Here is a 68,051-nt window from a genome sequence, read left to right as displayed (position 1 = left end):
GTATGTTATTTCATACATAACCTTGTGTGTATTTCCATAAGGACACCTTAATATATATTCTTGATTTGTGCACATCGGGCTCATGGCCAACACTATAGCTCACGCCTGAACGAAGCTTGTCTAACACGTATGGTTTTTTTAATAAAGATTTTATTTATTTACTTGTCAGAGCGAGAGAGAGCGAGCTCACAAGCAGGGGGAGAGGCAGGCAGAGCTGTCAGAGAGAGAAGCTGACTCCCCTCTGAACAAGGAGCCCGATGTGGGACTAGGTCCCCGGACACCGGGATCATGACCTGAGCCGAAGAAGGCAGACACTTAACTGACCGAGCCACCCAGGCGTTCCTAACACGTGTGTTCTATATAAGGCACATCCCAGCCTTCTTCCCCTTCGGCACCCTGGACAGCATTTCAGCACTACGGCATTTTAAACAGTAAAGTCACCAACAAAAGCACAAAAATGTGAAAACATGGCATGAAACAGACCTCGAAAAGGATGCTTGTCGGGTATGAGAACCGAAACCAGAGGGCAGAGCGTTGCTTGTTCAACTTGAGTTGGAAACATGCAGGTTGGGTGACCCAGATTTTTTGCCGCGCTGCACATGTCTGTGAAGGTGCTTTGAGTTTGGGCGTTACAAATAAATTTTAACAAGCTGATGGGGCGCCTGGGTGGCTCAGTCGTTAAGCATCTGCCTTCGGCTCAGGTCATGATCCCAGGGTCCTGGGATCGAGCCCTGCATCGGGCTCCCTGCTCCGCGGGAAGCCTGCTTCTCCCTCTCCCACTCGCCCTGCTTGTGTTCCCTCTCTCGCTGTGTCTCTCTCTGTCAAACAAATAAATAAAATCTTTAAAAAAAAAAAAACAAGCAGATGAATTCACAGATAGGGCATCCATAAAGAATGAGGATCGCCTGTAAATGTGAAGAGCATCGGATGGAGAGAGGAAGAGCCATCAAACAGGCTGTTCCCTGTGGATGCCATAGGAAATGGGTGGCTTCAAAGGACAGATTTGGGGCGCCTGTGTGGCGCAGTCGGTTAAGCCACCGACTCTAGGTTTCAGCTTGGGTCGTGCTCTCATGGTCGTGAGATCAAGCCCCGTGTTGGACCCTGTGCTCAGCGGAGAGTCTTGAGATTCTCTCCCTCTCCCCTTCCTGCTCATGCACCTGCTCGCTCTCTCTCTCTCTAAAGTAAATAAATCTTAGAAAAAGAACAGAGATTTATTCTTTCTCGTTCTGGAGGCTGGACAGCCCATACCAAGGTACCAGCAGCACCATGCTCCCCCTAGAAACTCTGCAGGGGGATCCTTCCTTGACTTTCCACTTTCTGGGTGTTCCTGGTCCTGTGGCTACATCTTTTTCGGCGTTGGTATCTACTCTTAAAAGGAGACCATATTGGATAATAGCCTACCCTACTCCAGTATGATCTCATCTTCACTTGCTTACATCTGCCAAGATCCTCTTTCCAAATAAGATCACATTCACAGGTGCAGGGGGTTAGGACATATGCGTATCTCCTCAGGTGGGGGTAGGGGGGGTAGAGGAATGGACAAGGCTCTAGTCCCAAACTAGGATGCCTTTGTGTGAACTAGAAAGCAGTGCCCCTTTCTTCCAGGCACTGAGTTTTGAAGGGCAGAGTGTGAGCTGGATTCCAGCCGCCTCTCACCCATTCAGTGAGTGCTTTGTGCAGTGAACAACATGTGTAACTGCACATTAAGGTGTCCGGGATCGGGTGGGAAGGGGAGACTTCTTTGAGGAGGTGACATTTGAGCAGAGACCTACATGAAATGAGGGAGGGAACCACAGGGAGTTCTTGGGGGGGGAGCATCTGAGGCAAGAGCACGTCTGGAGTGTCGTGGGACAGCAAGGAGGCCTATGTGGCTGGAAGCCGGGGGGTGGGAGGAGGAGGGGGGAGGGAACGAGAGGTGAAGTCAGAGGGGACAAAGCTGGCCTGTGGTGTCGGACCCCGTGCTTCATGGTGATGATTTTGCTGACCTATGGCGGAAAGAATAAATCTCTGTTCTTCTTTTTCTAAGATTTATTTATTTACTTTAGAGAGGGAGAGAGAGCAGGTGCATGAGCAGGAAGGGGAGAGGGAGAGAATCTCAAGACTCTCCGCTGAGCACAGGGTCCAACATGGGGCTTGATCTCACGACATTGAGATCACGACCCTTAGAACGCGAAGGTTCTAAGCCGAGGGCTAAACTGACTTGGGTTTCCTGAGCGCCCTCTGGCGGCCGCGTGGGGAACGGATGGGGCAAGTGCGGACCCGGAGCCCAAGCAAGAGGCCACACTGCTAAGGTCCAGGTGCCCGGTGACGCGGCTGGACCAGGGTGATGTTCCAGTTTCTCTGCAGGCCCTGGGGGTGTTTGTGGCGGGGGAAGCTGGTATGTAGGGCCACGGAGAGAGAGACGGTCCCCCTTCCTAGCTGTATACCTACCTCCCCACGTGCAAAACGAAGTCCTTAACATCTTTGGATCCCCGAGCGCTCCGGGGAGACCCCACGTGGCTGTGCCAAAAAGTTTGCGGGTGATTTCCGCGGGCTTGGGGCCTTGGTTCTGGGAAGGTTGACTGCATGCAGCTCCAGCAGACAATCAGCGATGACTAACTATGGAACACTTACCATGGGCACTGTTTCAAGCCCTTCACCCAGGATGTTTTATCTGGTCCTCACAGACGCCCCGGTATGGGGATTGATAGCCCCATCTTGCGGATGAAGAAACTGAGGCCCCACGGCAGTCAGTGGCAGGCTGGGCTGCACCCCAGGCGGTCTGGCTGCAAGCCCACGATCTTGGCCTCTGCACACCCAGCTTCCAGGGAAGTGGGGGGCAGGGCGGGCAACAGCAAGGCCTTTCCCAGAGGGCAGTGCGAGAGCCAGAGGCTCTCCGCCCCCCCAACCCCGTGCTGGGGAGGAGACCAAAACTGGGGACCAAACTTCATAGACCGCTGCTCCCAGATCCTAGAACCAGCTCGGTGGGTGCGTGTGGCGTCTCCTCTTTCCTGGCTGAGGCATCTGGGGAAAAAACAGTCGCCTGGGCACAGAGCAGGATTGGAACCCTAGACTGACCGCGGCCGAAGTTCATCCCTAACTTCTGGCTGGCCACCTGCTCCATCTGTTTGTTTGTTTGTTTTCCTTCTTTAATTGTGATAAAATATACGTAACATAAAACTGACTGCTTTAACCATTTCTGAGTATACTGCTCAGTGACGTTCAGTACCTTCCTTCACATCGTGCAAACACCACCATCGGCTCTCCTCTGAACTTAAAGCTCTAACCCCTTACACGCTGACTCCCACTCCTCAAGCCCAGCCCACCACCTTCTGTCCGGATGGATCCCACTGCTCTCGGCACCTCCAGAGTGGGCTCATGCAGTATCTGTTCTCTTGTGACGGAATTATTTCACTTGGCATGACGTCTCCAAGATTCATTCATGTTGTAGAATGTGCCAGAATTTCTCCACCCGGTTTTGACAACTGGGGAGGGAGAGGGGTAGGGGGAATTTTTTTTTTTTTTTTTTTTTTTTGGAGAGCTTGTGCCATGGGGAGAGGGCTCCCGAGGCTGTAAGGGCACCGAGAGACTTGTCAGACGGAGACTTCCCGATTCAGAGATCAGCGACACAGCAAGACAAGACGGTAGCCCCAGTAACTGAGAGCTCAAAGCATGTTTAATGCGGCGGCGTCCAGGGCTCCTGGGGGGGCTCAGTCGGTTAAGTGTCTGCCTTTCGCTCAGGTCATGATCTCAGGGTCCTGGAATTGAGCCCCGAGTTGGACTCCCTGATCAGCGGGGAGTCTGTTTCTCCCTCTCCCTCTGCCAACTTCCCCCTGCTCAATCTCTCTCTTTCTCTCTCTCAAATAAATAAAAATCTTATTAAGAATGAAAATAAAATGAGGCAGGGCAGGATGACAAGGGGACCAATTATCCTGAAATCCAGCTATCGGTGTATTTAAAGCCCCCCCACGAATCTGTGACACAGTAATAAGGGCTCTTATATTAAGACACTAATTAGAAAGAGCTAACGGTGGGTCTAATCAGTGGTGAGTAAACAATCACTGGAAATCCCCAAAACAACCACAATGCGATGAAAACAACCACATTCCCCTTTGTGGCAATAATACAGGTCCCGCTGATGTCACTGTGTTTTGTTAGTTCACGGTTGACAGAAACCGTGAAATCTCAGCGAACGATCCAGATATCATGTTTTTCTCCATGTCCAAGTTCACGGACCCTCTCAAATCTCATCTGAGCACGACGCAGTGGGCTGAGCAGCCCCGGGGATGCCTCCGAGGGGGAAGGGAGATGCCCCATGTCAAGGTTTCAGAAGAGGACCTGGCTCCTAGCTGTAATAATGTTAGCCACCACTAAGCCCCAGGCCTGTTATTAAATATATATAATATATACACCATTATACATTATATGTGATCATGTATTATAATTATATAATTATGTATAAAATGTATTATATTCATACACCTCTTTATAGAATACAGTTGACTTTTTTTTTCTCAAGATTTTATTTATTCATTTGACAGATAGAGACATAGCGAGAGGGAGCCTGGGTGGCTCGGTTGGTTAAGCGACTGCCTTTGGCTCAGGTCATGATCCTGGATTCCCGGGATCGAGCCCCGCATCGGGCTCCCTGCTCAGTGGGGAGTCTGCTTCTCCCTCTGACCCTCTTCCCTCTCGTGCTCTCTGTCTCTCATTCTCTCTCTCTCAAATAAATAAATAAAACCTTTAAAAAAAAAAAGAGAGAGAGAGACATAGTGAGAGAGAGGGAACACAAGCAGGGGGAGTGGGAGAGGGAGAAGCAGGCTTCCCGCTGAGCAGGGAGCCCGATGCGGGGCTCGATCCCAGGACCCTGGGATCATGACCTGAGCCGAAGGCAGACGCTTAATAACTGAGCCACCCAGGCGCCCCATAGAATACAGTTGACTCTTGAAGAACATGGGGGTTACGGGTGCCGACCTCCCAGTTGAAAATCCACGCATAACTCTTGACTCCCCCCAAATTTACCGACAAGGCTACTGTGGACCAGAAGCCTTACCGATAACATAAATCGTCGATTAACACATATTTTGTATGTTATATGTATTCTTACAATAAAGTAGCCAGAGAAAAAATGTTAAGAAAATCTTAAGAGGGGCGCCTGGCTGGTTCAGTCAGTACAGCGTGTGACTCTTGATCTCGGGGTCGTGAGCTCGAGCCCCACATTGGGTGGAGAGATTACTTACAAAAATAAATAAATAAAATGTTTCTAAAAAGAGGGCACGTTCTGCATGGAGCACTGGGTGTTATATGCAAACAATGAATCATGGAACACTACATCAAAGACTAATGATGGGCATTAACGTAACATAAAAAAAAAAAAAAGAAACAGTAAAAAAAAAAGTTCCAGTCCTTCAATTGCTAGCCACTCAAAACCTTTGTTAGTTAGGGTCACGCTAGCAGCTCTAATAAATACTCAAAATATGTAATACTCAAGCCTAAGAAAAGCTTATTTCTAAAAAAAAAATAAAATCATGAGAAAAAATACATTTACAATAGTGTACTGTATTTCTCGAACAAAATCTACTTATATGTGGACCCATGAACGAATATTGTTCAAGGGTCAACTGTATCTGTCTAGCTGTCTGTCTATCGATCGATCTATTCAGCTTTATTGAGATATTTCAGAAGCCATTCGCCCATTTAAAGTGTACAATTCAAGGGCGCCTGGGTGGCTCAGTTGGTTGAGCAACTGCCTTCAGCTCAGGTCATGATCCTGGAGTCCCGGGATCGAGTCCCACGTCGGGCTCCCTGCTCGGCAGGGAGTCTGCTTCTCCCTCTGACCCTCCTCCCTCTCGTGCTCTCTATCTCTCATTCTCTCTCTCTCAAATAAATAAATAAAATCTTTAAAAAAATAATAAAAATAAAGTGTACAATTCACTGGTTCTAGTGTATTTGCAGGGGGTGTGCAACCATCACCACAATCAATTTTAGAACATTTCCACCACCCCCATTATGTACATTTTTTCAAGATTTATTTATTTATTTATTTGACAGAGAGAGAGAGAGAGAGAGAGCACAAGCAGGGAGGGGGCAGAAGGAGAGGATAAGCAGAGTCCCCACTGAGCAGAGATCCCCCCCCCAATGCTGGGCTCGATCCCAGGACCCAGGGATCATGACCTGAGCCACGAAGGCAGATGCTTAACCAACTGAGCCACCCAGGTGCCCCCCCATTATGTACATTATTGAATTCAGCCAATTAAATATTTAACTGAGTGCCTGCTGGGTGCTAGGCTCTGTTCTAGGCACTGGGGTGACAACAGCAAACAAAACAGACCCAAGCCCCTGCCCACGAGGAGCTGACATTCCTGCAGGGACAGATTAAAAATAAGTCACACTGAAAATAAATACATGAAAATAAAAGTGCAAAAAGAAGTAAAAATAAGGAACATCTCTCTTCTGGCTGATGGTGCTAAGTGCTAGGAAGGAAAAGGAAGTAGGTACCTGGGTGGTGGGGGGTTGGGGGGAGTCAGGGAAGGACTTACAGAGGAGGTACCATCTGAACAAAGACCCAAAGGAAGTGGTCCTTTGTAGTAAGACAGAGGCTCAGAGAGACGGAATCGCTTGCCTGAGGTTCTCTTGCAAGCAAGTAGCGGGGCTGGGATTTGACTTGAGGCTTTGTATGCTCTGACTCCCATGCTGAGAGAAAAAACCCCGCTCCAGACCTGGATTATATGACCTGATGTTTTTTAAGCACCAGTTAGGGGCCAGGGGCAGGGCTAAGCCCTGAACGATCCTTCTGTGCTTTTTGATTTCACTTCCCTGGGACTCATTTATCTCATCTGTAAAATGGGGATAACCATTCTCAGGGACGTTCTAAGAACTCAACGAGCTAATACTCTTAGCTAATAAGCCTGCACATAAGGAGGCGCTCAATAACCGTGAAAGATTAATTCAACAAATATTTACTGAGTCCTTTTGGTGTGTCCGGCGTGGTGCTAGCCTGGGGGCACGACAGGAAACCACCCACTTGGAAATCCCTGTCCTCAGAGGGCTTGTGTTCTTGCTAGGGAGACAGTCACTTAAGCAGAGAAATGTAGAATAATCAGAACTGTGGAGAAAAATAAAGCAGTGATAATGGATAGATGGTGGGGGCAGCCTTAAATAAGGAGATCAGGGAGGGCTTCTCTGAGGAGGTGACATTTGAGCAGGCACGAATGAGGGGAGTGGGTGAGCTGTTCTGATCCCTGCGGGGAAAGTGGTTTAGGTGGAGGGAACAGCAAGTGCAAAGGCCCTGAGGTTGGAGGGCTATTGGTGTGCTTGAGGAACAGCAAAGAAGCCAGCGTGGCTGGAGCAGAATGAGCCAGGGGGGGAGGAAGGGAGGTGAGGGCAAAGGGAACGGGCAGATCCACGTAGGGCCTTGTGGGCCCCAATTGAGGGCTTTGGCTTTTACTTTGAGTTCTCTAGAGAGGAGCCGGGATCGGTTGTGAGAAGAGGAATCTCATGAACTCAGGTAAGTTTTTAAATTATTATTATTGGTGTTGCTGCTGCTGTTGTTAGTAGCAGGATTAATATGAGCACTCCCATGCTAAGAGGAGAGCCAGAGATCGGGGAGTGGCCCAGCGACAGAGGTGGAACGGATTTTGAACAACCGGGATTCGGATTCGAAGCCCGCTCTCACCCATCTCGAGAAGCCGCCCAGCCACTCCCCACCAGGGGGCACCAGAGGCCGGGCTCCCGGTTTGGGGGGCGGGGGGCGCCTGGTCCCGCCCCCCCGCCCCTCCCTTCCCTCCTCCCCGCTCCGGGCCCCACCCGGCTCAGACGGCTCCGGCCCGGACCTCGACCACAGGCCGCTCCGCGGGCGCCTCGGATCCCCGCGGGACCCCTGTCCAGCCCGCCGCCCGTGCAGCCGCCTGCGCGCCCCATCGGTGAGTGGTCCCCGACCGCCGCTGTCGCCTCCCAAACCCCGCCCGGCCCGCGGAGCCTAGGAGCGTGATTATTCCCCTGCCGCCCCAAGACTCTCAGTCCCCACCCCCCGCAACGTGTAGCGGTGTCCCCGGGGTCTCCAGCACCCCGCTCCGCGAAACCTCCTTTTCTCCCCCACTCCCTCCAGCTCCTTCCAGCCTGTAAGAGTGCCCCCTGCCCTCCTGGTTTCTTCCCGTCGTGCTCAGTTTCCCCCGCTCCCAACTGGCCTCCCCATCCTCTCAGCCAGAAGAGATCCCCTCCTTGGAGTCTCCCTCTACTGCCCTCCCCCATCTCGGTCCTATTTGGTCTCTCCTCCCACTCGAGAGCTCCTCTCCTTCTTTACCAACCCCACGGCCTGTCCAGCTACCCCTAAAATGTCCCTCGGAGCCCTCCCTGCCTAGGACACCGCCCAGGGCCCCTTCCCTCTGCCAAGATCCCAGTTCCCAGTTCCTGCCTCTCCTTTACCTCTCCGTCACTCTTTCCCCTCTACTCCTTTTCCTTTCTATTTATTCATTTTCCTTTAAGTGTCACTGTGATTTTATGGATTTTAACATTTTTGATTTGCAGTTAATTTCGATGCTCAAACTGTCCCATCTTTGGCCAGTGGGAGCTCCTTCAGGCTGGTCCTTGCATCCCTGTGGCATGCCCCTTCCATCTTTGAGCACCTTCCCACTACTTGATCCAGGCTCACTTGTTCTTCCCCTGCCCCAGCCCTAGAATCAGCCATTTCTCCAAGAAGTCCTGTTGTTGTTGTTGTTGTTGTTGTTGTTGTTGTTGTTGTAATGGAAAATGGTGTTTGGAGACTCCAATCTGACCAAAAGTTGGTTCTGTGAAAAGATCAGTAAAATTGTAAGCATCTACTTAGACCGATCAAGGAAGAAAAAGAAAGAAAGACAAATGACTGATATCGGGAATGAAAGAGGGGACATCACTACAGGTCCTACAGAGAATGAAAAGATAGTAAGGGAATATAGAGAACACAGTCTGGGTGCTGGGGGTGCTTGCCGCTGCTGGATTGGTCATTCTCTCTTCCTAACTCAGATAAGAACACAGGTTCCGAGGTCAGGTTGCCTGGTGTCCCAGACTGAGCGCTTTCCAACCAAGTGATCTTGGGCAAGTTATTGCTATCTTCATGAGCCCCCTTTGTGAGTCAGAAACACGGGGATAGTAACAGCCCTACTTTACCATGTTGTTAGGGAGATTAAATGAGTTAGAGCAGCGTCCGGCATGCAGTGATCAGAAATGTTAATATTTTTGTGATCACCTGAGGACCCTCATGACCTGGGTGCACCCAGGCAACTCCTCAGCTTAATTTCTCGCCCTTCCTGTGTCCAGCAACCCCCTTCATGCATTTCACAGCTCGGGGCCTTGGCACACACCACCCTCTCTGCCCGTCTTGCACGGTATCCCTGTTGTGCATGGAAGGGAGCAGTTCAAAAGTCAGCTCAGCCAGTTTGCTGATCCCGTGGTCGGTTCACTATGTCCCCATCTGGTGCCCACATGTCCACTGCCTGGCATTTCCCAGGCATCGCTGGCTGCTTGTTGCCAGGTCTCCTCCTCAATGGGGGCTTTGAATAGGTAGGGGCCTATCTCGGGCCTCTTTCTGGATCCATAATCCTGACACATGAGGTGATTTCAGTGAAAATATGTGAAAGGATGGGTGGAGGGAGGACGGAAAGAACAAACGGATGAAGGAATCCATTTCTTCTATGCAGCTTCTGCATCCTTCCCTTTGTCCATCATCCCTTGGCCTCCCACCATCAGTCCGGCTTCTTCAATCATCCCACCGTTAATCTCCTTCTCTTCCTCCAGCTGGAATAATCACCTTCTTCCTCCATGAACCACCACCTCCTGCCCTGCCGTGCTCTCTGCCGCTCCCCCTCTCCCCATTCTCCCACCCCTCCACCGCCCATTCCACCTTCTGGCTCCCTTTCTTCTCCTCCTCCTCCTCCTGCGCCAGGCAGGCCCCCATCAACGCCCTGTCCCCCCCCTTGCAGGCAGCTCTCCCCTGCCCCTCTCCCTCGGCGAGACCAGCGGCAGCGTGCAGCCACCATGTTCAGCTGGCTGAAGCGGGGCGGCGCGCGGGGCCAGCAGCCTGAGGCCATCCGCACTGTGACCTCGTCCCTCAAGGAGCTCTACCGCACCAAGCTGCTGCCTCTCGAGGAGCACTATCGATTCGGCGCCTTCCACTCGCCGGCCCTGGAGGATGCCGATTTCGACGGCAAGCCCATGGTCCTGGTGGCTGGCCAGTACAGCACGGGCAAGACCAGCTTCATCCAGTACCTGCTGGAGCAGGAGGTGCCAGGCTCCCGCGTGGGGCCTGAGCCCACCACCGACTGCTTCGTGGCTGTCATGCACGGGGACACCGAGGGCACTGTGCCGGGCAACGCCCTTGTGGTTGACCCTGACAAGCCCTTCCGCAAGCTCAACCCTTTCGGGAACACCTTCCTCAACAGGTGTTGCAGCTTGGGAGGCAGGGGTGCATCTCCCCATCCCTGGCCCCCACGCTCGCCTGTGTTTCTTTCTTTCCCGCTCCAATTCCCTCCTCTCTTCCTGCTCCTCCCCCTTCCTGCCTCCTCAAGGGGAGCAGGGAAGCCAGTGCAGGGCCAGCCTGCCTGGGTCCACCTCCGCTCTACCTGGGCGGCCTTGGGCAAGTGACTTAACCCCTCGGTGCCTCTCTTGTCTGCATCTGGAAAATGGGGATAACCATAGTCCCCACTCGCATATAAAGTGCTTAGCACAGCATGTGGCACAAAGTATGTGCTCAGTAAGCATCAGCTCTCAGGTGTTTTTTGATAGCTCTCATTCTCTGTCCTCATCTTTCGAGATTCTTCCCTGCTCTGTACCTGAGTCACCTTCTGTGCGGTCCCAATTTTCCCTTCTTATGGGTCCTCTCCTCCTGCCTCTCCCTGTGTTGACCCCTGACTTTCCTTCTGCCTCAGGTTCATGTGCGCCCAGCTCCCCAATCAGGTCCTGGAGAGCATCAGTATCATTGACACTCCGGGCATCCTGTCAGGCGCCAAGCAGAGAGTGAGCCGGGGTGAGTGGGGCCCCGAGTCCTGGGTCTGAGGGAGGAGGCAGCTGGGTCTCTGCTAAGACTCGGGCCTGTGTCAGCTGGCCCTGAGCTGGCTGGTGGCAGAAGGGAGCCAGTTGGAAGGCTGTGGTTCCTCCATGTCTGTGCACGTAGAAGGGACAGGGGAGGCGTGTGCCTGAACACGTGTGAGCAGGCTGCTGCTCCGTGCCTGGGCTGGTCTGGAGGATGAGGAGGGAGAGATCAAGAGGGACAGAGGGAGACCCGCGAAGTCAGAGACAGATCCCGAGTGCGGGCAGCCTTACAGAGACACAGGAGACCCAGAGAGGAGGGAGGCCCTGGGCCCTGGGCATGCTCCTGGCTCCACCTCTGGGCCGCAGATGGGGCTGAGCAGGGGTTGGGAGGGGGAATCTGGGCGTGGGCCAAGGCCGGGCCTGGAATTTATAAACAGCTGTGCAGGGGGAGCGGCGGGGGGTGAATTCCAGCGGGGCCTCCGGGCGAGCCGGCCCCCACCTCTGCCCAGCCCGTTCTGCATCTGCGCCCCACCCCCCAGTCACCCCGCAGTGTCTGTCCCGCGCCAGCTCGGCGGCCTCCGAGGCCCGGAACTGGGGCAAAGGAGGCTGCACTGTCGGGCAGGGGGGACGGGACGCTGGGCCGCCGGGCAGGGCGGGAGCGCGGAGGGTGACGGTGTCCCTGGCTGCTACCCAGCGGGCGCGTGTCCCCCTGGGAGACAGGCAGGGGGCAGCTGCAGAAGCGATCGGAGGGCGAGCGGCCAGCCCGAGGGCGGGGGGCGGGCCGGGAGTCCCTGGGGCGCCGCCCCTGGGGCTGGGCCTGGGCGAGTGGGCGGGGAGAACGGGAGGGGAGAGCGGGAGGGGTGCTCGGTGGGGTCCCGAGGTTGTGGGGAGGAGGAGAGAGTAGAGAACCGGGTCTCCCTCCCTGGCAGCTTGGGTAGAGGAAGAGGAGGCGAGTCCGTCGGTCTGTCTGTGGATGTGTGTGTGTGTGTGTGTGTGTGTGTGCGCGCGCGCGCAGGGGTGTGTCTGGGAGTGCACGGAGCCCGCGGCTATGATTGTGTCCGGATGTGTACGCACGTGTGTGTGCATTGGCGGGATGGGTGGCTGGCTGCCCTTGCGTATCAAATCTGTGCCTACACTTTTGTGTGATTGTAGCATATGGGAGCCTCTGGTGGGGTTCAAATCTGGGCTCTGCTGTTGTTAAACCATGGGCTTTGGGGGAGCCACTCATCTCTCCCTGTCTCGCTCTCCTCAGCTGTAAAAGGGGAATAATGATAGCATCAGCCTCGTAGGTTGCACGGAGGGTTCACATTAAATGTCAAACCTGCAAAGCACTTCGGGGTGCAACACACAGTAGGCGCTGTGGATGTGCGGGCAACTCTGTTCCCGGTGAGTGTCGTAGCTCTGGGCCCCGGGTACTCTCTGCCACGTCTCCACGTCTCTTGTTCCCACCCTGACTCAACCTCACTGCCTTCCTCCCGCCCCACAGGAGACACACTTTCCAAATCCTGGCCCGTCTGTGTGTGTGTGTGTGTGTGTGTGTGTTTGCATTTAGACATTGGGGAGGGGACCCCCCCCGCCCCCCTCCCCCCCCCCCCGCCACTCCCCCCCCCCCCCCCCCGGTCCAGTCCCCAGGGACCACAAGGAGCCTGCTCCCCCCTTGGCAGGATGCGCCCAGCACCCGCTCTTCAGTGGAGCATAGAGACCCATGCAGGCTCCTGCTCCGCACCTCCCACCCGCATGTCTTGAGTCAATCCCTCAACCTGCCCGTGCCTCAGTTTCCTCATCTGGAAAATGAGGATCACAAAAGCGCCTGTCTCCCGAGGGTGTTTTGAAGATTCAACTAGATGATTCAGGGAGAGCAAGCAGTGATGGCAGGTGAGTCAGCGGTGGCTCCCTGTTCTGCCAGGTAACGCCTTGTCCCCCAGGTCACCACCGTGTCCCCTGTTCCGAGAAGCCCTCCTTGACCACCCCCCCCCCCGGCTGGGTCAGGTGCTCCCGCTGGGCTGCTAAAGCTCTCTGGGCTCCCCCACCCTGGCCTGACCACTCTGGGGATGGGTTTGTGTCCTCAGTGGACTGTGATCCGGATGAGAACAGGACAGGGACGGCTCTGGGGACAGTTCCCGAAGGAGGTCCCCACTGTGTCCCGCATGTATAACAACTGATAACTGTTGGGCACTTACCGTGTTCCCAGATTGTGTTTGCTTGTTTTAATGGTTTATTTTTATTTACAATTTTATTTATTTATTTTTTTAGAGAGAGAGAGAGCAGGGGGAGGGGGCAGACAGGGAGGGAGTGAGAATCTCAAGGAGACTCCACCCTGAGCTCAGAGCCCGATGCAGGGCTCGATCCCACGACCCTGAGATCACGACCCGGGAAATCAAGAGTCGGGCACTTAACCCACCGAGCCACCCAGGCCGCCCCTGTTTTAACTGTTTAATTGAGGTACAATTGACATGCCTAAAGCTCACCCATTTTTTTTTATTTATTTATTTTTTAAAGATTTTATTTATTTATTTATTTGAGAGAGAGAGAGCGCGCGCATGAGAGGAGGGAGGGTCAGAGGGAGAAGCAGACTCCCCGCTGAGCAGGGAGCCCGATGCGGGGACTCGATCCCGGGACTCCAGGATCATGACCTGAGCCGAAGGCAGTCGCCCAACCAACTGAGCCACCCAGACGCCCTAAAGCTCACCCACTTTAAACAGGCACTGTTTTAAGCTCTTTATAGATAGGCTCTTATTGTATGTTATATACTAGCTCATTTATATTCTTTTAATCTCCGCAACAGCCCTCCAAGTCACATTCTATTAGGACCTCCATTTTACAGAAGAAGAAACAAGTTCAGAGAGGTTTCCTACTTGCTTAAAGCCACACAGCTGGGGGGTGGGGTGGGGCAGAGGTGGGATTCAAACCCAGGACTGCCTGACCGCCGAGTCAGGGCGTCCCAACCCCTCCTCCCTACTCTCCTAAGCATCACTTGCTGCATGCACGAGTGAGCAGCAAAAGCAAAGGGTGTGAACGAATGAGTGAACGAGGAAGGAATGAATGAATGAAGCCCGTTGTTGAGACAGGTACTCCATGAAGGCCAGGACTTGTCTCTGTGCCCTCTGCGGTATCTCTGGGTGCCCAGGATAGGGCCTGGCACACAGAAGACTCTCTGTAAATATTGTTAAATAAATTCAAAATATTTACCATCTGCTCTGGCGAGAGCAGAGCGCGAGCCAGCATGGACTCTTCAGTTGCTGGATTGTGGGGAGCTCCAGAAGTCCTAGGGAGGGGCTGGGGTGATGGAGGCACTTGGGAGACCCCGGGGGGGGGGGGGGGGGGGGTGGGGTTCATAGAGGCACAAAGAGTCTGTTAAAAAAACACTTCAGTATTTTAACAACCTGTACATCCGGACCCGTGCTCGCTACTAATATCTGCCTAAGGAATGAATGAAAAGGGGGCGGGCGATAGCCCTCTAGCCAGGTGGCCTGAGGGCCTGGGGCCAGAGTGATGAGGTAATTCTGGGGCCTGGGGGGACGGGGGCAGAGCCATGGGATACTCTTGGGCCCTTGGCTATTTTGCCCAGAGAAGGGTTTCGGAAAGTTAACAACCTGAACGTCTGTACGGTCTGCTATCCCTCCAAGGGAATGGATGCTTGCGAAAGACTGGAGGGCGGGGTGGGGTGGGGGGTGGGGCTGACCTCTGCCCTTCGTGCCGCCTCCACTGCGTCCCCCCAGGCTACGACTTCCCGGCCGTGCTGCGCTGGTTCGCGGAGCGCGTGGACCTCATCATCCTGCTCTTCGACGCGCACAAGCTGGAGATCTCCGACGAGTTCTCCGAGGCCATCGGCGCCCTGCGGGGCCATGAGGACAAGATCCGCGTGGTGCTCAACAAGGCGGACATGGTTGAGACCCAGCAGCTGATGCGCGTCTACGGGGCGCTCATGTGGGCGCTGGGCAAGGTGGTGGGCACGCCCGAGGTGCTGCGCGTCTACATCGGCTCCTTCTGGTCCCAGCCCCTCCTGGTGCCCGACAACCGGCGCCTCTTCGAGCTGGAGGAGCAGGACCTCTTCCGCGACATCCAGGGCCTGCCCCGCCACGCCGCCCTGCGCAAGCTCAACGACCTAGTGAAGAGGGCCCGGCTGGTGCGGGTGAGCAGCGCGGGAGGGCGGGGGTGGGGGCGGGGGTGGGGGCGGGGCGGGGGCGGGGCTGGAGCGCGGAGGCGGGGGCTGCCCTTTGCCCTGCCTCCCGTCCGGTCTCACTGGCTTAGGGGCTCTCCGATGACTTAGTTCACCAGTCTAAGAGAGCCCTCCAGGCTGGGTCGTTCCGGCGCAAGGTGGAGTGGGGGGAGCCGAATGGCACGGGGAGTTATCCCCCTGCTGCTGCGCATCTATCATTCTGTTTCCGCATCTCCCTGTCTCTTCTGTGTCCTGTCATCCACGTCCCACCAGTCACATTGTATCATGGCCCACCTCTGCGCACAAGCCACCCGCGGCTGCGGTGAGGTCCACAGCCATCCCATTCCCCCTCCCCCTCCCCCTCCATGCCGCTTTTCCTCGCCGTCCTGCTCTTCCACTCCCTTCCCATCATCCATTGCACTTCACGCTGGCCTCCTCGCTCCTACCTCAGGGCCTTTGCACTTACTGTTCCCTCTTCCTGGAACAGCCCCCCCCCCCCCCCCCCCCCGCCCCGGCCTCTCTCTCACTTGGCTCGCTCCCCACCTCCTTCACCTCCTCTTTGCTCCACATGCTCCGGAAGGCTTCCCTGTCTGCCCTCCCTCCTTATGACTATAACTCCCTCCCCACTCCCGTCATGTGAGTCTTGCTTTATCCTTGTTGTAGTTTCCTTCATAGCATTCATTGCTGCCTGGCCGGACATCATCCATTCATTGGGTTTCTGGGTTTACTACCTGTCTCCACTCACATGTAAGCTTCACAGAATCAGAGACGTCTGAATTTGTTCGCTGCTGTATCCCCAGAACCTGGAACAGAGTTGGTGCTCCGTATATATTTATGGAACGAATACCGTTGAAACAACAGTCTCGTTCGACACAGTCTCCCCTGTCCCCAGCCCTGTGTTGGGAGGTATTGAGGACACAGCAGTGACCAAGGCAGTTCAGGGGAGGAGACAGACCCATCCCCAGACAGTGATGACCCAGCATGGTCAGGGCCGGTCCTGGGGAGCCCCGGGGGGATTGGGGCAGCAGACTTCTTGGAGGAGAGGGCATCAGAGCTGCAAATGGGAGGAAAAGGAGGGTGAGGAGGGGAAGGAATTCTCGACGGTGGGACCAGCAAGTGCATGGACCGGAGATGAGAACGTGGCCCGTTTCAAGGAAGAGAGGGAAAATGTGTAGACAGTGCAAATAACTGAATCTGAGGCTGGTGAGGTGGGAGTCACACCACCCAGGGCTGTGGCCTGGAACCTGCGCTTTGTCCTGAGGGTACTGGGGAGCCATGCAAGGGTTCAGAGCAGAGGAGGGACAGGGTCCTACTCAGGCTGCCTTTTGGTGGGTGGTTTCAAGGGCTGTTAAACTGGGGCCAGAGACCATGGAGGAGGCTGGGGACGGAGGAACAAGGAGGAGCCTGGATCCCAACAGGGCCTTGGGAGGGGGAGGGGAGCACTGGTCTGAGAGCGATTTTGGAGGCCAAATGGAACATTCATAGGGGAGGCTGCCAGGGTGGAGGTGGGGCAGGAAGCTGGGCAGGCAGGGAGGCCTAGAAGGTTATGGGGGGTGGAGGAGCCTGAGGTGTTGGTTTAAGGAGCAGCAAAGAGGGGGTGAGTCAGGGCCCCCACCCCCACCCCAGGAATCCTCCTTGGGAGGGCGCGGCCCAGCAGGGACGGCTCTGAGGCTCTGGAGGCTCAGAGCCTTGGAGTCCACCTTTCCCCCCCCCCACCCGGGCTCTGCACCGTCTCTGTGTCTCTGTCTCTCTCTCTGTGTGTTTCTCCTCATTTCTGCCTCTTTCACAGCGTCCCTCTCTCTCCCTCTTACTCGTTCGTCCTCTCTTCGGGCTCTTCCCCTCCCCTTCCCTCCTTCTCTGTCCCTCTCTCCTTTCTCTCTCTCCTTCTATCTCCCCGCCTGTCTTTCTATCTCTCGCCCTCTGTCTTCCTCCGTGTCCCTCTCAGCGCCGCCCCCCTCCGGTTCGCCCCCGTCCCCCACGGAACCCCGGCCCCTCGGGGACGCAGACAGCGGCGGGGGCTGGGGCCCAGGGCCGTGGGACAGAGGGGCGGGGTCGGGCCGGACACCTGGTGCCCCCGCCGGGCAGGAGGCGGCTCCGGAAACCCGGACAAACCCCGGAGTCCGGGCCCCGCGCCCCGGCCCAGCCCGCCCTCCCACCTTATCTCTTCCTGGCACCTTCCCCCGCTTCCTCTCTGGAAAAGCCATCAGCGCCCTCCCGCCTTCCCTCTTCTGGGTCCCCGAGGAGCCACTTTAGGCCCCGCCCCCGCGCCCCCATTGGCCCGCGCTCGCAGGTCCCGCCCACCAGCCTGGCCACGCCTCTGCCCCGCTAACCCCTCCACACCTATCGACCGACCATTCCTTCCCCTCCCTCCCTCGGATCCATCTGTGGCTCCCCAGTGCCCCTCACCCAGGGTCCAACTGTGACCGAGCTTCCCTGCCCCTCCCCTGCTCCGTGTCACCCACTCATTCCCCACGTGTGATTCCGCCACCACACTTGGTCTGGCCATCAAACAACAGTCCACACCATTTACCTCCCCACACTCTCTCCCCCAAAGTACAGGGCCTTTCTGGACTCTGGGTAACTACCCCTCGGTGTCTCGGTTTCCCTGTCTGTACGATATAGGGTGTGGATGAGTCACCTGGCTCCGTCCTTTGGTTGAAGTGGTAACGGCGAGAAGGGGCGATTTCACTGTGTTGAGATATTTGAGGCCAAGATCTTGAGAGAGTCCGATACTAAAGAGGCCAAGGTGCCCTAGGTCTTCTTACCGAGCTTCTCTGAGGCGGCTCAGTGACATTCATTCAACAAACAGTTACTGAGCACCTACAACGTGCTTCCGCACTGTTTGGGGCCCTGGAGATACAGCAGGGAACAATCGAGTTAATGTTGTTTTTTTTCTTGTAGAATTACTTTTCACTGGGGAAGTGGATATTAAACAAATGGATCTATAATATCATACAGTATTGTATGTGATAAGGATCAGGAAGGAAAATGAAGCAGGAAAGGAGATTGGCGAGGGACTGTTTTAAGGAGGTCAGGGAGGGTCTCCCAGCAGAGACCTGAAGGAGGGAGAGTGGAGGTCTGGGGGAGACCCTACCAGGAGGAGGGAACAGTAAGTGCAAAGGCCCTGAGGCAGGAACAGGCCCGCACAAGGAGCCCAGGGCGGCTGGAGGAGGCAGAGTGGTGGAGGTGGGGGGACATAAAGATTCAGAACCAGCCAGGGACCACCAAAATTTTTAGCATTCTAAACCTATGATTCATTAAGAGAACTTTCAAACAAGTGTTTTCCATCGAACCTTTAAGACCATCTCACGGTAAAGCATGTAAGCTCGGTTAAACATGTTCCCTCCCAGCCCTGATCCTCCCCCCAACCCCCCACCAGCTCACAGGGCCTCTTCCCTGGAGGCAGCCCCCATGAGGAGTTTCTTGTGTCTTTATCCAGATATAGTCTATTTTTATTTAAGCACATGCAGTTAATTACTGAGCTTCCAGTTCAAAAATGCAAATGTTCATGATTCTGCCCTCCTTGTTTGTTTTTTGATAACTCTGGAGATTGGGGCTCAAAGGTTCCCAAGTTCATTGCTTCCCTCCGCAAGTATTTCTTGAGTGCTTTCTGTGCATACCGTGCCGGTGCAGAGGGACAGAGGGAACAGATAAGGTCCCAGCCCTCCTGGAGCTCACATTCTGACGGAAGGAGGCAGAATAAGTAAACCACCAGATAAACAAAATAAGGATGGGCTGCAATAAACATTTTGGGGGCCAGGGAAGTGACGGTAGAAAATAATTAGATGGTGGTGGTTGGGGCACCTGCTTCTCATAGGATGGCCTCCGTGAGGAGGTGACATCAAAAGGAAGCTGAGAGAGCCAGCTTGGGGAGATCAGAGCAGGGCTGCAGGCAGAGAGTGGCATGTGCAAAGGCCCTGTGGTAAGAAAAATATTAGCATGCTGGGGCAAGGATGGCAGGTGAGGAAGCTGGCACGGAGGCGGGGCAGGGGGGATGCAGGATGAAACACCAGGAGCCAGACTCTGGAGAAACTTCCAGTCACAGGAGCTCACGACACTCTTGAAAATGATTGAGCGCCCCAAAGAGTGTGTAGGTACATGGGTTGAATCTGTCTACATTGGCCATACCAGAAGTTAAAACTGAGAAAATGTTTCATATTTATCTAGTAATATTGCTTAACCAACAATAACCATTTAACTATTAATAAGTAGCAATTTATTGATGATAAATGTTATCGATGAGTTATGAGAGTTCAATTTATGTTAATTAATATGGATAATAGATATTATAAGATCAGTTTTTAAATAACCATAAGCCCAGGACTTGGTAACCTAAGTCCCATACGTTTTATGAAAATTCTCTCCAAACAACAACAACAAAAAAATTCCAGAGGACAGTGGCCTGGTTTTACATTTTTGCAAATCTCTTTAATGTTTGGCTTCGAAGGAGACCTCTGGATTTTGCACATCTGTTCCTGCACTCAGTTACGGTTATCATGCATCCTGTTGCCTTTAAAAACTCCACTGTCCCCTGGGGGGGAAACGGGAGCACAAAAGACAAATAGCACCTTAATGTTGTTATTAAAATAGCTTTGACTATGTGAACCCTTGAAAGAGGCTGGGGTGGGTGGGGGGAAATCCCTGGGGTTCCCCAGACCACACTTTGAGAATTGCTGCTGTAGGGACTTGTCAGCTATGGTCAGAATTTTGTACTTGGATAAGAAGCAAATCGAAACTTTGGAGCAGTGTCTCATGATCTGGTGTTTGTTCCTAAAAAACAAAAAGACCTCTCCAGCCGCTGCCTGGAGAAGGCATTGTAGGGGCAAGAGAAGCCAGAAGACCAGTGGGGTGCCTGCTGTGTCTCCCCAGGCAGGTGTGGGGAGGTGGGGGTGGTGGCCCCCCGAGATGCAAAGCAGTGAAAACAGAGCGGACAGATGTAGGAGGCAAAGGGCAAAGGGCTCGCTGGTGGCTGGATGCGGCTGGTGAGGAGTCAGAAGCATCAAATCAGGAAAGGTTTCAGGGAAGTCTGGCCTCAACCGGGGAGGGAGCAGGTGGGATTGCCCTTTGTTCCCGCGATGGGCACAGCTGAGGGTGACACAGCTCTGGGGGCCGGGCCCAGATTCCGCTGGGCATCAGACGAGCTGTCCAGGAATGTGGACAAGGCAATCCAGAGACAGGCTCAGGCCGGTATGCAGATTGGGGGGAGGTCTTCTGCCCTCGGCTGCTGGCTGCCGCAGCAGCAACTCACCTGTAAGGGTCGGGATGCACATTCTCAGGCCCCCCTCTGGGCCACGCGAATCAGGAGCTGTAGGTGTGGGGGCCCCGGGTGATGGTGCTGCAGGCTCAGGTGAGCGCTCTCCTCCTGCAGGTTCACGCGTACATCATCAGCTACCTGAAGAAGGAGATGCCCTCCGTATTTGGGAAGGAGAACAAGAAGAAGCAGCTGATCCTCAAGTTGCCCGTCATCTTTGCCAAGATCCAGCTAGAGCATCACATATCTCCCGGTGACTTCCCGGACTGCCAGAAGATGCAGGTGGGAGGTCGCCCGGGAGGGAGGCGGAAGGGGTCAGCTTCTGTGGGCTTTCGGGTGGGCCCTCAAAAATGGGAGGGATGGAGGGCAGGTTCTGGAAAGCACCTCCTGCAAATGGTTCCATAAGAGCATGGTTTTGTGCGTTAGGACAAGGGAATGAAGAGAAAACCCCAAGGAACCGTGGCTTCATTAGGACGGAAGTTTGTTTTTCTCCATAAAATCCTAGAAGGTGCTCCAGGGCTGGTTTGGTGCTTTACGGAGCTAGGGACCAAGTCCGCCTCTGTCTCAGTTCTCCTCCATGCCCCGCCTCCAGTTCCAAGATCCCCGCGTGGTACAGAATGGCTGCCAAAACTCCAGCCATTTTGTCTGCATTCCAGCCAGCAAGAAGGGATGAGGGAGACGGGAGGGAAAGCTACCTGTACAGTCTCTGTCTTTAAGGACATTTTCTAGAACAGTGCTGTCCAATAGTACTTTCTACCATGATGGAAATGTTCTGTGCTCTGCCTTGCAATATGGTAGCTGCTAGCCCCATTAAAACTGACATTTTAGATTTTATTTAATTTTAGCTAATTTAAATTTAAATAACCACACGTAGCTCCCGTATTGGAAAGGACAATTCTAGAGTTGTGTCCACAAGGTACACTGACATCCGCTTGGCCAGAAGGTAGCCACATGGCCAAGGCTGGCTGTAAGCTGGAAAGTGTAGTCTTCCTTCTAGGTGTCCAGGTGTCCAGGTAATGTTCAGGGATTCCGGTGCTGAGGATGAAGGAACAAATGGGAATGGGGGGACCCCTTGCATGTCCAGGTCTAGGATTAACCAGTGTTGGGGAGAGCACTGGGTGTGGGTGCAGTGGCAGGGGGTGAATGAAGAGCTGCTGGAGCTACTGGAGGGGGGCGGGGCAGGAGGGACCAAATAAACATGGGGACAGAGGTCCAGGCTCAGGCGTGGAGGAGGCGGGGACTAGCCCCCCCAGCCCGGGGTTGAGCCTCTGTTTTGAGACTACATTAGGCTGATACTCCAAGCCTGTGACCTTTGGGTCTGAGATGGTTTCTAACCCAAGACTCTGAGGAATTCTGGCAGAGTGCATTTCCCTTCGGCCACTTACTAGCTCTGTGAGTCTGGACAAGTCACCTTGCCCGAGCCTCAGTTTCTTCAACTGGGAAATGGGCATTGTCATAGTACATATTGCTGTGGGTGCTGAATCCGCCAGTGCTTGCAGCCCCCTAAGATCAGTGTGTGGCACAGAGTTGGGGGCTAGGTCAAGGTTCTCAACCTCAGCGCTACTGACATTTGGGGTCCGAGTGTTCGTGGTCAGGGGTGTCCTGTGCATTGCGGGATGTTTGCATCCTCCTGACCTCTAGGTGCCTGTAGCACACCCCTCCCCCAGCTGGTGACAATCAAAAATGGCTACATCTTGCCAAGTGTCCACTGGGGAAGGACAACATCTCCCGTGGCTGAGAACCACTGGGCTAGATAAACAGCAGCTGGTAAGATTACACTGACAGTTCTGGAACGCTTTATCCAGATGACTTCATTAGCCTTTCCCATCCCCCCAAGAGGGGAGCACTAATGTTATTGATCCGTTGTACACGTGTGGAAATTGAGGCCCAGAGAGGTGAAGTCACTTGCTTGAGGGCACACAGCTCCTAAGTGGCAGAACTGGGCTGGGACCTGGGCAGGCTGGCCCTGGAGTCCAGACACCCCCCCGCCAACCCCTTTATATCCAGATCAGCGGGCCTCTCTGCCTCGGCTCTGGAAATCAGTGTGGGTCCATGAACCAGATCGGTCTTTGCTGTGAGTCTCCTGGTGCAGGTGACTCAGAGCGGCCGCAGGGGAGAAGCAGCGTGACCACAAATCCAGCCCCACAGCTGCTCTAGCACAGGATGACTTCTGGGTGGGGGGAGGGGGGCAGGGGGAGGGTTGTCCCAGGAGCTCCTAATAATCTGGCCATCCCCAACCTAACCTCCAAATTTGGCAGCAAGCCACTCACCCGTTTCTGTGGAGTGGGGTGACAGAGCTAATGGAGCAGCAGGAATGGAATTTTCTCGATTTGCACAACGGGCTGGTGGTGGGGTGCCGGCCAGCTGCAGCTGGGGTACCCCAGAGGCTGGGCAGACCCAGGGCTGTGCTGGGTAAGGCTGGGGCCACTGTCGGAATACTGAAATCCTCTGCGGGCTGGTAAACAGCTACTGCTCTAAGTCCTCACAGGGCCACGTACATCCCTACCGTCAGTGATCCTGGGGGCACGCCTGGGGCAGGGGGAGGGCCCCTGGGACCCCGCTGTCCTAGTCTCTTCTGAGTGGTGGGTGCCCGAGTGAAATGGGTTGCACAGGTACGCACCTCTCAGCCGAGACCTGCTACCAAGTGAGCTGCCCAAGGGTCCCACTGCCCCCATGGGCTGGGGGGCCCTGAGGACGGTGCCCCCTGACTTCCCAGTGCTCCCCTCTCCACCTCACCCCACAACAGGAGCTGCTGATGGCTCACGACTTCACCAAATTCCACTCGCTGAAGCCAAAGCTGCTGGAGGCCCTGGACGAGATGCTGACCCACGACATCGCCAAGCTCATGCCCCTCCTGCGGCAGGAAGAGCTGGAGAGCACCGAGGTGGGCGTGCAGGGCGGCGCTTTCGAGGGCACCCACATGGGCCCGTTCGTGGAGCGGGGGCCCGATGAGGCCCTGGAGGACGGCGAGGAGGGCTCGGACGACGAGGCCGAGTGGGTGGTGACCAAGGACAAGTCCAAGTACGACGAGATCTTCTACAACCTGGCGCCCGCCGATGGCAAGCTGAGCGGCACCAAGGCCAAGACCTGGATGGTGGGCACCAAGCTCCCCAACTCGGTGCTGGGGCGCATCTGGAAGCTGAGTGACGTCGACCGGGACGGCATGCTGGATGACGAGGAGTTCGCCCTGGCCAGCCACCTCATCGAGGCCAAGCTCGAGGGCCACGGGCTGCCCACCAACCTGCCCCGCCGCCTGGTGCCGCCCTCCAAGCGGCGCCACAAGGGCTCTGCAGAGTGAGCCAGCCACTGCCTGCCGGCCCTCCCTCCCTCTTGCCCTGCTGTGGCTCCCCAGCACCAGCTGGCTGCACGCACACCCCCGCCCCAGCCTGCACGCACGCTGCCTGCCCACCTTCTCAGCTGTAAGGATGGGGGTCTCTCTACTCCCCTCTGCCAGACAGTGGGGACCAGGGGAGGGGCAAGGCTTCTCTGCCTGGCCTTGCATCTCTACCCTCACGTACACTTAGGCACATCCCGTTGACATTAACACACACACGCACAGAGCCATTGATTCAGTCATCGTTCGTTCAAGTATTTATTGAGCACGTACTATGTTTGGATGTGCAGGGCTTGTTCTGGGCACTGGGGAGTACCCCAGAGAGCAAAACAGACACGTGTATCTGCCCTCAAGGGGCTGATACCCACGCAGTCACACAAACACACACAGACACAGGCCCTAACCAGCCCGATCCCCAATTCTGGGCAGGACCCCTTGCCTCTCCCCATAGTCCAGTGGCCCCTTGTTTGAAATAACAAACACAAAGGCCCCCTTCCCCACTTCTTGCCCATCCGGGCAAGGACCGCCCCTCCCCCCAAACTCCATCCTGTTCTCAGGCCTTGGGACCACTGGGGGCTCAGAGGGGAGACACAACCTCCTACTCCGTCGGAGGGACCCCTCTTCAGCCCCTCCGCCCAGTTCTGGTTACACCCCTTTCTGTACTAAGAATTCTTAGCAGACAGAAAAGCCCCTTCGATCCTTGCTTCGCCCAGACTCTGCCCACTTTGAGGTATTTTTGGCCTCGGCCCACAGGGCCCTGGTTTGAAAACCCAGCCTGGCTGCCCCCGCCCCAGGCTCCCCACAGCTGGTGGCCTGAATTGTAGACTGCGGGAGCACAGCCTTTCTGCCATCAGCCCATATTTAAGTAGAGCCCCCACCAGATATAAAGGCGCCAGGGCTTTATTTTAGTCCCCCTTTCAGGGATGCGTGGCGGGGGGGGCTCTTGGTGCTACAGCTCTCCCTTCTCCTCCCTAAAGGGACCCCTCACGTCCCGCCCTCCACCCATCCGTACCTTCACCACTTATTAGTGCTTGACCCTGGTGGGGAACCCCATGGAAAAGATGGGGAAGGGTGACATAGGTGGGGACGACGCCCCCCCCCCCACGATGCTCGCGGGGATTTCCACACCCACCATCACCCCCCCCACCGCCATGCCGAGGAGGGGCCTGTGAACCGAACAGCGAACGTTCCCACAGAGCAAATAAAGCCAAGGCTTCTAGCCACGTGGAAGTCAGGCCGTGTTGGGATGGGTTGGCGGGGGGTTGGGGATGGCTCTCCCCGGACTCTGGGGGAAAAAGAGCCCTGGGCAGAGCTTGAGGTTGGGGGGGTCCCCTCCAAGGTCCCAGGGGCGGGGGGTGGAGGCCATGACTCAATGCAGCAGAGCCTGATGACTCAGGCCTGGGCTGGGGGCCAGATCGACATATTTTCCGAAGAAAAGTTACTCAGGGGCCCTCCCTCCGGGACATCCCTCCCTCCCACCTCCCGCCGCGGGGGCCTGGGAACCAGGCCCTGGGGCGTGGGGCTGTGTGCGCGCGAGCTCGGGCACATCGTGCCTCCGCCCCAACCGCCAGCGTGCGCCACCTGGGACGCCACCCCTGACACGTAACACCAGGGACCAACGGGCTCCTGGAGGAGAGGTGACGCTGCCCACAGGGACCACCATGTGTGCGCACGCGCGCGCGCCCTCGCCCGGGGGCCTCGGCCTGCGGACACCGCGGGCCGAGCCCCCCGACCACACCCACCGCCGCGGGGACCCGCTGACCGCTCGCTCTTCCCGCCCACGCGCGCTCTCCCAATTTCGCGGCTCCCACCGCCCCCTGGCGGGCACTCGGGAACCGCGCGGGCTGCGCGCCGAAACCCCCGAGCCAGGCGGTCCGCGCTCGGGGCTCCAGGGCGGGTCGCGAGGATCCCGAGTGGGTTCCGTTGTGCGACCACCGGCGTGGCGCCCTCCCTCTCCGTGCCTTCTTCCCTTTCGCGTCCAGAGCGGCCTGTAGGCAGCCCTGGATCCCTATGAATGGTTGCCAGCGCCCAAGAGCCTCCGAGCTTCCTTCCTTATTTGTAAACAGCAAAGATTAGTTGATTCTAAGATGAAACCTCAGGGGGCGAGCCAGTAACAATAGCTAACACTGAGATACCAGGCACAATCTTTTTTTTTTTTAAGACTGATTTATTTATATTTATTTCAGAGAGAGAGAGAAAGCACAGAGGGAGAGGGAGAAGCAGATTCCCCGCTGAGCAGAGAGCCCAACTGGGGGCTTGATCCCAGGACCCCGAGATCATGACCCCAGCCCAAGGCAGACGCTTAACCTACTGAGCCACTCAGGCATCCTCCACGCACAACCTTAAACATCGTGCGTTTATCTCGTTTCCTCTCCTGAATAATTTATAAGGTTGATGTACCATAATCGTCCCTATTTCACAGATGAGGAAAGTGAGGCACAGCCAAGCAGTTTGCCCAGGATTGATTCCGATCCTACACTGCCAACACTGCATGTTTCTAACACTCCTCGCAAATATGAGGTTCTGTGCTCCCAACTCGACATTCGGAAATCTCTTGGATTTCCAAGATTCTAGGATCGGAACACTGAGAAGCCGAACGTTCTCAGACTGGAGCGTGTCTTCGGCCGAATCTGCCACCGACGGTTCTGATTTTCTTAAGACAGTTGGACTAAAAATAATAAGTTACAGATTAAAAACATACGCAGATTTTAAAAATATTCCTGGGCCGGAGTAAAGGTGTTTGCTCAGGGCTAGAGCCGCGAAGCCGCCAACCCACGACCCGCGGCCGACGGGAATTTGCATAAGAGGGAGGAGACATTTACCCTTTACCCCCGCCCCTTGGCGGTTCCAGACACTTTACCAAGATGGCGGTGACCGGAAGTACGTCACGGGAGGGGGCGGGAGATCCGCGCGCGCAGGCCACAAACCGACTTTCGGGGCGCAGGCGACCGAATGCTTCCTTTGCCAAGATGGCGCCGGGAGGTAGTGGCGGCGGCGGCACGCATTGCTCGAAAAGCGAGGCCGATTCCGGCTTCCTGGGACTGCGGCCCACTTCGGTGGACCCGGCGCTGAGGCGGCGGCGGCGAGGCCCAAGAAATAAGAAACGAGGCTGGCGGCGGCTCGCACAGGAGCCGCTGGGGCTAGAAGTTGACCAGTTCCTGGAGGACGTGCGCCTGCAGGAGCGCACGAGCGGGTGCGTGGGGCGGGACTTCCGGGAGCCGGGCCTCGGTCCGAGTGGCCGGGTGCGAGGCCGAGCGTGCTTGGGGGGACTTCCGGGGGGCTGCGCGTGTGTGTTTCGGCCACCACTGGACTCTGGGGTGAGGTCTGGGGACTTGGTCGGGTCACTCGATACAGAATACCCAATGTTCAATTAGAATTCAGGGAAGTAAGTAATAATTGTAGTGTAAGTATGCCCCGTGCACCCACCTTAGCGTAGCGCTGAGAGTTAAATATTACGATATTTTAAGCATTATGATTTGTTAAGTACTAAGTTCTGTGATTTGAAGGGAGAAGCTTTAGCGTGGAGGGAATCCCATGGCGGGAAGAAGGTGCTTGAATGAGCATAGTAGTAGAGGAGAGCCTGGCCCCTGAGAGGTTAAACCTCCCTCCCCAGCAGCTTGCACCCTCCCCAACGTCTCTGGCTGACATTCTGCATTCCTGTCTCCCAGTGGCTTGGTATCAGAGGCCCCGGATGAGAAACTCTTCTTCGTGGACACCGGCTCCAAGAAAAAAGGTGAGGAAGAGCTTTCGGTGGTGCCTGCTTGGCCCTTATTTAGTCCATCTCGGTCTCCGAGACAGTGTTTATTATTGACATGGCTTGGACGGCAGACATACGCTAGGAAAGGCCTTTACTATAAATAAGAGGGCTTGGAATGAAAGACTTAACAAGTCAGATTTTCTTTTTGAGGTTTCCGGGCTCTCAGTCTTCAATCTGGCAATTCCCAAGTCTCCATCTGGCACACAGAAGCCAGCGGGGGTCTTGCCCCTGAATAGATTAGATGTAAATTAGCAGGCCTCTTCTTAACTTGCAGAAAAGCTGTAAGGGATGAGACCTCTTTTAGTAAGATGTGCTTGAATAAGAATAAGAGGATCTGCTTTAACGAGTAGGTAATAGGAAAGTAGATAAGAAGCTCGTCTTAATCTGCTTGCTTTTATTTGCCAAAAAGCCGGGGTGGGGGGGTTGCTGCTGAAACAGAGTACAGGAGAGGGGAGTTAGGGATGGCTTGAGCGAATGATAGGCTTTCCATCAGTAGGTAGAAAAACAAACCAAAAATAGACCAACGCTTTAATGAGGGGATAGAAAACAAGCTAAGGGTCTGCTTTAATGAGCAAATGGCAAGGGGCTTTAACAGCAGGATGCCCTTAGGGAGCATGTTTGGGTTCACTCCAGGGGTCTGGAACGTGAGAGGGCCTGTTTCAGTGAGCGGGAAAGGGACCTGCTTCGAGGTGCAGGAGACTTTGGGCAAGTGAGTGAGAGATGATTATTGAAGAGGTCACCTTTCACAGGAGTGAGCCGATCTGGCGTGCAACAGCAAGGGGAAGGCGGGACCTGCCCTAGTGAACGGGTAGGGTAGTCACAAAGGCCTGCTTTGGCCAGTATGAGGTCTGTTTGGGAACAGAGGAGAGGCAGTTTATAGGTTCTGCTTTCGGCTTAAAAAGGAAAGGTACAGGCAGTGTTCGTAGCCTTTTGGTCTGGCTGTGGCTTACGGGCTCGGTTCTGGTGGGACAGCAGCTCCAGTGGCACGTAACTGACTGACTCGTGGCTCTTAGTTTCAGGTCCTGGGGACACAGAAGAAAAGAAAAAGAAAGATAATAGTGATTGTGGGCTTTCCCAGGTGATCACGGTGCCTCATGCTGTTGTCGTCATTACCTTTCCAGACAACCCCGTGCGTTAGGCATTAAGGTTTTCATTTTGGAAGGACAGAGGAGTAAAGTCTTCTGTGATGTAGCCTAGGAATTGAAAGGACGTGGGTTCTGTCCTAGTGTATTTGGTCCTGGAGTTTGCTTTTTGCTATCAAGTGAAAGAAGGTGGAAAACTGTTGTGCTGAGAATCAGCCATTTTGGATCGGTCCTGAGTCCAGCTCCCTGGGCCTCAGTGTCACTTGGTCCCTTCTTGCTCGTTAGCATTCCTGGTTTTCCTGCCTTGTCCGGGAGTCCTTAGAGGGCAGGGCTGTGGGTCTGACGCTGTCTTTGTTCCCAGCACAGGGCTTCCTCCAGGTGGCCCAGGAAATGGGTGTGTTGGGGGGCAGGGCAGAGCTTGGACACCTTGGGCACCTCTTTCCCCAGGTGGAAGCCTGGGGCCAGCCTGGGGCCTCCGTGTCTGCACCAGGATGCGGGTCTGATGGCTGCTGTGGAGCTGAAATGCAGGGGGTGGGGAAGTTGGTCTTGGGAAGCAAGGAGGCCAGAGCCCTTGATTGCGTGCCTTTCTCCCAACCCCAGAGCCAAACAAGAGGAGGATCAAAAGCCAGAAAAGGTCACTTCTTCTCAAGAAACCCCTTCGTGTTGACCTCATCTTAGAGAACACGTCCAAGGTCCCTGCCCCCAAAGAGTGAGTGTCCCCCCACCCCCAGACCCATCTTCCCTGCCGGACTCTGGCATCGTGCCCTTCTGTGCAGCAGTGCCACTCACTTCTGGCCCTAAGGGAGTTCCTAGGGAGGGAGGGGGTCATGTAAGCGTCACTTGGAGGAGAGCGATGGGGTGAGATTGGGGCTTTGGGGGGTAGATGGGAGGAAATGAGGTGGGGGCCGGGGTGTTGTGGCTGAAGCAGGCAAGTACGGGGCCTCGGCCCAGCCGGGAGCTCTGGGGATGGAGAGGAGGGATGGGTGGGAGCCGTCAGGAGGTCCATCAGGCTGGCTGAGTGACAGCTCTGAAGGAGGGGGGGTTGGATGGGTGACGGGGTGGACAGGGCGGCTCCTGAGACGGGGATATGGGAGGAACGGCTGCGGGGGCGAAGCTGAGGTCGGTTTTGAAGTGATGTGTGAGGTTCCTGGGAGATCCGCAGGGTGAGGGCTGCCGAGGCCGCCGTGTTGTTGGCTCTCGGGTCAGGAGATGGGCTCTGAAGCTGGGTGGGAGGCATTAAGGTTTTCATTTTGGAAGCACAGAGGAGTAAAGTCAGGCAGGAGGAGCTGCTGAGTGGTGGGGGTGCAGAGCCCGACTGGGAGGAGCTGGGCCCTTTCTCAGGCCTCTGCTTCACTCCACCTGTGCTGCTTCTCCTCCACCCAGCATCCTTGCCCACCAGGTCCCCAATGCCAGGAAACTCAAACGGAAGGAGCAGCTATGGGAGAAGCTGGCCAAGCAGGGCGAGCTGCCCCGGGAGGTGCGCAGGGCCCAGGCCCGGCTCCTCAACCCTCCCGCGACCAAAGCCAAGCCTGGGCCCCAAGACACCATCAAGAGGCCTTTTTATGATCTCTGGGCCAAAGACAGTGAGTGCCCCTGTTGTTACTTGTGGGTGGGGACAAGGCTGCCATGCACGGTTGTGCAGGTTGTGCGCTGCACAAGAGCACAGTGTCTTAAGGGAGGTGCTCTGCGGGTGTTGATTGGATGATCCTCACCGGAATTCAACATCTTAGAGGGGCTCCCCTTTCCCAAGTGCATTTTCCTGAGGGCCGCCCCCTGCCCCTTAGCCTTGGCTTCCTTCTGCTTTCTGGACCTGTCCATATGCTCTTTTGCCTGGCATTCAAAACCCGTTGGGGTCTGAGAGTGAGTCCTTCCCTTATCTATGTTTTGGTGGTGTCTTTTTGCAGGGGAGGGATGGGAGGGAGCCCTTCAGGCCACACTGGCAGGCCCCCGGCAGCCACCCTTCACTGCCTCCACAGACCCTCTGGAGCGACCCCTGGCCGGCCAGGACACCTTTTTCCTGGAGCAGACCAAGAGGAAGGGGGTGAAGGTGAGACTGTGGCAGCAGGGCGCCCTTGGCGATGGGTCGTAGGGGGGCTGGGGTGGGGCCCTGGAGCCTTGGTCTCCGCCTGCGGCCAAGACCTCGCATGCAGGAGCTGGGCCTCGAGCTGGTGCTTCCGGAGGAGAGAGCGGGTGGTGGCAGTCAGCGGGAGGTGCTTCAGGGGGCGAGCAAAGCTTCACTGGGAAGAGGCCTGGATGGACAGGTCCACCCAGGGCACTGCTGGGCCTGGACCTGGACGGGAGGGAAGGGCCCTGAGGCGGGGAACTCGAGGGCGCAGGGGCGGGGCTGAATAGGAGGCCCGGAGGACGCTGGCCTGGTGGGAGGGAGCGCCACTCAGGGTGTGGAGTGTGCCCTTGAGTGGGTTTGCATAGGAGAGTGATGGGGTCCGGGTGGCAGTTCTGTGGAGGCGGGATCGTGGGGGCCGGGGGGGGACCCAAGATGGCGCCCTGGGGCAGAAGCAGTGGGACTGGCGGGCGGTCAGGTGTGGGGAGCAGGTGGGGGCAGGGGGCTTCCAGGGTTACCCCCAGGCTTCTGCTGAGGACTGAGGGCCTTTGCTGGGGCGGAGGCCAGTTGGGAAGCCACCACCGCCCCGCCCCCCCCCCCAGCCCCTGCCTCAGTCTTGTTGAGGTGCAGGTCCTGATCGGATTCAGATTCATTCCTTGTGGAGCTGGGTTTCTGCATTTGTCACCAGCTCCCGGCAGGGTCCGGGGCCACAGTAGGAGTCTTTGCCAGTCCTCTGTCCGCTGTCCCCTGCTCTGAATGACAGAGAACACCCCCACTCTCTCCCAAGCCTGCCGCAGGTGTCAGGGTGACAGACTGGGGACTAAAATCAAGGTGCCGTGTACCCCTGTTTTCTCCAGCGTTGCCGGCCACAGGGTCACGGGGACTTTTCTCAGGAAAGGCAGGCAGGGCCTCTCCCTGCAGGGAGCTTGCTTCTCCTCGGGATGTGGCTCCCGTGGGTAGCACAGCAGCTGGGTAGCAGGGGTCCATTGATCTAGATGCCAGACCCACAGGCACCTCCCAGTTTGAAGGCTGTGGGCCAAGCCGAGGCCTCTGCTACCTACCAAGCCTGGAGTCCCAGCACCCGAGCTTGTGAGGTCTTGAGTCGTGGGGCTGCCAGGCTTCATGCTTCCTTGTCCTCCAGCGGCCGCCACATCTGCACACCAAGCCCTCCCAGGTCCCTGCCGTGGAGGTGACACCGGCTGGAGCCTCCTACAACCCATCCTTTGAGGACCACCAGGTACACGGTCTCTCCTCAGTTGGGGCCTGGCTGCTTGGTTGGCTTGGCCTCACCAGGCACCTCCTCTGTATCCACCCTCTGCTGGGGAGTCAGCAGCAACTGAGGCAGCCCCCCGCTTGCCCTCCTGGGGCTCACGGTCCAGCGGGGGAGACAGACCTCTTCCCAGACAGTGATGACCCAGAGGCCTGGGATGAAGGAACCCAGAGGAGTCGCCAAACCCAGCCTTGGGGGTCAGGGAGGGCTTCCTGGAGGAAGGGAGTATCAGTTTAGACCAGAGGTGTGAGGAGGAGCTTGCTGTGGGAAGAGGGGAATGGGTGTTTCAGGCTTGTGCAAGGAACAGCGTGTACGAAGGCCCAGGGGTGTATGAGACCACGCCACCTTTCGGGGAGTCCACGGGACTTAGATGCAAAAGGCTTCAAAGAAATATTAGCAGTCTGAGCGGGGGAGATTTATCTCAGGCCTGGGCTAGGTCAGCAGTGGGACGCCTGGCTGTGAGAGTCACTGTGTATTTTGGCGGTGGGTGTCCCGGACGGAGGGGGCAGACCCCGAGATTGAGATCGTTGAGACGCAGGACGCTCGAGCGAGTGCTGCTCAGCCTCATCCGTGGTAAGAGGGCCTCTTAGCCCCCCAGGAGCGGAGTGAGCAGTGTTCTGCTCCCGATGAAAGGTGTCCGCAGAAACAGACCCCCTGACCCCAGACGGGAGCAGGATGAGGCTGGTCACAGGCAGAGGAGGCCACGAACCGTAGTCCGTTCCCCCGTGGACTGATGTGGCTGCTAGGGGACAACGTGGAAAGATCAGTCCGAGTCTTTTGTTCTTCGCAGAACTGTATTACAGACGTAGAATTCCCACGCCTGAGGGTTCGCCCGCTTACTGCACACAGTTTAATGGTTTTTAGCATGTCCGCAGAGTGGTGTGGCCCTCGCCAGTATGTTAGAATGTTTTCATCCCCCCAGAAAGAAATGTGGCACCCATCGGCCATCACCACCCCCCATGCCCCATCTTCCCTAGGCAGCCCCCACTGTCGTTCCTGTCTTTACGGATTTGTCTGTCCTGTGTCTCGCGTGAACAAAACCGTACTGTGTGCAGAGATCAGGGATCAGGCGGTCCTCTAAGAGAAATGACAGAGCAGGCAGGAGGTTCGGGAGTAGAGGGCACCCCCTGGCTGCGCAGGGAGTGGAGAGGGGCCTCAGGTGCAGCGGTGGGGCCAGGTCTGTAAGTCCCAGGAGAGGCCTGGGGGGCCTGGGGCCTCACACCCGACCACCTTCCCCACCTAGACCTTGCTGCTGGCGGCCCACGACGTTGAGCTGCAGCGGCAGAAGGAGGCGGAGAAGCTGGAGCGGCAGCTGGCCCTGTCCCCCTCGGAGCAGCCTGCCACCCAGGTGAGCTCACACCTGCCCGCCCCTCCCCGCCCGGCGCCCGCCGCCCCAACTCACCGCTTCCTGCCTCCCGCCCCAGGAGTCTGCCTTCCAGGAGCTGTGCCAGGGGCTGCTGGAGGAGTCAGACGGGGAGGGGGAGCCGGGCGAGGGCCCAGACAAGGGCCCCGAGGCGGAGGCCGGAGGGGAGCAGGCCGCAGGCGCCGAGGCGTCCTCCGCACCCGGCCGCCTGGCCGCCGTGGAGAAGAAGACGGAGCAGCAGCGGCGGCGGGAGAAGGCGGCCCGGAAGATGGTGAGCACCGCAGGCTGCTGCCTGCCCTTGCTGCTCTGGCAGCGCTTGGGCTCAGGATGCAGCAGGGAGTGTTCTAGACCCAGTGTCCGTGCCCTGGTCCTTACGTTTGGAGAGTGGGATTTGCGGGCCGCCAGTGGATCAGGACGCTGGTTCCAGGAAACTGCTGTGAAGTCGGGGGAGGGGGCGCTGGAGGGGCCTCGCTCTGCCCGGCCCCTGACCCCGCCCGGTCCTGCCGCAGCGGGTGCAGCAGGCCGAGGTGCGGGCCGCGCGGCTCCGGCACCAGGAGCTCTTCAGGCTACGCGGGATCAAGGCCCAGGTGGCGCGGCGGCTGGCGGAGCTGGCGCGGCGGCGGGAGCAGCGGCGGGCGCAGCGGCTGGCGGAGGCCGACAGGCCCCGGAGGCTGGGGCGGCTCAAGTGAGGCCCGGGGGGGGGGGGGGGCCGGTGGGGGGAGGGGTTCCCTGCATGGTCTCCTCCTGGAAGATCATCTCTTTTCCACAGAGCACCATGTTCTGGAAGGCTTCCTGCCCGGGTGGGGCCTTTGAACTCTGCCCTGGGCAAGGCCGACCCCCTGAACACCCCACGCCCGTGTTCTCTAGGTACCAGGCCCCCGACATCGATGTGCAGCTCAGCTCAGAGTTGTCTGACTCTCTCAGGACCCTAAAGGTACTTGCCTGTCTGGGGTGTTGTGCTGTAGGGGAGACTTCCGTGCCCAGTGATGATACCCATCCTTGCTCCCCGTGCCCCCAGGGGCTGTGGGCGACATCATGGCTGCCCCAGGTTAGGCCGGTTGGGCTGATGCCTGGGGGCTGAGGGCTCGGGGTCCTCGGGGGTGAGGGGCCCGCTGGTATGATGATTTGAGCCTGTGACCTGCAGACGCTTTCCTCCCAGCTGTGTCCCGAAGCCGGTGTCCTGGCCCTGCGGTGCTGGACAGGTCTCCTTACAGCTCTGCGTGGGCCCTGTCCCACCCCTGCTCAGAACCTGCCGTGGCTCCCAGTGGCCCCGGGCTCCTCGCGGCGGCCGTGGGCCCTGTGCCTGCCTTGGGGCTCCAACCAACTCTATTTCATTAGCGGGCCAGCCGTGCGCCCTGTTGGTCTGATCCCCCGGCCTTTGCTGCGCCCCTCCCTGCATGCTCTCTCTGCTTCTTCAGCAGCCTCCATCCTCTTGATTCTGCAAACCTAGCCCAGGCGGCCCAGGGGTCCATACACATCACCCCACCAGCTCAGGCAGGGCCAGCCTGGGCCCCGAGGAGAGGTCAGAGCACCCCCCCCCATTCTGAGGCTTCCCTCTCTGTGTCCCGCAGCCTGAAGGCAACATTCTCCGCGACCGTTTCAAGAGCTTCCAGAAGAGAAACATGATCGAGCCTCGGGAGAGAGCCAAGTGAGGGTCCCCGGGGCTGTGTGGGGAGCGAGGGCTCCGGGAAACTTCACGCCTGTGCTTGGTGGGCTTGCTGGCCCCTGACCGCTCCCTTTCCTCCTACAGGTTTAAGCGCAAGTACAAAGTGAAGCTCGTGGAGAAGCGGGCGTTCCGTGAGATCCAGTGAGTGGCAGTCCCCTTCCCCGCCAGGCCCACTGGGCTCCTGGCTGTGACAGAAACCCCTCCAAGCTGCTTGAGAAGAAGGAGCCCTTGTCCTTCCTTCCTTCCCGGTGGGATCCCCTGGCCAGACCCGGGAGGGGCAGCCTGCTGGATGCCCTTGAACCCAGAGTCAGGGTGGGGGAGGGTCCCCAAAGGGAAATGGAAGGGCCCGAGCCAGAGTTGGGGGCGTTGAGGGGGTGAGGCTGTGGGACCCTTCTTCCCCTCACGCACCCTCAGTCCCCTCTCCTCTGCCCCCCCAGGTTATAGCCGCCGTGGGATGCCGGAGCCCCCACCCCACAGTAAAACACCGCTGACTGACACCCCGTGTGACTTGTCTCTCTTCTGGGGGCAGCTTCCCTCTCTCTCGGTGTCTCTCTCTAGCACCAGAACATTCGTCTCCACTAAAGCCCGGTGTGGCAAGATCTTAGGGAAAGTAGGCAGAGGAGATGGGGCTTGCAGGCCGGTGGGGGGCCGGGGGGAGGAGGAGTGGAGATCCCAGCTGGGTGTCTGACGGGACACAGTCCACATCTTTCTGCCCGGGTGACTGAGAGGCAGATCTTGGGTATAACCCTGTCGCATGGGTGTTGCTGACGTTGGCCGAGCACCCTACTGTACCTTTAAGCAGATGGACTCCCTCCCAAGAGGGGGCCATAAAGGTGAGGGACCTGAAGCGCATCAGAAGGAACTAATCCCTCCTCCCCATACCGCTTTAAAAAGGATTTTTTTAAAAAAACCTTTTTTCTACAAGTAACAGAGGACTGTATTCTCATTGTAAATCGCTGATTGACATAAAGATACCAAAGCACCGTAATTACTGCCCTGAGCCTTTGTTTTCCAGTCAAACCCATTCCCTTCTCTGCAAAAGTAACTGTCACTGCAGTTCAATGTGAATGATTCCAGTATGTTCCATGTGTGATTCTATTAAATTATACATAAAAGTACATACGAAAATAGAATAGTTTTAATTTTTCTATGTCTTGGCTACAGTCCTACCGCATGTAGTTCTATAGGTTGCTTTTTAGTGTGTCTTAGAGAAGTTTCTGTGCCTGTACAGGGTGCTTCTCTTAGTTTTTAGAGCTGCATACCCTGAATTTCAGTGACTGAGTGTGCCGCGCCGTGATTGGCTCCCGTTGCTCCATCTCATGCCGGGGCAGGAACATCATACGTGGGCCATTCCACGTGTATCTGTAGGACAGGGACCTGGAAGTGAATCTCTGGGCTGTAAGGGAAAATATATGTAAAGGGTCATTTGATAGGTTCAGTCACATCCTCCTCCATGTAGGATGTGCTGGTTTTTACCCTCCAGCGACCTCAGAGCTGCTTGTTTGCTCCTAGCTTGCCTGCTGTGTGATCCCACAGTTGTCGTTTTACTCTGGTGGTCAGCGGGCCCGAGTAGATGTGTGCATACCATCAGCGGCACTTCCGTGCTGCTCCAGACCTCTGCGCCATTTTCCTCCTAGACTGTCATTCTGGTGACTTGGAGTCGCTCTTCATCGGTTAACGGCTCTTGAAGTCTGTCCTGCACGTTCCAGACGTTTCTCCCAGGCTGTTGCCTTTTTACTTTGTGCCAGGTGTCCTCTGTCAGACGGAAGAAGACCATGTTGGTCGTGTTGTTAGCCTTGCCTTCTTTTTTATCCTGGCCTTTGGAAAGGTTTCTCCAGGACACGATGTTTATAAAAATAGAGCAAGCAGTTTATAAAAGAAGTGGATGAAGGGAGAGACTAATGTCAGGGCCCCCCCCGCACCCCACTTCCTCCCACATCCCATAAAATATCAGGGCTTTAAGGAACTGTTCCTGCTCTTGCCGCCCCCCCCCCCATAAAAATAAAAAGAAGTGTTGTGCAGACAGGAGAATGGCTCTTTGTGCGTGTGGGTGGGGAGGGGCTGGGGCATGGTCAGCTGAGGTGACAATGAGAGCCACGCTGTGCAGAAGGAGCCTGAAGCCTCAGCCTCTGACCCCCAAATCCCAGGAACTGATTCTGGGGACGAAGCTCCACGCCGGGAGCCGGCCATCAGCGCATGCGTCAAATACGGGGGTGCCTGGGGTGGGCTGCTCACAGCTATTGCAGGGGCGCCCCGCAGCCTGGACATGAGTCGCAGCCCTGCGGAAGCCCGCGCCGTGTCCTCGACTAAGGAAATGCGTCTGTCCCCCCGCGTGCGGAACACGGGTCTGGGGCAAAGGCACATCGGGGCGGGTTTTCTGCACATAAATTACACTTTACAATCAAAGAGAAAGAAAAAATGCGGGGCGCCTGGGTGGCTCAGTTGGTTAAGCGACTGCCTTCGGCTCGGGTCATGATCCAGGAGTCCTGGGCTCGAGTCCCGCGTCGGGCTCCCGGCTCAGCGGGGAGCCTGCTTCTCCCTTTGGCCCTCTCCCCTCTCATGCTATTTCTCTCTCAAATAAATAAATAAATGAATAAATAAATAAAATCTTTAAAAAAAAAAAATGCTGAACTCCTGAGCTCCAAACGATTTGCAAGCTGAGGGCTGCGCTGATGTCTGCAACTTCCTTTGAAATGCATAGAACAATAGGGTGGGTTAAGTGGACAGAGGCCTGGATGCCTCATAAAACAAATACAGTGACATGTGAATGGTAGAACGGGGGGGGGGGGGGGGGGCTGAGCGTGATGCTGCTGGAGCTCAAGTGTCAGGGCCATTGATTTGCACGGGTTCCTTCCAAGGCCCTGCACCTCCTTTTCAGTCTGCAACATTTTCCCTGAAGGGGGTCCCCCAAATGGTAAAAGCTCCAGGTACCACAAAATCTGGATCTGCCTCTGACCATCGACACTAAAAAATGGAAGAACCATCAAGAGCTTGGATGTGGGAGCCGGCTTCCTGGCTTCAAAGGGGGCTGTGTGACACTAGCCGTGTGACCTTGGTGAAGGTGACTCAACCTCTCTGTACCTCAGAGTCCCCATCTGCAAAATGGACATAATGATACCTCATGGTGCCTTATGACAAGGATTGAGTCTGCCCCGGGAAAGTTCTTAGCACAGAGTAAGCGCTCCGTGAGTGTTTGCTTTTGTAACAATGTTACGAAAAAAAAAATTAAGTGGAAACTTGCAGTCCATGCCAAACACTCCTCACAAATGCTCTTACCTTTTGCCCAACTAATTGCACTCTTGGGAACTTACCCTAAGGAACGGACGGAAGTTTGGGGAGAGGCATCATGCAGGGCGTGGGGGCGGGGGGGGGGAATCAGATCAGAATGGAAGGAAGCCGGTCATGGCCCCGGGCAGGCCCGGCCACTAACCGAGGGGACAGGCGCGCGGGTAGTAACCGGGCCGTGTTCATGTGCAGATGCATTGTGATCAGAAGCAAACAGGACCCGCCGCCGTCCGTGCGGCGCTCATCAAACACACCGGCGCCGAGTCTCGCGGGTGCGGGGAATTCCGGGGGATTCTTTTTCCTTCTTACTATTTCCAGCTTCTCCGAATTTTCCATAATGGAGAAAGCCTTTTTAAAAACGGGAATTCAGAAGCGGACGGAGACCCCTCGATGCATACAAAGGTGTCCGCTGTCGCGCTACTTGAAATTAAGAACAGAGACCGAAGCTCCAAAGACGCAAGAGCAGGACGCGGGTATTTACAAGTGGGGCGTCTCCACTTGGGCCATTTCACCGCCATTTGTAAAGAGTCCGCTTTCGGACGAATGTGTAGTGAGCTGGGGAAACCCTTAGGATCTGTCTCGGAGAACTGTTCAACCGGCCAAGGGCGCCAAACGACCTTGACCAGTGCGTACAAGTCTGGAAACGCATGCGCAGAGAAAGGCGCTGGCGGCTGCGCCCGGGAAGGCGGATCGCGGTAGATTCTTCCTCCTTCCATCGCGTTTCTGCACCTTCTCGGTTTCCGCCCGCGTTGCTCACGGCAGGGGGACCCCGGGTGGGCCCGGCTGACCCCCCTCACCTCTGGCGGCGGAGGCTGGAGACGGCGCCCCCGCAGCCGGACTCTGGCCGCGGAGCAGGTTCCGGCAGGCGGACCCCTCCAGAGACGGGGGGAGGGGGGGGTGCTGCAGCAGACACCCCAGGGTCACGGCCGGGGCCGGGCGTTCTTGCACTCAGCGGTCCCGGCGGCGGCCTCCGAGGGTTCTGTGCTGTCGTCCTGCGGGTCGCTCCCGAGGGCCGGGCCCGGAGCCCGCCGCTCCAGCCTCCCGGGCTGTCGTCAGCCCCCGATCCCCGTATTAACCCCCTTCCTGGTGAAAACCCCTGCCGTGGCTTCTATTTAGGCTCTGATCCCTGCCCCCACACAACCACGCATTGCTCTCAGACTCAGGAAAATCGTTTTTAAAATACTAAGAGCTTTCTAGGGTCTGAGTGAGCATAAACCACTGTGAAAAGTTGACATTTTTTTGCTGTGTTTATTTGCCAGCCGTCGAGATGGTGGCCCAGAGCGTGCAAGAGGTTTACCCGAGGCCACACAGACGGGAGTCCTGGGTCCAACCAGGTTTTTCTCCATTCCCCTTGGAGAGCCCAGCCTTCCAAGAATGAGGCGGGAGCACAAACAGACAAGACAGCTGAGGGTGACTCCACACCTCTGTGCCTCACCTTTTCTACATGTTCGCAGGGTCTGGGGGTGGGGTGGAAGTAATGTTGAGTGATGATCGAAAGTCCCGTGACCCAAACTCTCAACGACACTCACAGGAGCCCCCCCCACCCCCGGCCAGAAACCGGGCAACATGGATTCCTCCCTTTCCTTTAATAGCAATAATGCCATTTAAAAAATTAATACTTGTTTCATCTGTACAAAGTTGTCTCTGTTCCAAGTCCTTGTGTCTGGATATTGTGACCCCCTTTTTTACAGCTGAGGAATCTAAAGCACAGGGAAGGGGAATGATTTGCCCAGACTTGCTCAGATTCGAGATTCCAACCCAAGTCCTGTCCAGTCCCTTTGAAACGCTTCGGTCTGTCCCCAGCCCCATTCAGCCACCTAAGAACTAAGCCAAAATACTGAGTCCTCTCCTGGTAGCTGACATCTGAGCAGAGACAGGAATAAAATGGGAGGGGGGGGCAGCCATGTGGGTATCACAGGGAAACTTTCCAGGTGGCCAGAACAGCCAGTTCTGGGGCAAAGGCCCTGGGGTTGGGAACTGCAGGAAGGGCAAGGGAGACCCGGCTGCCTACAACCAAGTGAACCAAGGAGAGAGTGTGGAAGGTGGGGCCCCTGATGCACCCCGGGACCAGATCATGCCAGGCCGTGGGGACCGTGTGAGGAGTCCCTCCGACTGTGGGTGGGGAACAGATTGTAGGGGGCCAGAGATGAAGCAGGGAACCCAGTGAGAAAGCCACCACGGTAGTCCAGGCGGGAGATGCTGCTGGACCCGTGTGGAATCGGTGGAAGTTTCCAGACTCTTGATGGGTTTTGAAGGTGGAATGCAGATTGGGTGAGAGGGTCGTGTTGGTGCAAAGGCCAGAGGGAGATCAAGGATAACACCAAGGATATTCCGGGCAGAACATTTGGATGGATGGGGATGCCCTGCACTGAGATGGGGCACGGATGGTTTGGGGAACGCACATTCCAGAAAGTAAAGCTCTGACACCTCCCTGGCTGATGGAGGAGACAGAATGAATGAATGGAGGGGAGGGAGATAAAAGACCAGAGTTGGAGTCTGGGACACCTGGAGGGACACTGGGTTGGGGGCGAGGGGGTGCAGAGAAGTTGGACTTTGGCCTCATTAAGCTTGAGCCTCCTATCTGGCTTGTAAACAGAGAGGAGGCAGAGGTGGCTGGACTCGGGTTGGAGCGCAGGGGGCCGTTCAGTTTGTGGGTACGGGTGGGCTTTGAAGCAGTGGCAGTGGGTTCTAGGAGTTGAGAGTAGATGAACCAGGGAGGAGAGAGGGAAGGGAGAGGGGGGGTTGAGGGAGGGAGGGGGGCCGGCCGGGCGTCCGGGGCGGATAGCTGAGAACGGCCCCAGGGATCCAGGGCAGGGGGGACGCCGCTGGTGACCGTGCTGGGAGCTGTCTAGTGGCGCCGCCCGTGGTCCTGCGGGAACGTTAACGTCCTCCTCTCTCTGAGTGACTGGCAGGCACCGTCCAAATGCAGCGTCTCCCAAGTTCAAGCGGAAGTGGAGATGCGGGGGAGACAGTGGCCGCCCAGAGCCCGGGCCCAGAACCAGCCGTTGGGGGAGGTTCCCATGCGACCCTAACTCCTCCTTCACCCTACTCAGGACCCCTCAAGGGGCCACACTGCAACAAGCGGGATAAAAGCTAGACGCGGGTGGGAGGAAGCCGCTGCTTCCTGAATAGGGAGGAACGATTCCAGAAGTCCCTGTAGGTCCGCCCAGAGGGGCTCCTGGGGGTCTGCGGGTCAGCGAGCTGAGGTTGCAGGCTCGAAGGTCCCGGTCAGTCGATGAGACTTGATTAATATGTCCGCGCTGGTTACAAACACCCACTTGGGCCTGGACCAGGTGGAGAGAGGGAGTGGTGGGGAGCAGGGGTCCCAGACTTGGAGGGGGCAGCAGGAGGGGTTAAAGGGTGAGGACCAGCGGGAAGACAGGGCAGCCGCGGATCCAGGTCACCCTGGGGGCGAGGCCAGAAGCTCTACAGTTGCTCTACAGGTCCTTGTCACTTTGCTGTGGGCAAGGGGTGTCAAGCCTCACGCCTGACTATCCCACCCTGGAACCCCTGCCCTGTGTCTTACCCCACTGCCAGGCTGAGACCTTACCCAGAACCCCTAGGGGCCGGCGGGCGTCAGTTCACCCTGTTCATCCAACAATGGATCTCTCTCTCCATTTATTGATCCGTCCACCCGTCCACTTACCCACCCATTGGTGTATCATCCGTGTGCATCCGCTGATCCGTGCATCCACATATAAAGAGCGTGGGCTCTCGGATTCCATTTACCTGAAGCTCCAGAACAGGCCAGACTGATGTGTGGTGATCCTTGGGGGGAAACTGACGAGGACATTGCATGAGAGAACTGCTTGGAAAATGGAACTGATCTATATCTTGATCCGAGAACTGGCTCAATGGTGTCACGCATATGAAAAATTCACCAGGCTGTCCACTTAAGATTGGCGCACTTGCATCTGGTTGGCTAAGTAGGTAGAGCATGCGACGCTTGATCTCGGGGTCGTGAGTTCGAGCCCCACCTTGGGCGAGAACTTACTTAAAAAGATAAAAAAAAAAAAAGATTTGTGCACTTTATTGTGTGAGAAAAAAGTAAACTTAAAAAAGGTGCACTTCGGGCCTGGGTGGCTCAGTCATTAGGCGTCCACCTTCGGCTCAGGTCATGATCCCAGGGTCCTGGGATCAAGCCCCACATCAGGTTCTCTGCTCCGCGAGAAGCCTGCTTCTCCCTCTCCCTCTCCCCCTGCTTGTGTTCCCTCTCTCGCTGTGTCTCTCTCTGTCAAATAAATAAATCAAATCTTAAAAAAAAAAAAAAAAGGATGGTCAGGGAAGGTCTCACTAAGGGGGTGACATTTGAGTAAATACCTATGTCACCAGCAGCACTGGGTGCCTGTAGGCTCCCGCACGGAGAGGCAAACATAGTCCTTGGTGTGGCCCACACCTAAATACTTGCTGTCGCTCCTTCAGGTACCCTACTGGCCAGAAGAGGCCACACCTGACTCCTTCTGCCTGCACTTGTGTTGGCGGCCCCGCGTGCCCCATGGGAGCGGAAGAGGCCTGAGGGGAACTCCATGCAACTTTGGACTAATCTGCCCCCAGTGGCGGAAGACCCTATAAGCCCTACTTAAAACCTTATATGCCTTTTCCTTTTAAGGATGCAAATCTGCTTCTTATCAGCCAAGGTCTGCAAGGAAATGAACCCCCCCCCCGCCCCCGCCCGGCTAAAGATGCACACACACACCACGATTTGCCTGGATTCTGAGCGCCTGGTACTTGCCTAGAAAGAGAGAAAAATTATCACAGGGGCCGGGGGAGGGGGATTAGGACCCTCCCAGTGCTAACAAATGCCTCAGTTCGCTTTCCTGTTTTACATATAGTTTTTACATAATGTGATTGTTTTGAATGCTTGTGATATTTTAAATGGTGTGTTGTTTTCAAGATGGGTTTTGTGAAAATTCACGATGTTCACAATTGTAGCTGTTGATAGAAGCAACGATAAGCTTACTAAAAAGATTATTTTTTTTAAAGATTTTATTTATTTGAGAGAGAGAGAGGATGAGAAAGCAAGAGCAGAGGGAACCTGCAGAGGGAGAAGCGGGCTCCCCGCCCAGCAGCAGCGCGGTGCAGGGCTCGATCCCAGGACCCTGGGATGATAACCTGAGCCGAAGGCAGACGCTTAACCGACTGAGCCACCCAGACGCCGCATTATTTTTTATTGTTTTTAAAGATTGATTTATTTATGAGAGAGAGAGAGAGGGACCAGGTGCGAGCCAGGGGGAGGGGCAGAGGGAGAGGAAGAGCGAGAATCTCAAGCAGACTCCCCAGTAGGCATAGAGCCTGACGCGGGGCTCCATCTCAGCACCCTGAGATCATGACCTGAGCCGAAAGCAAGAGCGGGATGCTCAACTGACTGAGCCACTCAGGCGTCCCAAGACTTAAGGATCATTTTCAAAATTAGGAAGAAGCTCTGTGAACATACTAAATGCCACTGAATTGCACACTCTAAAATGATTAATTTTGTTATGTGAATTATCCCTAAACTGTTTTAAAAAAGGAAAAGAAAAGGGGCGCCTGGGTGGCTCAGTTGGTTAAGTGTCTGCCTTTGGCTCAGGTCATGATCTCAGGGTCCTGGGGTCGGGCTCCCTGCTGAGCAGGGAGTCGGCTGCTCCCTCTCCCTCTCCCCCCCCCCGTCTGTTCTTGCTCTCTCTCTCTCAAATAAATAAATAACATCTTTTAAAAAAAGAAAAAACAAAAAACTCTGTGTGTGAGGGGGTAAGCCCAGAGATGAGGGAGGCATCAGAAGGTGTGGGCCCTTTGTCGTCCCCCGTGATGACTCTGCTCAGACTGAGTATTGTGGAAGCCATGGAGGGTTCTGAGCAGAAGAGGGGCCTGAGCTGCCAGACGTGGGCCTGGCGCCCCCTGGCGGCCTTGAGGGGGACAGGCTGCAGGGGACAGCCGATGAGGATGGGGCAGGAGGACCCCAGTGTGCCCCAGTAGGAGGTGGGCTGGCAGGGGGAGGTGGGGAGGGGTGGATGCACCCGGCATACACTTTGAGACTAAATCCACCATAAGTGGCTGATGTACAAGGAAAAGGAGAAAGCCAAGGTTTATGGCTGGACTGGAGCTGCCATTCCGAGATGGGAAGGAGGGGCCCAGAGGTGGGGGTGGGGGGAATCTGGAGTTCCGGTTTGAGGTGCCAAGTAGACAGTTGGATGTGAAAATCTGGAATTCAGGGGCTGGAAATATGCATTTGGAATTTGCATTAGACCCCCAAATCTGCAAACGGCCCCTTCTCTCCCTACCTAGCGCAGTAGGGTTTTTATTTCGTAGAGTGATTCCGGTCAGGCCCCTCAAGCCCAAACACAATCAAACATGGGTGGCTTTGTGTCTTACTGACTTTTTCTTCCACATTCTTTCCTCTCCGTCAGGGTCTGGCCAGGGATACCGGTGGGTCTTGGGGGCCCTAAACCACCACCTACCCCTTGTGTTCTGAGATTTGCTAGAAGACCCCATAGGAGTCAGTATATAGTTGATTTATTGTAGTGACATAGTAAGGACATACTGCGGATCATAACGGGAAAGGACAGGTGCGGTCTGGAGGGATCCACGTGCTGGCTCCCTCCCAGCAGCGAACATGAGGCCACCTGTGTGCAATGCTTTTGCCCACGGAAGCCCACTAGAGACTCGGGACCCAAGGATTTGGGGTAGGGCTGGTACATAGGTACCATCTGCCTAGACTGTGCCCCAGTTCCAGACTTCTAGAAGGACAGCAGGTGTCAGCATGAACCATATTGTTTTGTACAAAGGGCCGAGGCATGGTGAACCCCTTTATCATTTACGGAAGTTTTATATCTTGGAAGGAAATGTTTATCAGCCAATTTCCCAGATGCTAAGTAAAGGCCAAGCTCACAAGCAGGGAAGGTTAGCATGGCGGTTTCTCTCTTCCCCCCCCCTCCCCGTGCCACTCAGAGGCCTGGTGGCAGTGACTGATTTGAACAAGATAAGAAGCCAGGTGCGGGAGGGATGCCTGGGTGGCTTTGTAGGTGAAGCATCGGGCTTCTTGTCCAGTGGGGAGCCTGCTTCTCCCTCCACCTACTACACTTCCTCTGCTTGTACTTGTGTTCTTTCTCTTTCTCTCTGACAAATAAATAAAATCTTATTAAAAGAAAAAAAGAAGAAGCCAGATAAGAGAAAGAAAACGCGAGATCTAAAAGAAGAGCTAAAACCACAAACACTTCCGGAAGAAAACATAGGAGGAAATCTTAGTGACCTTAGGTTTGACAGAGACACCTTACATATGACACCAAAAAAGGACAAAGTATAATTAAAGCAAAAACAAACAGGACTTCATCAAAATTAAAATCCTTTGCTCTTCAAAAGACGCTGCTGCAAAACCGGGAAGGCACGCCACAGACCGGGAAAGCGTTCGCAAAACATTATGTCCAGCAAAGGACTTGTAGCTAGAATATATAAAGAACTCTTATAAATTAATGATCTAGAAGACCGACAACCCAAGCAAAAAAGTGAGCCTTGGCTCAGGCCGGTCCCAAGAATGGTGGAGACAGGGTCCTCCCCAGTCTGGGGCTCAGTCCGCTCAGGGCTCAGTGGTCCTCTCTGGATGGGGGGAGGGGGCATGAGGAGGAGCCACAGCCCCAGGGAGGCCCTGACCCCATGCAGAATGACAGACAGACAGACGAAGGTGGCCTGGCTGCTGGCCTCGCCTGCACCCAAGTGTTAAAGACACTGAAACACGGGAAGGGGTTGGCTTGTCAAGCTCCAGGAACACATTGGACACAAAGCCTCAGAGCAGAGCATCATCTCCCCTGGGGCTGGAATAAGGCAGAGGCTGGGTGTCCTGGACCCTTAGAAGTTCAGGCCTCCCTCACCCCTCGGGGCTTTTGGGGTCCCTCACAACTCCCCCCGGCCCCGCCCAGCCTGGCCCCACCTTTCTCATCTTGCCCATAGGAAGCCGGCTCAGAGTGCAGGCTCCGCAGCAAGTCAGCTAGGGTCACCTGACCTCAGGTGAGCGTCTTTAGTCCGCCCATCTGTGAAATGGGTTCTTCACAGTTCATGCCTCTTTAAGGGCTGGCTGCTCTTATGAATGACACAGCAGCCTTCCTCGCTCTGTTTACAAAATTTGCCGCCCCAGCCCTGCCTACCACCCTTCCTGGCTTTATTTTCCTTCCCAGCACTCACGACGCCCTCACATAGTACGTATTTGTTTATGTTCCAGGGACAGGTGGAGCCGTGTGTCGCTGGGGGTGGGGAGGGCCATGCCAGCGGGCATCAGTGACCCTACAATGTTGCGTGTCAGCGCCCGAGGCCGCATTCTGCAGGATCTGCCTTGTCTGTGATCGTGTGCCCCCCAGGGAGCTGGCTGGATCCACCTTGCGTCACGCTGTTGTGTGTCTGGAGCGCGGCTGTGTGTCCCACCTCCCACGGGTGGAGGCAGCTGCCCTTGGGTCTGGCACATTTGGAGGTGTCGTGACCCTGGCTCGGCTGTTGTCTACAGGGGTCCTGGTGTGCCTTTGGTGTCATTGTGTGGCAGACTAGAGAGGTGTAGGCTATTGCGTTATTGTGTTTCTGGCTGGGTTGTGGTTTGTTTGACCGCGCAGTTGTGTAGCCAGGTGGGGGGGCGGTGAGTCCTTGTGTGTTACCCTTGGTCTATGTGCGTGTGTGTGTTTATGTGTGTGTGAGAGGGGGAGAGAGAGGGAGAGTCCCAGCCCCCAAAATCATGACTAATTCTTCCAGCCTCCCCCACTTCTGGACAAGAGACCCCTTTGTTCTCAGGACAGAAGAGGGTGTGGGGGGGGGGGCTGTTCCTTTTCTCTGAAGCTCCTGGCAAGGTCTCAGCCCAGAGCCTGGCCAACAAAACACTCTCAGAGCTTCTGTGCTGTGCCCGGCCACTTGCTGGGTGTGCTGGGAAAGCCAGTGGGGTCACCAGACCTGTGAGAACCAGAGCGGCAGCAGAGAAGCAGGAGCCCCAGGGGGACCCCGACCCAGCCTGCAGGGCTCAGGAGACCTTCCTGGAGGACAGTACTGTTACAAGATGGGCTCTGGGAAAATCAGAACGGGAAAATCATGACGCATACAGATCTAAAAGTGTACGTGTGTTAGAGGCTGGGCTCTCCCTGTTCAGAGGAGGATCAAAGAACAGACACATTTACAGACTGGGAATGTTGAAGAAAATACCGGAGGCAGAACATTTGGGGAGGTACTATGGCCTGAATATTTGTGTCCCTCCCCCCCATAAAGGTTTGCTGTTTATAAGTCACACAGTCCGTGGTATTTTGTTATAGCAGCTCAAGCTAAGGGAGAGAGGGTTGTCCCTGCACAGACAGAATTCACACGCACGTCTGCGGAGAATTATTGTGCATCGTTATCACATAACCACAATTCACAGGATTATAAAACAAAGCCCACAGCTCTGAAGGATTTGTTATGGGTTGAATTGCATCCTGCCCCAAATTCATGTATGTTGAGGTCCTAACCCCCAGGACCTCAGAATGTGATCTTATTTGGAAATAGGTTCATTGCAGATGTACGTAGTTAAGATGAGGTCCTACTGGAGTAGGGTGCGCCACTAATCCAACACGACTTATGTCCTTATAGAACAGGGAAATTTGGACACACACACACAAAATGCTATGTGTGATGCTTTTACAAGGAACATCAGGATAGCCAGCAAAACACCAGAAGCGAGGAGAAAAGCATGAATTCTTTCTCCCAGCCCTCACAGGGAACCAATTTTACTGACACCTTGATCTCCAACTTTTTTTTTAGATTTTATTTTTATTTTTTTAATTTTTTAAGATTTTATTTATTTATTTGTTAGAGAGAGAGAGGGAGAGAGCACAAACAGGGGGAGTGGGAGAGGGAGAAGTGGGCTCCCTGCTGAGCAAGGAGCCCGATGCAGGACTCAATTCCAGGACCTTGGGATCATGACCTGAGCCGAAGGCAGATGTTTGACCAGCTTAGCCACCCATGTGTCCCTGAGATTTTATTTTTAAGTAATCTCTACGGCGGCATTGGGCTCAAACTCACGACCCCGAGATCAATTCGCACGCTCCACCGACTGAGCCAGTCAGGCGCCCCTAGATCTCCCAACTTCTGACCTTTCGAATTGTGAGCTAAATCTGTGGTTTAAGCCACAGTTTATGGTACTTTGTGATGACAGACCAACAAATATAGATGTACTATGGAGAAGGCATTGTTTTCCACGGAAGCACAACATTTTCCTTATAATATTGTAACTGAACCAATGTGAGTTCGCTCCTTGGTGAGTCACAAACTATACCAGGTTGAGCTGTCACATAAGGAAAAGTTTATTTGCAGCAAGTAAGGAGATCACGGGGAATAACTTCCAAAAGTGACTCCCCAAGCAAGGCTGGATGGGTTCCTTTTATTTATGGTTAGGATGAATATTTAGATAGGGAAGCCTTGTCATCCTAGGTAGAGGTGGGCGTAAGTTTCCTCATGCACCTTAAGGCAACATGCCTGTACATGCATTGTATGTTATGTAAATGAGGCTTTGTGCTCCTCCTTGGGTGGGAATTTCAGTATTATAATGAGATAAAGGTCAGGGGGGTGGGGCTGCGTGGCTCAGTCGTTAAGTGTCTGCCTTCGGCTCAGGTCATGATCCCATGGTCCTAGGATCGAGCCCCATGTCTGGCTTCCCGCTCGGTGGGAAGCCTGCTTCTCCCTCTTCCACTCCCCCTGCTTGTGTTCCCTCTCTCGCTCTGTCTCTGTCAAATAAATAAATAAAATCTTTAAAAAAAAATGAGATAAAGGTAGTTGTCATTCTAGAGATCACTCCATCCTCCGTCCACCTGCTCAGGTGCGAGTCAGGGATTGAGCTCAAACTGGTCTGGGTGGCCTGGGGGTCTGGAGGTCTTTTTAGGGCAGTTGCAATGCCTGGCGGGGCGGTTTTGCTTTCCATTTGCCTGAGTTAAGAGATAAGCTGAAAAGAAGAGCTTAAGAAAAAATGTGGGACAAAGGTCGATGAGTACCAGCAGGTGGGCAGTCAAGGTCAGGGCCTGGAGTCTAGGGGGTGACAATCTGTTGGAGCTGATTCCTGCAGGATGACCAGGAACAGCATGTGCCAAGGCCCAGAGGCAGGAAAGTGGGTGAGGTCCGGGTGGCTAGGGCACTGAGAGATGGGGCAGGAAGGGAAGGATGGGACCAGGCAGGGGCAGATGGTGCCAAGATTTGGGTTTTTGTTCTGACGGCTCTGGAAGATCTGTATTTAGGGGACACTGATTGCACCCAGCCCTGTGTTGGGCGCTCTATATCCCAGGCTCATTACATCCTTCCAAGACCACTGGGATCAGATGTCACACAACAGAGGCAGAGTGGAACTTGAACCTTGTGTGCCATCCGCCCTGAGCCAGGGCGGTTACAGCAGGTGAGGACCAAGGACCAGGAGGCAGAGACAGAAGGTGGGGCAGGAAGATCTCTGGCAGAGTTGGTCTTTATTGAGCCATCTCCAAGTGCAAGATACTCAGGTCCTTCCAGTTTGAACGTGCACATCAACTCCCTTAATCTCCTCCAGCCCCCTGGCTAAACCACTCCCAGGAGGAGAGGGATTGTGTCTATTTTTTCATGGCTGACAGCAGGTCGGTCCGCAGTACATATTCGGTAAATGAATGAGTCGTCCCTGACCGCGATTACGCCCATCTTCCAGACAGAGAAACTGAGGCTCAGGGAGGCGCCCACGCCCTAATCCCTTAACTAGCGGCCCGCTTCCAGCACTTTCCTGAACCCCTCAACTCGGAGGGGGCTGGAAAGCGCCAGAGGAGGAACTGCCACGGCGCTCAGGCGGCGCTCAGGTCCAGCTGCCCGGCGCGAGGAGCTCGCTGGAAACCTGGGCTTCCCGGGCGGGCCCCTGCGTACCCCCAGTGCTTTCGGACTCGGCCCTCCCACCCTCTCCGGGGGAAGAAAGGGGCCCGACAGCCGCCCCCTCCCGGCCCACGCTGGAAAACCACCGCCCTCCTTGGCAATTCCGTTTTCTTCGCCGATCCTCGGGTCCCAAACCCCGCCCCGCGGGGCCATACCATTCTGGCTCGGAGGGGGCACCGGGAGGGGACGCGCAGAGGCTTTCCCCGGGACTTCTGTCGGGACGCAGCCTGACCCCAGCAGGGGAAGGGAGGGGACTGCGTGGGGGCTCAGGGTGGCGGGTCGCAGGGTCCCTGACCCCCCACCGTGGGGGCCCGCCGTCCCCCGCCGTCCCTGCTCCCCCGCCGCATTGGTTCGCGCCGTGGAACGCCTGGCAACCACCTTTGTGCCGCGGTCCCGGAGCCTCGGAGTTTGCACGGCCACGCTGCAGGTGGGTCACCGTCCGCGTCCCGCCCATGCTACGGTCCCCAGCCATGGCCCTCGCCATCCGAGTCGTTTATTGGTAAGCACGACGGCCAGGGGTCCCCCTCCGCGACCCCCACTCGGCCCGACGGTGCGGGGCGCTGGGGCTTGGGGGCTGGACCCACGAAGATCCCTCCCCGAGAAAAGGGGTTCGCTGCGGGTGGGGTGGGCGTGAGGGGACCGGCGGGAAGGAAGGGCGTTGATCCACCTCCCCAGTGCGTGGCACTGAGGACAGCTCAGGTTATCGAAGGTGGAGCCGAGACATGTGTGCGGCCATTTAAGACACCCGACTCCGGGGGCTCCGTTTGCGGAGCGGGTGTGTGTGGGGGGGTCACTTTTGCAATGGGAGAGGAGCCTCTGTCAACGTTTATGTTTCCCCTCCCCCAGTACCATGAACAGTCATGGGGTGGGGACGGCGAGAGTCGGGAAGGTTCGAGAATGTTCCAGCGTGGGTTTGAAAGGAATGAAGACTGTGGGTGACCATCGTTAGTAGCCCTCCTTCCTTTCGGGTCTGGGTTTCCCCATCTGCAGAGGTTGAGAGCGTGATCTCGGTAGTGACCACGGAGGGAGTGCATGTTTGAGCCAGCTTCCCCGTTAGCGTGAAAAAGCCCCGAGTGGACAAGGGATTTTCTCTCTCGTTGACTGCTCCACCCCCCTGCGGGACACCTAGCACTATGCGGACTTGCAGACAGGCCTGCCCGTGGGCGCTTAGTAAATGCGCGATCAGCGCATTTCTCCTCCCAGAAAGTGCTTGCAGGAAGAGAGTATTAGCTCCGTCTTCGTTATTGGGGAGGGTGGGGTCAGGTCCGAAGCTGGAGTGAAATGCCCTGGGGCAGCCGCTGATTCTGAAAGGCTCAGATCTGCGGGCCGGGCGCGTTAGAAACGTCCCCGCACCCTCTGCAAGCAAAGCGGAGGGTGGAGTGACATTTTGAGGCCCCCACGCGGCCTGTCCGGAAATAGCCTGCCGTGGGGGTTGGGGAGGCGTTTGGATTCCGGCCTCAGGACTGGGAGGACCTGGGAATCTGGGAGTAAAGGTTTTCGGGACACCTCCCCGCGGGGCTGTGGATGGGGGTGCTGCTTCTGTGGCTCTCAGCCTAACGCCGTTTTCTGTTTCCTCCCTCCCGCCTGTGTCTCATACTTGTGTCTCTCCTTGTCACCCGCTTGCCCTGCGCCCCCTCTCCGTCTCTTGGCTCCCCTGCTCTGGGCCGGTTTTCCTCGTGCGTGGGTGTCCACTCCTGTCGCCCGTCCCTGTGCCCCTTCCAACATTCTCTGTGTGTCTGTCCTCTCCTCTCTCTGTCCCGTCTTCGGTTTTGCTGTCGACTCACCCTCTTGGACCCCCTCCCACCAGTGGCGCTTGAGGCTACAAGTCCAAGGTAAGTGGAGGCGCCAGCCCGAGGTGTCCCTGGAAGATGAGGGAGGAGGGCGAGCTGGTCTGGCCCCTGTTGACCCCAGTTGTGACCCCCCACACCCCCTTCCCAGTATCTTCAGCTCAAGAAGAAGTTAGAAGATGAGTTCCCCGGATGCCTGGACATCGTGAGTCTTGGGGCTGGGGAAGAGAATCAGAGATGGGTCTCCTTGTGTGTCCCTCAACCCTGAGGCGGCAGCAGAGTGGTTTGGGCTGGCCCTACCCTTCACCCCCATAATCTCCATTTCCTGGAAAGGTGCAGGTGTCCCCAAGTGGGCCGCTCGGCCCCTCCAACAACATCTCTCTCCCCAGTGCGGCGAGGGGACTCCCCAGGCCACTGGCTTCTTTGAAGTGATGGTAGCCGGGAAGCTGGTTCACTCCAAGAAGGTACGGCTGTCTGTCCGTCTGTCTCGCCTTGTTCTCAGGCTGGCTGGTGTTGGGATCTCAGCCCTTCCCTTTTCTTCCCCTCCCCAGAGAGGTGATGGCTACGTGGACACAGAGAGCAAGTTTCTGAAGCTGGTGGCAGCCATCAAGGCCGCCTTGGCTCAGGGCTAATGTGCCCTGAAGGCAGAGGTGAGGGGGTCCCAGCTCCTACACACCGCATTCGACAGCCAGTTCCTAATGTACCCCGAACCTAAGACTCGTTTCCAACCCGATATAATCTAGAATGGGTAGTGGTGTCCATATTATTCTCTGGGTCATAGAACTGCTTTTCAGTACCTCCCGAGCCTGATTTCCCATTTCTAAGCCCATGTGTTCCAGATGAGCTCCAAACCCCGCCTCTTCTAGAACTGGGCACCTGGGCACCCGACGCCAGCCCACTCCAGAACCAGGTTCTGGCTCCTGACACTCGAGAGCCTGACCGTACTCGCCCATTCTCTCTACTTGAGCACCAGTCTCTCCCCCTTCTCCCCTGTTGTTCTGGAACTGACTCTTCCATCCCAGTATATGGTGGACCCAAGTTCCTGTCCCCAGGAGGCTTGGCTCCAGCGGACTGGTTTCCAAATGCTTGAAATTCAAGTTCTCTTTCTCAGAGTCCTTTACTAGGGCAGAGCGAGGTCACCTTCCCTGTGAATTTGAACGTGCAGATTGAATTAATGCGATACACACAAAGCGGTGTCTTGCTTCCCGTGCAGGTCTGAAATGGAGGGCTCCCCAAATTAACACAGAGAAAGTCAAGAATTCCATAGTTCCAAAGCAGCTGGAGCGGACTCAATTATGCGGCTCGGCTGTGAGGGTGGGGGCAGGGCTTTCAAGTCTTAAAGCCCGAAATTGAGCACATCCCTGGCATAAACACACCAGTGGCGGGGCGGCTTCTTGGCTGCTTCTCGAAGCTCTCGGTAACTCACAAGGGGCTACTTAACATCAGCACGAGTTTGCCTGGGGTTCCGGAGAGGTCCATCAGTGGATGCTTTCATCCCGCATAAGCAAAAATGGGATTTATGAAAGGGAAAGGAGGGTGCGGGGGCTCTTGTTTTCCTCTTTTGTGGGTGCAATTCCCGGGGGTTCAGGGATTCGCTAGAAGGACTCTCAGAACTCAGCAAAATTGCATGCGTGGTTATGGATGATAGCAACAGGATAGCCGTGAAAGTTAGTGAAGGGGAGAAGCGATGGGGCAGCACCAGGATACCTCATTGTCCCCACGGCCTTTCTGGGGCTCGGGGATGGCGTGGGCTGACACCGGCATCACAGAAACCCATTTCAGTGGACGGCTTGTCCGGAGAGCGAGTGTTCCCGTGGGGCACAGGTGACAGGTGTCCTGTCGCCTCTCCTCGTGGCTGTGCAGCAGTACCCCCCCTTCCCCCCGCCCCCAGCTTTATCGAGAACTAAGTCTTGGCCCACCTTGCCTGTTGGATTACAACTTTTCCCTCCTGGGCATCCGGTTGTCCTCGTGCCTCAGTTTCTCCCTGGGACTGCATTTTGCCCATCACTTGTCTCCCTTTATCGTGGGGTCCCCACTGGTCTCGTCCCCTGCAAGCTGACTCCTCCCCACCTCTTCTCTGCACAGTCCAGTGACCTTGGCCCAGCCCCTCGTGGCAGACGCTTCATGACGGGAAGGACTGAAATGTCTCATGGACGCCTGGTCTTTCCCTGATGTCCCTGCGGCCGCCGAGGGGGGGCAGAGACTGATGCCCCTGGTCCTTGCCTGTGTGTGTGCGTGTGTGTGCCCCCCCACCTGGAGTGTAGACCTGCACCCTGCCTGCCTTGCTCCTTCCTCCCCCCACCCCCACCTTTTCCCATCTCCCCGCATCCCCCAGCCCCCTGACTACTCTCTGGCATTTGGGGTGGTCCTGCTCCGGGCTTCCTTCTCAGGGTGGCCGAGGGAGGGATCCGGGGGAGGGAGTTGCAGAGTTCAGCACTATCGGCAATGGTTCACTATTCAATAAACATTGGGTGAGTTTAACAGAACAGGTCTGTGAGTGTCCGTTTTTCCCGTGGAATCTGGGCTTCAACGTGCGCTTGAGGCAGGGGGGAGACTGAGCTCAGCCCACGATGACAGGGCTCCCATGGAAGCTGGGGCTCGCCTCTGGGTGCGCTGGTGACTCCAGCAGCAATGGGACAGAAAGCAGAGGAGTCCCGGGACGTCAGAGCCGGCTTTGGTCACCACCTTGAGAGCATAGGAGAGCCATTCCCATGCTCCATTCTGTCGGCTCTTGGAGCAAGTCACAGGGCTGAGCCCACCAGCTAGGGGACTGGGATCCTGGGCGGACCCTAGCACTTGCCAGTGAAATCAGGAATTGCTTGAGTTGGATTAGCCCCTGGTAGAGCAAGATCAGCAAATGTCGGCGGACAAGCTCGCTGAGGACCCCGTGGTCAGCCGTCACATGACGGCATGGGGCTGGGTTGGCTGTTTGGGCCACTCAGGCGGAGGATGGAGACTCGGGCGCCCCTCGGACCACTGCGTTGGGACCGTCGGTGGGGGGAAGTGATCAGAAGTCTCACAAGCCCACTTAGAAAGTTTTCATGGGGCTGGACCGTTTGTAAGACCCGCAGGGAGGCTGGCCACTCCAGTCTCGCTTCAAACAGACCACCGACTGGATATCTTCGGGACACCTTTCACTGAGGGCCATTTCTTTTTCTTTTCTTTCTTTCTGTTTTTTTTTTTTTTTTTAAAGATTTTATTTATTTGACAGAGCACAAGCAGGGAGAACAATAGAGGGAGAGGGAGAAGCAGGCCGATGCGGGGCTCGATTCCAGGACCCTGGGATCATGACCTGAGCCAGAGGCAGACGCTTAACTGACTGAGCCACCCAGGCGCCCCCAACACCCCTTTAAAGTGTATAATTTAACAGCTTTACTCTATTCATAGATACAAGCATGCGGCACAACAGTTTGAGAACATTTTCACCACCACAGAGGGAAGCCCCTCCACTCCCCGCCCCGAGCAACCAGTAATTTGCTTTCTGCTTCTGTGGATGTGCCCTATTCTGAAGATTTCATATAAAACGAAATCATACAATGCGTGGTCTTGCTGCTTTCACTTTAGTGTAATATTTTCAAGGTCATCGCCGTAGTAGCATGGATAAGCATTTATTCCTTTTTTTTTTTTTTGTGGCTGAAGAATATTCTACTGTATGGATCCGTCACCTTTTGTCTATCAGTTCCTCAGCTGATGATCATTTAGGTTGCTTCTATTTTTTGGCTCCTGTGAATCATGCCACTGTGACCCTGAGCTCACATGCATTTGTCTGAACACCTGTTTTCGGTTCCTTTGGGTGTACGCCTAGAAGGGAAATTGCTGGGTCAATGGCAATGATACTTTCTAACCTCTACGGTGGTGGGTCACACAAAGACCATCAGATTCCTCAGCACTGGGGAACTCTTAATGCTTTTGGAATTATGGAGGCCGCTTGCCTCAACTCAGATACAGTTCTAAGCTGATGAACTCTCAAACCTGAGCCGCTCATTCCAGGAGGACAGAGATGATGTGGTCCCTGCCCAAAGTCAATGCTGAGGGCTCACGAGGTTGTGCCTGTGTTCCACCAATCTGTACACTGTGATTTCCAGGAAAAGTCACAAGACAACCATCAACAATAGCAGTGAGAAACAGTGCTCCCCACCCCCGAGCATGTCTTCATTTCTAACGATTCTGACGCTTTTCTTAGTAAAACAATTCTTTGGTGGTTGCCTTCTAAGCCAGGTAGAGACATCACAGAAAGATCACAGAAAGTGGGCAACTAAGACTTGTTGGAGCCTGACCTTGACCCCGTCTGCCCGCTCAGTTCACATTGGGGTCTGCCTAGTGACACCACCTGCAGCTCTCACTTCTCCATTTGGCTTAGGGTTGGTTGTGCTGCCAATTGACAGTTTAAATGACACAAAACTCTCAAGCCCTTTACGTAAGACAGCCGATGTGTGAGGCTAGGCTAGGTTATGCTTCAGTGGAAACAAGTAAACAAAACCAAACCCAAATCTCTATGGATGAACACAACACATGCAAAGTCCTCTCCAGGGCAACTGTCCTCTGTGCGTGCCTGCAGTGGTCTAGAGAGGCACTGTCCAGCAGAATTTTCTGTGAGGATGGACTTTTTCTGTGCAACAATATGGCCACTGGCTCCACGGGGCTATTGAGCACTTGAAATGTGGTGAGTGTCACTGAGGAGCTGCTGAATGTGTTATTTTACTTTATTTAAATTTACATTCAGGGGCATCTGGGTGGCGAAGTCGGTTGAGCATCCCACTCTTGGTGTTGGCTGGGATGGTGGTCTCGGGGTCATGGGACTGAGCCCCCCATCTGGCTCCACGTTGGATGTGGAGCCTGCTTAAGAGTCTCTCCTTCTTCCTCTGCCCCTGCCCCTTGTGCATGCTCTCTCTCTCTCTCGAATCTTTTTAAAAAATAAAAAATAAATTTACAATCAAATACGCATGGCATGTGCCAATGGTTACCTTATTTTTTAAAAAAGATTTTATTTATTTATTTGAGAGAGCCCAGAGGGAGAGCGAGAAGGAGAAGCCGACTCCCCACCGAGCAGAGCCCGAGGGGGGCTCGATCCCAGGACCCTGAGATCATGACCTGAGCTGAAGGCAGATGCTTAACGGACTGAGCCACCGAGGCGCCCCCAGTTCCCTTACTGAGCAGCTGCAGATCTAAACTTTTGGGGACTCCTGTTGCTGTGTCTGGACCCACAGCATCCTCACTGCACCTGGCTGGGGAAGCGCAAAGAGACCCACGCACCGGCTCTTAAAGGCGTCAGCGAGGAAGTGACGCACACCAGCTCTCCTCGCAGCCCATTGGCCAGAACGGGCACACGACCCCGCCCACCGGCAGAACTGGGTTGGGGACTGCCGCCTTTCTGCATTCAGGAAGGGGAGGTGAGCTGGAACAATTGGTGAGCACTAGAAATACCTACCACGGTCCTTTTAATTTTACCTTGTGCCTGGAAGAGAAAGTGCCATGATCCTATTTTTGCTTAACTGGGACAATTCGCACCTTCAGGAACAAAAAGAACGCCTCCGGGAAGGTCCCTCCTTTCCGGAACCGGAAGACAGTGAATTCTTGTCCAACAGCGACACCGTGTGGCCATTTTGAGAACAGCATCCCCCCATCCCTCCGGGTAATCAGAGCATCCCCTTCTGGTCATTGAGATTTCGTGAAGTCGAGGGAATCACCATGTTTGGCGTGGTGACATGGCCCTTTTCAAATAAATACAGAGGAGGGAAAAGTATATCTTCTCTCTCTTCAAGTTCTCTCTCTGGACCCCTTCCATTTAGTCTGTAACCAGTCCCAGCTTCAGTACTTGCTGGCTGTGGGACCTCAGACAAATGTCCTCACCTATCAGGTGATGATTTAGTGGAGGGAGGAAGCAAGGGAAATGGGGGTAAGGTATCAAAGCAACGCCAGGTGGAGGCTGGGCGTCACCAGGATCAAGTGCAAAATGAGAGGTTTTGCCCTCGATGCTTCTGTAGCGTCTTCCCTGTGATTCAGAGAACTGCTTGTCTTGCCTCCCTGCCCTTCCTGACTTTTCTCCATCTGGGGGAGAGACTGAACCCCCCTCTCCCCTCAGCCCTACCTCTCAGCGGCTCCGTGTCGCAGCGCCTCATGACAGGCTGTTCCTCTCACCTTAAGAAAAGTGTTTTTTGTTTTTTTTTTTTTAACTTCAAGGACATTTATTGGAGCACCTGGCTGGCCCGGCCCATAGAGCGTGGGACTCCTGATCTCAGGGGCATGAGTTCAAGCCCCACATTGGGGGTGGAGCCTATTTAAAAGAAATTCAAGGACGTGTATTGTTAAGAAGTCTTGAGGTTGGTGGTCAGCTCAACAATGTGATCAAGGTTTCAGAATTGTTCTTTTTATTCTCTTTAGTTTGTTGGGTTTTTATCTGCTTGCTTCTTTGCCTCATGGTGGCAAGATGGCCATTGCAACTCCAGGCATCACATCTGTGTCCAAAACAGGAAGGAAGAGGAAGACACCCTGCCAGCACACTTTCTTTTTGTACCTGTCACCCTGCAGTTTTTCGAATCGAAGTAAAATACACATAACCTAAAATTTACCATTTTAACCATCTTAAGGTACACGATTGATTCGGTGACATTTAGTACATTTCCAATCATGTGCAAATATCACTACTTTCCAGTTCCAGAACATTTCATCATTCCAAAAAGAAACTCCGAACCCATTAAACACCCACCCCCTCACTCCTCCCTCCCTCCATCTCATGGCCCGCACTAATCCACTTTACAGATGTGCCTAGCTGGGGGCCCCTGGGTGGCTCATTCGGTTGAGCGTCATGCCTTCGGCTCAGGTCATGATCTCAGGGTCCTGGGATGGAGCCCCGCATCGGGCTCCCTGCTCAGCAGGGGGCCTGCTTCTCCCTTTCCTGTTCCCTCTGCTTGTGCTCTCTCTCTCTGTCAAATAAATAAAATATTAAAAAAAAGACCTTATTTTTTCAGAGCAGTTTTAGGTTTACAGCAAAGTTAAGCAGAAAATCCAGAGCGTTCCTGTATACCACTTACCCTCACATACACATGGCCTCCCCCAAATCGACACCCCCCCACAATAGTGGTACTTCTGTTGCAATCAGTGAAATTCTATGGACACATTAGCACCCCGAGTCCATAATTTACATTAAGGCTCATTCTTGGTGTTGTACATTCTATGGGTTTTGACAAATATATGACATGTATTCCCCATTACAATACCCTCACTGCCCTCAAAATCTTCTGTGCTCCACCTGTTCATCCCTCCGCCTTAACTCCTGGAAACCTCTGATCCCTATACTGTGTCCAAAGTTTTGCCTTTTCCAGAATATCATGTCATTGGAATTATACAGTATGTAGCCTTTTCCAGATTGGCTTGTTTCAATTAGGAATATGCATTTAACTTTCCCCCGTGTCTTTTCACGGCTTAATAGCTCATTTCTTTTTTTTTTTTTTTCTAAGATTTTTTTGTTTATTTGACAGAGACAGAGCACAAGTGGGGGGAGCTGCAGGCAGCGGGAGAAGCAGGCTTCCCGCCGAGCGGGGAGCCCGAGGCGGGGCTCCATCCCAGAACCCTGTGATCATGACCTGAGCCGAAGGCAGATGTTTAACTGACTGAGCCACCCAGGCGCCCCCAAGATTACTTAATTCTAAGGTTTCTTCTTTAGCTATTTGTTTACACCGAATTACAGTTTCCACAAGAAAGGCAGGAGGAATACACGATTCTTCCTAATGTAGCAGTGTTTGGAACATTACACCGGAGTCTCAACAACTTCCTCCAGTTTTTTTTTTTCTTTCTTTTTTGAGGACCATTGTGAACCCATCAGTGTTTATGTTTCTGATGTATTTCAACCTGTTGCGGATGTATTTCTTTTGAAGCTTAAATTGAAGCTTCTTGGAGGTGGTCCCTGGGTCCTTGGACATAAAAGCCCAGTAATCTCTGAGAGTTTCATATCTTTGGGGGGGACAAGATGTTCCAGGCTTGTCTTGGTTTTTCCCACCTCAGACCTGGGCTCAGCCTTGTCACCAAAAAAAAAGCCTTCAGGTTACCCTCTCAGAGGGAGATGCTATTTAGAGGCCCCCTAGAAATCTAGATGAGAGGTAGCGAAATCTGCAGGCCCTCAGGCGGGTCAAGATGCCCGACACTGCCCACCCTGATGCTTCTATGCTGGGTCTCCCCGCCCTCTGCACCTGTCTCCCTGATGCCCTTCTGTGTCTGTCCCTACCAGCGTCTGTTGGATAAGCGGAAGGAGCTTTTGTTGCATCCTGGAAGCCCCCGGGCCTGTCCACTCTATTATATGTCTGCCCTCCCCCAACAGCCTGTCACGTGTCCCCCCCCTTCCCTCCCCTCCACCTGATCTAATTCTCTCTCTGCTCTGCTGAGGCGGGGCGGATCTAAGAGGTTTGGAGCATTTGCTAAATGGGACCGAGACAGGGTCAGAGAACCGCTTGCTGCGGACAGCCACAGGGGGGCAGCAGAGGGAAGCGGGAGCCGGGGAGACAGCGCCCCAGCAGAGGGGGCGAGGGGTGCACCCACCAGAGAGGAGAAACCGAGGGAGGGGGAAAGTCTGGGAAGGAGGGTTGGGGGTGGGGGGTGATTTCAGATTTACAGAAAAATCAAGAAGATACATATCCAGCGCTCCATTCACATCTTACCTGAGCAGGTGCATTTATTACAATGAGTAAACCAATATCGATACACTCTTATTAACTAAAGCCCTTAGTTTATTCAATTTTCCTTAGTTTCTCCCGAATGTCCTTTTTCTGTTCCAGGATTCTGTCCGGGACACCACATTCCGCGTCTCCTTAGGCTCCATTCAGCTTGGGCAGTTTCTCAGACTTCCCTTGTTTTGATTACCTGGATGGTGTTGAGGAGTATGGGTCAGATATTTTGAAGAACGCCCCTCTATGGAATTTGAAGTTTTCCTCATGGCTAGATTGGGGTTATGGGTCTGGAGAGGAAGACCGCAGAGTTCACGTCAGATCAAGGCTACACAATCGTCTGGCTGTGGTAGGGTCTGTCCAGTTGTGCTCTTGGGAAGGAAGTCGCTACCTGCAGCCTGTTGCGTGTCCAGCTGAGACTGCCGAGGCTCGGAGGGGTGTAGCTGCCCGCCCCAAGTCACACAGTAGACGCCTGGTGCTGCCGGGGTCTGGTCCAGCCCTGAGTTAGTCGGTGCTACAGAGACTCAGGGTGAAAGAGATACAGAGACTGAGAGATGAGAGTCCAAAATGCAGGAGGGGAGAGGAGGAGGGTGAGGGACAGATAAAGAAGATGGGGACCTGGGAGGAGTTGAGTGACAGAGGGAGACTGGGGACCCAGACAAGAAGGCAGAGAAGGGATGCAACAGGTGGAGGGTTGGAGAGAGAAGGAAGCGGAAAAAGACAACGAGAAAGTTCTTTATGCGATGCTATCATTAACCGTCGTCCGGGCGGGTGCTATTTGTTGAGCACTTAGAAGCTCAGGCTTGGCTAAGATTTATATGATTTGGGGGGTCTGGGTGGCTCAGTTGGTTAAGCGTCTGACTCTGGATTTGGGCTCAGGTCATGATCATCGTGAGATCGAGCCCTGCATCAGGCTCCTGCTTGGGATTCTCTCTCTCCCTCTGCCCCCTCCCTTAAAAAAAAAATTGTATGATTTGACTCATTTAATCCTTCTCAAATCCCTCCTTCTCACCAAGAAACCCTCACATTAAAAGTTTACACACTTCTAAAAAATCTTTCCTTAAACTTTTAAAATTGTTATTTAATCTGCATTAAATAAAGCATACAGGTCTGAAGTGTTCAGTGTAATTGATTCGATATCAGCATCCATTACCCCAAAAAGCTCCCTGGGGCATATTTGTAGTCCTTTTCTCTCCATGCTTCCAACCTTGGAGACCACCGATTTGCTTTCTGTTAACAATAGATGTGTTTTTGCCTCCTATAGAATTTCACAGAAACGAAATCACATAGTATATCATCTCTTGTGCCTGGCTTTTTTCCCCACTCAGTATAAGGATTTTGAGATTCTCCCATATTGCTGTGTGTATCCATAGTTTGTTCCTTTCCATTGCCAAGAGGCACCTGCTGTATGGATATACCATAATTTTGTCAGTCCATCCACTCGGGCTGTCTCCCATTTTTGTCCGCCAAGAATAGAGCTGCTATGAACATTCTTGGATTCTGCACATGCTGACCTGGCCTAAGAGGGTGGGGGCAGGTGGTAAGTCGGGTCAAGGCCAAGGAAACCTGCTGGGGAGAAGCCCAAGGACTGGGGGATGGGTGGGACGGGGGAGGGGGAGACCAGAGAAGGAGAGGAAATGGGAAACATGGGTGCGGGCAGGGCAGAGAGGTGGGAGAAGAGGGAAGAGATGTGGGGGGTGGGGGCTTGTCTGGTGGCAGAAGGGTAAGACCACCCATTTGCTCAGCACTTCCTGTAAATCAGGCTCTGTGCTGAGCGTATAAATGGCACACTCCGTATGACTCACACCCGCGCATGTGGAGAGGGTGTGGTTGTTATCCAGAGTCCCATGGACGGACGTCCAGCTGTCTACATATCCCATTCCGAAGAGTCCAAGAAGCAGATGGGCTTGGCACAATTTGCTGGCGCAGAAAGTTAAGGGCTATGCTCTCCAGCTGGGCGGCCTGGTGCTTGCCCATGCAGCTCGGGCGCTTCCTGTCTTCTCAGAAAGGCACTCGAACGCTCTGATGTTTGGTGTGACCTCCTGGAGGCGAGGGATTAAGCTGCCTGCCTTAAAGGACCTTTTTGTAAGGATATTAGAGCATATAGGACAGCTGCTGTCACATGGGAAGTGACATGCTGGGGGAGGGGGGCTGCATGTTCTGGTTTTGAGAGCAAGAAATTCCAGTCCTCAGTTTCCCCTTCTTTCTGTCCCCCTCCCCCCATCTCTACCCTCTCTTCCCGTTTCTCTGCCCCTCTGTCTCCTCGTGGGGTCTTAAGTGTGTTTTCCTGTGTACATTTCTACCAGGGGCTCTCTCATAAGCAGGAGGGGTTAATTGCACACTCCCCACCCCAGTCTGTCATGTGTCCCTCTAAATCCCTGCTAATTCTCCCTATATTTTGCTGATGCTGGCCTGGTCTAAGAGGATTGGAGCATTTGCTAAATAGGAACAGGACAGGGTCAGAGAAACAGCTGTGGGGAGACCCAGGGGCCAGAACAGCCACCCGGGGGCAGCAGAGAAGCTGGAGGCTGAGGCCAAGAGGGAGCATGGAATTGGTAAAAGGATAGAGACCATGGACCCCAAATATAGACTTTGTAGATCCTGACCCATACGTGAAAGGACACTTGATTTATGACAAATTACCAGGCCCTTCATCAACTGACCACTGAAAATCTCTGAAAAAGAAGAAAAAAAATCCCTGAGTCCCTACCTCACACCATAGAGAACCAATTCTACATGTATTCAAGACCTCCTAAACATGAGATAAAACTATAAAGATTTTAGAGGACAAAACAGACTATCTTTATGATCAAGTGCTCATGAAAGACACCCCTCCCCCCGCTCCGCTGGAAAGATTTCTTAAACAAGAAAGCAAAAGCAAAAAGCATGAACTTAGAACAGAAAAAGGAAGCCAAACCAAATCAAACCTGAGCTATAGTCAAAGCGGTACCCCAGGGATCTCAAACCAATGCCCTCTGTAAACTGTTTCGACAGTTTTGGACAAGGCGTGTAGACCCATGGGATGTCAGCTTTTATGAACATTTATGTCAATTTGAAAATGGGGCTTATTTTGTTTTAAGTCATTTTTCCTTTTTGTTAATAATTTTATTTTGCTTTACAGCATTATCACTGTGCCACTGACAGTAAGGAAAAAAGAAACTGGTCCGTAAGGACAGATAATCAGAAGCACTGAACTAGACGACATTCAAATCACAAAATTTTATTTATGAAAAAAATACAAATAGGAAAAATATTTGCAATCAAAAGGGATGTAAGGATAAATGGGTTAAAGATAAAAATGGGGCACCTGGCTGACTCCGTGGGTATAGAGCATGTGACTCTTGACCTCAGTGTCCTGAGTTCAAGCCCCACACCGGGAGTAAAGCTTACTTTAAAGAAAAATGGGCTAAAAAACCCAGAAAACGCTGTGACTATTCCTAATGTCCGACTAACACGTGAGAGGGCGTAACTTCTTTGATCATCAGTAAATGGATGATCACCACAGTGACGCCTCAAGCCAGCCGACAGGCAAGCATCAAAAAGCCCCACATCCTAAAGGTTTCCAAGGACGCCGACCCTCAGAGGACGGCTGGGTGAATCAGGCCGGTCAAGGCCGGTAGAAAGCTCTTGGAGCATTGCGAAGCAAACAGAGGCTGTTAGCAGGGGTATCACGTGACCCCTGGGATCCCACACAAATGCCCGTGTGCGCCCTAAATAATGCTGTGGGGGCTCCCACAGTGAGTGGGTGGGCTCACAGTGAACACAAGATGCCACCTCCGCAGGTGGGGTGAATGGGGGTGTGTTCCCACCACAGAGCACCTGAGTGCACCTGGTCGCGACCCCTGTCCTCACCCACGGGCGGCTAACTGCAGGCTGATCAAACCCTCGTCCCCTCTGACCCCGTGGGAACTGCAGGACTCCGTGGGGACAGACTCCCCTATAAATCCAGTAACCTCCTGAGTTCTGAGTCACTGTCATCCTCAAGGTCATCTCCCTCTTGGGATCCGGACATCAAAGGGAAAAGGAGTTCCTCCAAGGGGTCTTGGGGCAAATGGAGCCCTGGGAAATTGGGGGCCAGCACGGGGTCTGGCGAGAAGTCCGAGGCGAAGGAGTTCTGAGGCCAGGCCAGGGCCGGGGCAGGGGCCTGGGCAGTGGGGACGTGGCCGTGGGAGCCCTGCTCTGGGGCCCACCAGGCCCGGCGGAGGCTGTAGATGCTGGAATCTGCTGCCGGGGAGACCCGTGTGAGGCTGAGCCGAGCGGGGCTGCAGATGCAGAGGCTCCCTGGGAACATCGGTCTCCCAGGGACCAGGACCGAGGCGGGATCCTGGGCAGGAACAGGGGCAGGGACAGGGACAGGCAAAGGAGCAGGGAAGGGAAAAGGGACTGGGGCGGGGGCAGGGGCAGGGGCAGGGATAGAATCAGGGGTGGGGGCTCCAGGGCCCTGGGGCCCAGCACCGCCTCCCCGACCTCGCCCCATGGGCAGTCCCTGCAGCCTCGCGTGCTTGGCCCGATGGTTCTTGAACCACACCTGGAGGGAGGGACAGAGGTGACAAGTAGGAGGTGTGAAAGGGCTTGCCTCATCCCAGGGGTGGGGCTGCTCCGGAGAAAAAAAGCCCATCTCATCAGGGAAATGCAAATCAAAACCACAACAGATACCATCTCACACTAGTGAGAATGGCTCAAATTAAAAAGTCAGAAGACAGACGTTGGGAGGATGTGGAGAAAGGGGAACCCTCCTACACTGTTGGTGGGAATGCAAGCTGGTGCAACCACTCTGGAAAACAGTGTGGAGGTGCCTCAAGTTGAAAATAGAGCTACCCTACGACCCAGCAATTGCACTACTGGGTATTTACTCCAAAGATACAAATGTAGTGATTGGAAAGGGTACGTGCACCCCAATGTTTATAGCAGCAATGTCCACAAGAGCCAAACTGTGGGAAGAGCCCAGATGTCCATCGACAGATGAATGGATAAAGATGTTTTACACACACACACACACACACACACACACACACACACACACGCTAGAATATTACACAGTCATCAAAAAAGAAATCTTGCCATTTGCAATGAAGTGGATGGAGCTAGAAGGTATTATGCTAAGTGAAATAAGTCAGAGAAGGACAATTATCATATGATCTCAATGAGATGTGGAATTTAAGAAACAAAACAGAGGAGCATAGGGGAAGGGAGGAAAAAATAAAACAAGATGAAATCAGAGAGGGAGACAATCCATAAGAGACTCTTAATCATAGGAAACAAACTGAGGGCTGCTGGAGGGGAGGTGGTGGGAGGATGGGGTAATTGGGTGATGGACATTAAGGAGGGCGCGTGATGTGATTGATGAGCACTGGGTGTTATCTAAGACTGATGAATCACTGAACTCTACCTCTGAAACTAATACACTATATGTTAATTAATTGAATTTAAATAATAATAAAAAGCTGGCCTCATACCGCTCCCTATGGCCCTAGGTCCAATTTGAGGCCCCTGGGGTGTGGGGTGCAGGAGGCTGCAGGGGAGGGTGCAGAGGGCAGGAGGGGCAGGGCGTGGGCACCCCGGAGCCCTGAGCTGGGGCTTCACAGAGACCCCGAGTGCTGGTGCCTGGAGATCCATTAGGGCTTCAGTCCGGGCAGGATCACGTTGGCTGGTTTGGACAGCACAGGGGTTGAGGTGAACTTGGAGTCCAGCCCTGGGTCTACACAAGGGGCCCCTTGCTAACTTTGTGGGGCCCTCTGGCCTCAGTCTGCTCAGCGGTAGCGGGGGAGGGCTCAGCCCCCAGGAAGTGCCACCTTCTTCGTGGATCTTGTGAAGACTGGGGACACAGGGGGCGAGGGGGGGTCGTACCTGCACTTGATGTTCATCCAGGTCGAGTCTGGCCGCCAGGGTGAGGCGTTCCCCATAGTTCGGGTAATGGTTCATCGTGAAGTATTTCCTCAGCTCCTGCAGCTGCTCCTTGAGGTACACCGTGCGCTTCTTCCTGGGCCTTGGGAGCCTTTGGGGTGCTGGGGGGCCTGGCCGAAGGAGAAACGGGGTCAGACAAGCCAGGGACAGCCCCCAGCCCGCTCTCCCCCTTCCAGCCCGAGTCCCTGGGTGCGTCTGGGCCTCAGCGTCCACGTCCTTGAAATGGGCCTGATAACAGCTCCGGTCTTGTGATTCCAGGGCCCACAGCCATGGAAGGCAGGCACGGTGGGCGCCCCAGGCTCAGCCAGGTTGCTGCCTCAGGTGGGCTCCCACCTCGCCCGGCCCCCCGGCCCCTCCCACCAACGGCCAAAGCCTCCCTCACACTTGCAGGGGACGAGCACCCACCAGGTCCTCTGCTCGGCCCACCCCAAGAATTTAAGTCCACGCAGCAGCTCCACAGAAGTCCCCACAGCACAGTGTGGGATCCCCCTCCACCCCGGACAGGGGGCCTCCCCAGCCTCGGCCACAGCGGCCGGCCCGACAACCCACCCCTGGCCCAGGCCGCTCAGGCAGGCCCAGGCGCACCTGCGGGACGGTAGGGCTCCTGCATCCTCGCCACTCCTCGGCTGCTGCGTGTGAGGCTCGGCCCACGGGACCTGGGGCTTAAATCCCACCCACCGGCAAGCTGTGCCCACCCAGACCCAGCCTGAGGGTCCTGGGACTCTCCCTCTCTCACGCGCCCTCAGCCCCACCCCTGGAGGAGTCACAGTGAGTGAGTAATCCTTTCCCCCCTGTGGGTGGGGGCGGGGCTGGGGGCTGGGGGCTGGGACCTCAGTGGCAAGACAGCCTTGGTCGCACCCTCAGGGGGCTCTCGCCCCGGGGAACCCCACGCTGCCCATGGTGCGGGGTCCCCGTCCCAGGAAAGGGCCCCTCCAGCCAGTGCCCTGGGGTCATCCCATCCCTTCCCAGTCCTGGGAGCCCCAGCCCCCCACTTCCCCGTCCAGCCTCCATCCTCTCCTGCCCGGCCGGTCCAGCAGCCTCTCCCCTTGCCCCCCAACACCACTCTTGCCTTCTGGTCCCTTCTCTAAGTGGCCCCCGAGTCCTGGACAGAGGGGTGCTCAGACATGCTGGCCCCGGTGGTGGTTTGGGGTCCGTGCTGCTGGTTTTCCTACGGGATGGAGCCCGACGGGGGTGTCGGTGGACGGCTGCCCCTTCCTCTTAGTGAATGGATGAGCGGGGGCTGCTCTGTGTGCTGGACTCAGGAGCTCGGGGCCCAGGGAGCCAGCCTCTCAAGCTGCACAGACCCACATCTAGACATCGGACTGAGCGAGGATCCTCCCTGGCGTAGGGTCTGCTCGGGACTCGAGTCGGGGGAGAAGACGGCTTACAAGGCTCAGGTCCCGGGGAGGGCTTTTATTGTCATCAGTGAGAGAGGAAGGGTACTTAGGATAGGTGATCAGACACAAAATGAGGCAAAGCAAAGGGATGTCGTCATTCGAGGTTTGCCCCAGTACTTCACGGTGGTATTCTACCGTAAGTGGACACCGTGCCCCTTCCTTTCTGGCAAGATTCTGCCTTAATTGGACATCTTTTTCTCCTTCTTGGGCAGGTGAGAACACACGGGTCACCAAGTCAACG

General features: G+C 55.2%; 3 protein-coding genes and 1 non-coding gene across 7 annotated transcripts; all 4 read left to right on the top strand.

Annotated features, from left to right (window-relative positions):
- The first annotated feature begins 7,783 nt into the window (after positions 1 to 7,783).
- On the top strand, positions 7,784 to 24,978 carry EHD2 (EH domain containing 2). The gene is made up of 6 exons (XM_025850095.2): positions 7,784 to 7,901; positions 9,936 to 10,394; positions 10,881 to 10,978; positions 14,703 to 15,115; positions 20,511 to 20,675; positions 23,140 to 24,978. Exons 2-6 carry the CDS (start codon positions 9,991 to 9,993, stop codon positions 23,689 to 23,691), a joined length of 1,632 nt encoding a protein of 543 aa, XP_025705880.1. The 5' UTR covers positions 7,784 to 7,901; positions 9,936 to 9,990; the 3' UTR covers positions 23,692 to 24,978.
- A 1,692-nt stretch (positions 24,979 to 26,670) lies between these two features.
- On the top strand, positions 26,671 to 36,958 carry NOP53 (NOP53 ribosome biogenesis factor). Of its 3 annotated transcripts, none has more exons than XM_025849694.2 (13): positions 26,671 to 26,920; positions 27,396 to 27,460; positions 29,167 to 29,275; positions 29,950 to 30,149; positions 30,543 to 30,613; positions 31,770 to 31,865; positions 33,142 to 33,246; positions 33,323 to 33,532; positions 33,771 to 33,946; positions 34,129 to 34,195; positions 34,833 to 34,909; positions 35,012 to 35,068; positions 36,565 to 36,958. In XM_025849694.2, the coding sequence occupies exons 1-13, from the start codon at positions 26,697 to 26,699 to the stop codon at positions 36,578 to 36,580; spliced, it is 1,473 nt and encodes a 490-aa protein (XP_025705479.1). In that variant the 5' UTR covers positions 26,671 to 26,696; the 3' UTR covers positions 36,581 to 36,958. The 3 variants fall into 3 exon arrangements, with proteins under 3 accessions (XP_025705479.1, XP_025705480.1, XP_025705481.1); XM_025849695.1 differs by lacking the exon at positions 36,565 to 36,958 and adding an exon at positions 35,365 to 36,045; XM_025849696.1 differs by lacking the exon at positions 36,565 to 36,958 and having other exon boundaries at positions 35,012 to 35,072.
- On the top strand, positions 34,239 to 34,347 carry LOC112807318 (small nucleolar RNA SNORD23). The gene has a single exon (XR_003204053.1). It is a non-coding gene; the product is annotated as a small nucleolar RNA SNORD23 (small nucleolar RNA).
- Positions 36,959 to 50,310: 13,352 nt separating the features above from the next.
- SELENOW (selenoprotein W) lies at positions 50,311 to 54,338 on the top strand. Of its 2 annotated transcripts, XM_025849970.2 has the most exons (6): positions 50,407 to 50,564; positions 51,873 to 51,897; positions 52,004 to 52,057; positions 52,242 to 52,316; positions 52,404 to 52,502; positions 53,938 to 54,338. In XM_025849970.2, exons 1-5 carry the CDS (start codon positions 50,518 to 50,520, stop codon positions 52,482 to 52,484), a joined length of 282 nt encoding a protein of 93 aa, XP_025705755.1. In that variant the 5' UTR covers positions 50,407 to 50,517; the 3' UTR covers positions 52,485 to 52,502; positions 53,938 to 54,338. The 2 variants fall into 2 exon arrangements, with proteins under 2 accessions (XP_073742667.1, XP_025705755.1); XM_073886566.1 differs by lacking the exon at positions 52,404 to 52,502 and having other exon boundaries at positions 50,311 to 50,564.
- Positions 54,339 to 68,051: the final 13,713 nt, after the last annotated feature.

This window comes from Callorhinus ursinus, unplaced genomic scaffold (genome assembly GCF_003265705.2).
Source record: "Callorhinus ursinus isolate GAN/ISIS: 27379988/994484 unplaced genomic scaffold, GSC_fseal_2.0 scaffold71, whole genome shotgun sequence".
Classification (NCBI taxonomy): Eukaryota; Metazoa; Chordata; class Mammalia; order Carnivora; family Otariidae; genus Callorhinus; species Callorhinus ursinus.
The sequence above is the reverse complement of the archived record's forward strand: the minus strand, read 5'-3'. Positions and strand labels throughout refer to the sequence as shown.

Bases quoted from the DNA above. Each gene is read 5' to 3' on its own strand.
- EHD2 (XM_025850095.2), top strand. From the start codon at position 9,991: ATGTTCAGCTGGCTGAAGCGGGGCGGCGCGCGGGGCCAGCAGCCTGAG. The intron at 10,395-10,880 runs GTGTTGCAGCTT...CTTCTGCCTCAG, and splicing joins GGGAACACCTTCCTCAACAG to GTTCATGTGCGCCCAGCTCC. The intron at 15,116-20,510 runs GTGAGCAGCGCG...CTCCTCCTGCAG, and splicing joins AGAGGGCCCGGCTGGTGCGG to GTTCACGCGTACATCATCAG.
- NOP53 (XM_025849694.2), top strand. From the start codon at position 26,697: ATGGCGCCGGGAGGTAGTGGCGGCGGCGGCACGCATTGCTCGAAAAGC. The intron at 26,921-27,395 runs GTGCGTGGGGCG...CCTGTCTCCCAG, and splicing joins CTGCAGGAGCGCACGAGCGG to TGGCTTGGTATCAGAGGCCC. The intron at 33,247-33,322 runs GTGAGCTCACAC...CTCCCGCCCCAG, and splicing joins CGGAGCAGCCTGCCACCCAG to GAGTCTGCCTTCCAGGAGCT.